The sequence below is a fragment of the Nyctibius grandis genome, unplaced genomic scaffold (genome assembly GCF_013368605.1).
Source record: "Nyctibius grandis isolate bNycGra1 unplaced genomic scaffold, bNycGra1.pri scaffold_90_arrow_ctg1, whole genome shotgun sequence".
Lineage (NCBI taxonomy): Eukaryota > Metazoa > Chordata > Aves > Nyctibiiformes > Nyctibiidae > Nyctibius > Nyctibius grandis.
In genome coordinates, this window is record NW_027167612.1 from 71,827 (window position 1) to 126,108 (window position 54,282).

The 54,282-nt window shown below is 48.6% G+C and overlaps 2 protein-coding genes across 2 annotated transcripts; one reads left to right on the top strand and one right to left on the bottom strand.

The window, feature by feature from the left end:
• Nucleotides 1–9,492: 9,492 nt before the first annotated feature.
• On the top strand, nucleotides 9,493–21,758 carry LOC137677532 (zinc finger protein 665-like). Its single transcript, XM_068424838.1, is given in 5 exon segments — nucleotides 9,493–9,500; nucleotides 11,485–11,866; nucleotides 11,868–12,516; nucleotides 20,700–21,232; nucleotides 21,234–21,758. Coding segments are annotated over 5 exon segments (2,097 nt in total).
• A 2,439-nt stretch (nucleotides 21,759–24,197) lies between these two features.
• LOC137677533 (zinc finger protein 135-like) lies at nucleotides 24,198–25,434 on the bottom strand. The gene is given in 2 exon segments (XM_068424839.1): nucleotides 24,198–24,566; nucleotides 24,568–25,434. Coding segments are annotated over 2 exon segments (1,236 nt in total).
• Between the last annotated feature and the right edge of the window lie 28,848 nt (nucleotides 25,435–54,282).

Sequence of the window (54,282 nt, forward strand, 5' to 3'; positions counted from 1 at the left end):
TGAGGGAAGTAAACTGGTGAGCTCATTGTGTGCGTAAGTTACTGGTTTTGTTGTGTCTGGACCCCCTTTTAGCCAGGTGACCCATATATAACCCTAATACTGTAGGATTAGAGCATGTTTATTGGTATTCTGATCCTAATCCAGAAACTGTAGCTAAGACCAATTGTGTCGAGAATGTTGCTTTTTACCATCAATGTGTCTAATTCCGTTTGGGAGATGTGAGCCATCTTGGCCAGCTGAGCAGTGCTGCATCTCTAAAGGTCTACCCAGCACACTTGTTTCCTTTTCCTTGGGTCTCACAGACTTCCTACACCTTGCTCAGTGCCCGAGACACACAGCTGGGCTTGCCCTTGCGCCTTCTCACTTCCACCCCAGGACTCTCACGTTTGTTTCCATGCAGTGGCACAGCTTCAGTAAGAGGGGTAGAGTGTGTCCCGCCTTTCTGCGTAGTGTCTTGTGGCCAAGTCGCTCCCGGAGGGCCTAGATGTTGAGAAAGGTCAAGAGCCCAGCTCTTATGTATTAGGCCGGCGTTTGCTGGGCCAGTGCATGACACCGAGTACCATCCCCAGAGTGTCCTTCCAAGCTGTGCTTTTCAGAAGACAGCGACTAAAACTGTTTGGGTTGTCAGAATGAGGCACGAGTTGTCAAGAGCCTCAAGCATCATGCCAGGAAAGTTTCTGGACCTCAGTGGAACTGGGCATTGGGTTGCTGTGGCTGGGGCAGTTCTGGCAATGTCTAAATGTCCAGATGTACAAGGAACATCTACAGCAAACAGGAGACGGCTAATGAGATGTTCGAGATTAAACAGGTACATTTTTGGGTTACAGATTTGGACTTGGGTGTCCGAAGCCCGTCTGAATCCTATTTTAGATGCCTAAATCGTTTTTTAAGTTTTGGCCCATAGCAGAATTCTGTGGGACGTACTTTGCCATTGTAGAGGAAAGCCCAAGAGTTGATCCTGCAAATGTGAAGTGTGTAGGTAATGTTGGCAATAATGTTTTCTGCGCTGCTTTCATCATAGGAATGAAAAGATCAGGTGTGGAATGAATGTTTTGAATAAAGAGAGTGCACCAATTAAAACTTAGCTAAGCTGGTAGAATGATTGTAGGGACACTAAGACCTTGAAGTTTGAACCACATCTGATCTTACATTTTCTTTAAAGTTAGTTTTGTTGTATTTATTATGAAAGCAGACACACATGGCAAGGGAATCCATGCAAATTCTGTCAGGGATTTCCAAGCAAGTTCAGGCTAAATTCCAGCTTTGCCCATTGCTCTCAGCTCCTCCATTCAGACACGTACCATATGGTCATGCAAACAAATACAGGCACAGCTTTTTCTTTGTCAAATAGTGACAGAACAGTTTGGGACCAAATGCTGCAGAACACAAGTAAGCACTCTAACGGCTTGTTTCCACGAGGAGGGTGAGCCAACTCAGAAGAAACGTGCAGTTGTCCACATTCTCGCTGAGAAATTTATGGATCGGGACTCTGGGATTAAGGTAGATAACGAGGGACTTATCACAGCTAAGGTAAATGGCACTCCTGTTAAGTTCTTAATAGACACTGGTGCAGCTTTATCATTGTTAAATTTTCATGCGTCACAGCTATCTGATGAATTTGTAAAGGTTACTGGAATTTTGGATGAAGAGAAGTTACCGCTTTCTCTTCCCCTTCCTATTGTTTTTGATGATCGCTTGATATGGGGTTGATTTGTTATCTCGCCAGCTTCTCCTATTTCACTATTTGGGAGAGATTTATTGCAGGAATTGGGAACATGCATAGATTTAACTCCCAAAGGGATTCAATTGATCATAATGGGAATGCAAACTGTAGAAATTCAAGAAGGTGAGCTTAAAATCCCAAAAGAGTTAAAGAATGTAGCTAAAAAATTATGGAGTCTCTCCGGAGATGATATTGGACTGTTAAAATCTGCAGAACCAGTAGTGATCAAAACAAAAGGAGGGACTCCCCCTTCTATTAGGCAATACCCAATTATGGCAGAAGCCATCCCAAGTATTGGAAAACAAATAAAATCATTTTTGGAAAAAGGGATTTTAAAAGAATGTCAAAGTTCTTTTAATACACCCATACTCATGGTTAGCAAACACCAACTTGACAAAGATGGGGATCCAGAATATAGATTTATACAAGATTTAAGAGCAGTAAATGAATTTGTAATTGTTCCCCGTCCAGTAGTACCTGATCCAAATTTGATTGTTACTCAAATACCTATTTGGGGAAAATTTTACACTGTACTGGATTTGACTGGAGTTTTCTTTAGCACACCTGTGGCTGAGGAAAGCCAGCACATATTTGCCTTTACTTGGCAAGGGAAACAATTAACTTGGACTCGGTTACCCCAGGGATTTACAAGCTCACCAACTATATTCTCCCAAATTTTGAAAGGGGATTTGGCTGATCTGTTTTTTCCATGTAAGTCTGAATTGATACAATATGTAGATGTTTTATTGTTAGTATGTCGTTCAAGGAAGGATTGTGTTACAGATACTCGGTATTTGTGTAATAAATTGGTTGTAAAAGGTCACCAAGCATCTCCATCAAAATTGCAGTTTTACCAACAAAAAGTGAAGTACCTTGGATTTATATTAAGCCCACGTACGAGAGAAATAGATCCTGAGCGAATTAAAGAATTACCTAGGCCTGTAACAAAGAAACAAATTCGGGGGTTTTTAGGACAAGTGGGATTTTGTCACCCTTGGATACCCAATTTAACCAATCAAATGGGGTCCGGAGAGACAAAAAGCTTTTACAACTCTCAAAGGTGCCTTAATGCAAGCACCGGCTTTAGGTTTACCAGATTATAGTAAACCTTTCAAATTATGTTGTGATGAGCGAAAGGGAAATGCTAGAGGAGTTTTAGTCCAAACTTTAGGACCACATGAAAGAGCAATAGCATATTTTCTGCTCAATTAGATCCAGTTATACAAGGAACACCATTTTGTATAAAATCAGTAGTTGCAGCAGCAGAAGTGGTAGAAAAATGTAGATCGATAGTGCTGGGACATCCCCTAACTGTATGCGTACCCCATGAAGTTGAAATATTATTGAAACAATATGCAGAAAAATCACTTTCACCGCAACAGGCACATAGATATGAACTGGTTTTAATTTTGGCTGACAACATCACACTTCAAAGATGCAGTACTTTGAATCCAGCCGCTTCAACACCTTTGCCGACTGAAGGGGAAAAAGATCAACATGACTGTACCCAGGTGTTAGCAGTATCCAGTAAGCCACATAATGATCTTCAAGACCAACCCCTGGGTGACCCAGACATCAACCTTTTGACAGACGGCTCATCCTTTTATGAAGAAGGGAAAAGGTATACTGGCTTTGCAGTAACAACAGAGAAAAACTGTGTTAAAAGCTAATCCTAATCCTCTCCCTATTGCTGTGGGGGCACAAGGTGAGGAAATCATAGAGCTTACTGAGGCGGCAAAGTTGGCAAAAGGTCAAAGTGCTGATATTTACACGGGCTCGAGATACGCTTTTGGAGTTTGTCATGCTGCAAGTACCCTGTGGGAAGAAAGAGGATTTTTGACTTCAGCTGGAAAAACCATTGCACCCGGGAAGGAGGTACGTGAACTTTTAGGAGCTATACAGTTACCTGCACAAATAGCAGTAATTTATATAAAAGCTCACACAAACCACCAAGATGCACTGTCGTGAGGTAATCACTTGGCTGATCAAGCTGCAGAAGCTGCAGCCAAACAAATTAATCTTATTATGACAGCTTTGTGTGTAGCAGAGAAACTTGACAGGCTTCCAAGTGCAGAGGAGATGTATGAGGTTCTTCCAGAGGAAGAAATGAAATTTTGGAGACGACTTGGAGCGGAACAACGGGATGGACAATGGACATTGGCCAACAAACCCCTACTCCCAAAAAGGTATTTACTACCTCTTGTCCGGTGGTTCCATGAAAAATGCCACTGAGGGACCTGAGGGACTTGCACCGACAATTCAACGGCTGTGGGCTGCACCCGGAATCTACTCCACGGTGAAAAGAATTACTGAAAGCTGTAAACTTTGCCGACAGTAGGCTACCACTAGGATTCAGCCACCTCAAGGTAAAAGACCACCCGCAGTGTTTCCTTTTCAAAGATTGCAAATTGATTATGCTGAGATGCCAAAAGCAATGGGGTATTCATACTTGTTAGTAATTGTAGATCAATCATCAGGATGGATAGAAGCCTTCCCAGCAAGAAAGAATGATTCAAAAACTGTAGTTAAAGCTTTGCTGAAAGAATTAATACCCCCGATATGGAGTTCCTGAAGTAGTTGATTTGGATAGAGGAGCTCATTTTTCAGCAATGATTCTGTTACAAGTTTACAATGCTTTAGGAGTCACAGGGAACTTACACACACCCTATCACCCTGAGTCCTCTGGACAGGTAGAGAGAATGGATAGGACCATAAAGGAAAAGATTGTTCAAGTGTGTAAAACAACTGGATTGAAATGGCCAGAGGCTTTGAATTTGGTTCTATGGGACATTCGGAACACACCCAGACAACCTGTCGGGTTATCGCCAGCAGAAATATTGTTTGGGCGAGTTTTGGCTGTTCCAGGCACTTATTTGCCAGCAAAAACAAGTTTATTGGATAGAGATGAACGAGTGACACAATATATACTGTACTTGCAAAATTCTTTTCTTGAAATGCGAAAGCATGCCTATTGGTATCGAGGTGGATCTCCTGAAATACAAGTACATAATATTCAACCAGGAGACAAAGTATTGATAAAAAACTTTAAGAGGAAAAATAGATTTGAACCAAAATGGGAAGGACCCTATGTTGTACTTTTAATTTCTTTTTTATGCTGTCAAAGTTGCAGGGAAAGAAACCTGGATCCATCATTCTCATGTCCGCAAGGAACCCGAGGAAAGATGAAATATTTTAGTTTGTTCCTTTTTTTTTTCCACCTGTAAACGCTGCTGTTTCACCTTGTGTACGATTTGCTACTCGTTACCAAGATTCCAATACCAATGCCTCTCGTGTGTTTTATAATAATTGTTCTTGGCGATCTGCAGGCTTCTTTGTAGCAATTAAGACAAAGCCTGGGGAACTCACTTTTACGTCTAGCTATCCAAAGATCGAGCCCAGAGGAATTATTTATCAATTTGGAAAAAACAATAATAAATATATCTGGGGAGATGACAGAAAAATTAGCCAATGCCTCAATGCGTGGATTTCTGATATTGCAAAAAGAAATGACAAAACTCTCTAAAATTACAATTCAAAACAGAACGGCTCTAGATATGCTCTTAGCCTCACGAGGAGGAGTGTGTACAGTCTTAGGTATCAGTTGCTGTATGTACACAGACCGATCCGGAGAACTGCTCACAAATATGCACAAAATTTGGGAAGTGGGTTCTATGATGCAAAAGGTAGAAAAAGACGACAGCTCGTGAGGATCTACTGAAACACTCTCTTGGCTCACATCCTGGTTCCCAAACTTAGCTTTATGGAAAAAGAAGCTGATTGTAATTGTCCTGCTTATAATTATTATCCTTGTGATTATACTAGTGTTAGGACAATGCTGTATAAGATATTTTTCTTCTCTTGCTTCAAGAATAAAATCATCGTGGTGATACAAATGAGTGCAGGGATGCAATGAAAACAAAAGGAGGGAATTGTAGAAATTTTCACATAAATTGTTATAGAAGTTCTCATGAATTAAGAATAGAATAATAAATATAAGTCAATCTGATAAACACAGGTGGGCTTTCACAATCCATGAATATTGTTCCCAAAGCTCCTTGTGTAATCCTGACCTATGACTGAACAAATCATCAATCAAAGCTTAATGAGTAGCTAAGCAGGAGTAGGCCTAGAAGTATTACCTTCTGATGATTTTAGTAAAGGGGATGTATGGTTAACCTTTTCTTTACCTTAAAAGAAATACAGGATACTTAGAAATAAACATTAATAGAAATAAAGTTCTAAATAGACTTTAGCTATTTTAGGTTAATCCTTAGGAGACGCTGGCAGTGGAAACCAGACTCTGGTCGACCCGGATCAAGACGGGACGCTGATCACAGCAAGAACATTAAGGACGGGCTGTCACAGAATCACAGAATCAATCAGGTTGGAAGAGACCTCTGGGATCATCGAGTCCAACCGTTGCCCTTACACCACCCTGTCAACTAGACCATGGCACTAAGTGCCATGTCCAGTCTTTTCTTAAACACATTCAGAGATGGTGACTCCACCACCTCCCTGGGCAGCCCGTTCCAGTGTCTAATGATCCTTTCTGTAAAGAAATTCTTCCTAATGTCCAACCTGAACCTCCCCTGGCGAAGCTTGAGGCTGTGTCCTCTTGTCCTATTGCTAGTTGCCCGGGAGAAGAGGCCAACTCCCACTTCACTATAACCTCCCTTCAGGTAGTTGTAGACTGCAATAAGGTCACCTCTGAGCCTCCTCTTCTCCAGGCTAAACAACCCCAGCTCCCTCAGCCGTTCCTCGTAGGTCAGACCCTCCAGACCCTTCACCAGCTTGGTCGCCCTCCTCTGGCCTCGCTCCAACACCTCAACATCTTTCTTGAAGTGCGGGGCCCAGAACTGGACACAGGATTCAAGGTGCGGCCTCAGCAGTGCTGAGTAGAGAGGGACGATCACTTCCCTAGACCGGCTGGCTACACTATTCCTGAGAGAGGCCAGGATGCCATTGGCCTTCTTGGCCACCTGGGCACACCGCTGGCTCATGTTTAGCCGGCTGTCAATCAGCACCCCCAGGTCTCTTTCCACCGGGCCGCTTTCTAACCACTCTTCCCCCAGCCTGTAGAGCTGCATGGGGTTGTTGTGGCCCAAGTGTAAGACCCGGCACTTGTTCTTGTTGAACCTCATGCCGTTGGTCTCGGCCCATCTATCTAACCTGTCCAAATCCCTCTGTAGGGCCTTCCTACCCTCCAGCAGATCGACACTCCCACCCAGCTTGGTGTCATCTGCAAATTTGCTGAGGGTGCACTCAATCCCTACGTCTAGATCATCTATAAAGATATTGAACAGCACCAGCCCCAGAACTGAGCCCTGGGGAACACCGCTAGTGACCGGCCGCCAGTTGGACTTTGCCCCATTCACCACCACTCTCTGGGCTCGGCCATCCAGCCAGTTTTTAACCCATCGAAGAGTTCACCCATCCAAGCCCCGGGCAGCCACTTTGTCTAGGAGGATGCTGTGGGAGACAGTGTCGAATGTCTTACTGAAGTCTAGATAGACTACATCCACAGCCCTGCCCTCATCTACTAAGCGGGTCACTTGGTCATAGAAGGAGACCAGGTTGGTCGAGCAGGACCTGCCTTTCATGAATCCATGTTGGCTGGCCCCGATGCCCCCATTGTCCTGCATGTGCTGTGTAATGGCACTCAGGATGATCTGTTCCATCACCTTGCCTGGCACCGAGGTCAGGCTGACAGGCCTATAGTTCCCTGGATCGTCCTTCTGACCCTTCTTGTAGATGGGCGTTACGTTTGCTAATTTCCAGCCAGCTGGAACTTCTCCAGTTAACCAGGACTGCCGGTAGATAATAGAGAGTGGTTTGGCAAGTTCATTTGCCAGTTCTTTCATTACTCTGGGGTGAATCCCATGCGGGTCCATAGCCTTGTGGGTGTCCAACTGGCACAGCAGGTCACTAACCGTCTCCTCCTGGATTACGGGAGGTTCACACAGCCCCCCGTCCCTAACTTCAGGCTCTGGGGGCCGAGTCTCCTGAGGACAACCGGTCTTGACATTAAAGACCGAGGCAAAGAAGGCATTGAGCACCTCTGCCTTTTCCTCATCCCCTGACACTACACTACCCTCCTCATTCAGCAAGTGGTGGAGGCTCTCCTTGACCCTCCTTTTGCTGTTGATGTATTTGTAAAAGCTTTTTTTGTTGTCTTTGACTGTAGCAGCCAAATCGAGCTCTAATCGAGCTTTGGCCCTTCTAATCTTCTCCCTACACGACCTGGCCACGTCCCTATAGACCTCCCAAGTTACCCGACCCTTCTTCCAGAGCAAGTGTCGACCGGAGTCGGAGCGGAACCAGAACATAAAGATCAGCGTACCGATGGAAAAGAACGGACTTTTGCGAACTCTTGACGAAGGAAGAAATAGGAATTGAAATAGTTAGTGGATTATTAACAGAAGCTCGTGAAAAGTTTATCATGTAATTGCTTATTAGTTTCTATATAAACCGATAGTGAATTTGAGTCCGGTACCATTCAGTGCGGGGGTGGTCCAGCTCTGAGCTGTTTAATAAAACCAGCAAACCTAGAGACCCGGACTCTGCCAATTTTCTTTAACAATGATAAGCACACTTCTTAGGTGATGGGATGAGTTTTCTAATGCAGGGCAATAGTTGAACTCAGGGCCAAGACGTGTGCCCAAGAAACTAAAGCAGAGACAGTGCTGTGACTTTCACAACAAAGTTTAGCTGGTTAAAACCTGGAGCAGTTACCTGTCTAAACCCCTACAAGCTCCGAGTTCCTCCGGAGCTTATGATTGTTCAGCTGAGTTTCTTACCTTCCAAACGTAATAGGGGATAAAACTACTTGCATAAATTAGTGTACGTTTTGCATAATCCTCCCGAGAAATAATATTTTGCTTTTTTTCTCTGGTGCTCTCAAAAAGTCTCACAAAACAACTAGGGTATGGATCCAAATATTTTTTGCATTTGGGAATAAATAAGCATTTGATAGAAACTTCAGTTGTGAATTCTTTTTCTGACTTAGCAGGGGAAACTGGTTATGTTCTCAAGCCTAAATGACTAGACCAAGTTAGCTATTGAGAATTTAAGTCTCCCTCAGAGCCACAAATGATTTTGTCACTTACCACAAAACCTGCCATTTCATCTTTCACATTTGCAGGGAGAATCACTTGGCAGGACCGAGGTGAAGGCACTACGGTGAAGAAACCACAGGACAAATTCTTGCTCTGTATTGTAGAAAAACAGGTACAGCAGGCAAAGAAGCACGGACAACTGCACGTTTCTTCTGAGTTGGCTCACCCTACTCATGGAAACAAGCCGTTAGAGTGCTTACTTGTGTTGTGCAGCATTTGGTCCCAGACTGTTTTGTCACTGTTTGGCAAAGAAAAAGCTGTGCCTGTATTTGTTTGCATGACCATATGGTACGTGTCTGAATGGAGGAGCTGAGAGCAACGGGCAAAGCTGGAATTTAGCCTGAACTTGCTTGGAAATCCCTGACAGAATTTGCATGGATTCCCTTGCCATGTGTGTCTGCTTTCATAATAAATACAACAAAACTAACTTTAAAGAAAATGTAAGATCAGATGTGGCTCGAACTTCAAGGTCTTAGTGTTCCTACAATCATTCTACCAGCTTAGCTAAGTTTTAATTGGTGCACTCTCTTTATTCAAAACATTCATTCCACACCTGATCTTTTCATTCCTATGATGAAAGCACAGAAAACATTATTGCCAACATTACCTACACACTTCACATTTGCAGGATCAACTCTTGGGCTTTCCTCTACAATGGCAAAGTACGTCCCACAGAATTCTGCTATGGGCCAAAACTTAAGAAAGGATTTAGGTGCACCAAACTGGCCTGGGATCCCTCATGAGTTAAGTGCTCTCTGCAGTACTGATGCCAGAGGGCTTACCTGGCTGACACTGGAAACCAGTAAAATATTTTTGTCTAATAAAACACCCTGCAAATTACCATAGTTTCATGCAGTTCTGCCACAACGCATCCTACTACTCTTCTCAAACTCTGGAGAGCCGTACTGCTGTGCCAGACAGAAACAGCGGGCCAGGATCTGAATTTTAAAGATAACGACACCGGTATGAGTCAAACGCTTTCCAATATCGCATTTCATGTGCTCGTACATAAAAGAACAGTAAAGTCAAACTCTCTTTCCAAATGTTAAAGCGCCCCCTTATATTGTGTTTTAAGGATTATCCCATTGTGTTTTAAGCATTGTCCCATGCTAAAATACCAAAAACTTGGTCTTTATTAGTACTTTAAAATAAGCTTTGACACAAATGAAAAGCTAATGTAAACACACTGGTTTATTTTCAAAATTTAAACACAAACCCGGTAATTTTCAGTGACCATAAATACAAAGAAAACAACATGAGAACTCGTTACTAGCTTTAAAAGTTTCTCTTTGTACGACTGGACTGACAGCCTGCTAGATCTCTGCAATTACTTGCTGAAGATTTCTCTGGCAAAACTGCGTACCTGAGGCCAAGCTTCAAAATCAGGAATTTCAGCTGTTGGTAACGTGCAAGATTACGTGCTGCTTTTTGCAGATCCCTAAACAAAATACACGTTTACCTATGTCTCCAGAAAGCAGCTGCTTATTAATGGCAGGTGAAGTTTTAACTGCACTTTCTGCAATGCTAAACGTGTTTTTGCATAGGGGGTCATTCGTATTATGTGTGTTTACTGGTACAAGGAAAACTTGAGATACAAGTGAGGGGAAAAAAAGGCGTATTTTCTCTCTCCTATACACAAAAACTATGCATTTCTATTTATTTTCACTTACCAGAAGCAGTGAAATATTTTCCTTTAACAAAGGAAACATATTCTCTCTGCTGCAGAGCACTTTTCCTCATCACCTGTCCTACGGGAAGGATAACAAACACCGCATCAATGTAATAATGTGTATTTCCATTCCAGTCATCTCTGAACAGTTGAGACATTTCAAGGGGATGCAGGATTTATGAAAATGAGTGATTTTAGCTGAGCACACCAAAATATTTATACTAGCTGCTGAGCATATTGCCTAGACATTTGAGTGCCTCTAAGTGGGAAACATCAACAATATAAGCATTCAGCAGCCAAGAAAACAAGTTTGTTAATTTAAGTACTTCTAGGTGAGGTCACGTAGCCTGTCTTCATGGCTATATTATGTCCCTTGATTACTGCTCAGGAATGCCCCACAGTTTCACATAGCTCTTGGAAAAAATCCATAGTGAAAACACTTTACAAAACTAAATAGCCAGAGAGCTGCAGTTAATAAGGGGGTCACACACCCTGACACTGTGTGAAACACAGCATGATGCTCCGATGCTATCTATCCTATGCTAGCTTGCTCTTCCGTGAACTTCAGGGATTACTTCATGAAGTCAAGGCAGTGGATAATTTCACAGGAAAAGTGACAAAGAGAAGACAGGACCCACACTTGGATCTTCCAAGAAAACCTCAATATTAACCCCCTTTCACCTCCAGCTTCTTTGGCTAAACACATGAGCACTTCAAAGTTATCCATTGGTCTACAACTTGCTGTTCCGGTGCCACCTGTAACACAGGTGTTTCCAACTTCTCTCTTTGCTGCTGATGCCTGGCAAAAGCAATACTGTGATGTCTGCGAAGAGTAAAAGAGCAGGAATAACCAGTCTTTGTGTGTGGAGATCCAGTAAGATGGGTGCAATGTTTCCTTTTTTTCCAGTCACCAGGGACTTCACCTGACTGCCATGACTTTTCAAATATCATGGGGAGTGGCCTGGCAAATGGTGAAGACCCCCGTCGCCACCCCCCGCCCGCCCCTACATCTGCTGCGAGTGTGGCGAGGCCTTCGGGCAGTGGTGGGAGATGGAGCGGCACCGGCGCAGCCACATGGGTGAGTGGCCCAACACCTGCGGCGAGTGCGGCAAACGCTTCTCCCGGTGCTCCCACCTGGCCGACCACCTCCGCACCCACACGGGCGAGCGGCCCTACCATTGCGGCCACTGCGGCAAGCGCTTCTCCCAGCGCTTCAACCTGGTGCAGCACCGGCACACGCACTCGGGCGAGCGGCCCTACCGCTGCGGCGACTGCGGCCAGGCCTTCAGCCGGAGCACCCACCTGGCCAAGCACCAGCTGGCCCACGCGGGCCAGCAGCCCTTCGCCTGCGGCCAGTGCAGGCAAGGCCTTCTACCGCAGCTCCGAACTCCTCCGGCACCAAGCGACCCACTCGGGCGAGCAGCCCTACCGCTGCGGCGTGTGTGGGATGGCCTTCGTGCAGCGCGCCGACCTGGAGCAGCACCGGAGGACCCACACCGGGGAGAAGCCCTACCGCTGCGGCGTGTGCGGGAGGGCCTTCCTGCGGCGCGCCGACCTGGAGCAGCACCGGAGGACCCACACCGGGGAGAAGCCGTACGAATGCGCCCACTGCGGGCGGCGCTTCAGGCAGAGCTCCAACCTCATCGCCCACGAGAGGGTGCACCTGAAGGAGGCCCAGGGGGCAGTGCGGGAGGTGGCGGCGGGGGAGCAGGCGGGTTTGGAGGCGATGGAGGGTCAACCAAGTCTAGAGATGTTGGAGGGTCAACAAGGCTTGGAGGTGATGGAGAGTCAACCAGGTCTGGAGATGGTGGAGGGGCCCCCAAAGACCAAGAGACGTGGGGCGCCCCACGGTCTGGAGGTGTCGGAGGGGGACCCACAGCCCAGGAACCTGGGGGTGCTCCAAGGGTTGGAGATGGTGGAGGAGCCCCCCAAGAGCAGGAGGCCCAAGGGGCAGCCACGGCTGGGGGGGCGGCCCAAGGAGGAGCACCCCAAGGAGGAGCACCCCATTGGCTGAGGGGTGGGGGTGGGACTGACACAGGATTGGGCAATAGCGGGGATGGGGCGGGGCAATAGTGCCAGGGGAGTGGCCAAGATCCTGTGCAGCCATTGGCCGGGCGAATAAAGATGGTGAAACCCCCAGGACTGGAGAGTGGTGCTCTGGGCGGGGGGGCGGTCCTGGAGCCCCCCCGGAGTGGGGACGGACCCCCCGGGGGTGGGGCCAGGGTGAGGGGGGCGGGGTCACAGAGAGACACAGCCGGAGGCGCCGACTCAGCCGTTTATTTCCCATTAACGCTAATTAGGGGGTAAAAAAAGGGGGCGGGGCAGTTGCCACGGCGATGGTGCGGTTGCCATGGCAACGGGGGACCCCGGGGACCACTCACCTCCCTCCCGCCGGCGCCGCCGCCCGCTCCCTCTCACACTCAACCCTACGGCTTCCCCAGACCACGCCCCCTCCGCTCCCTCTGGCCACACCCTCAACCCCACCAGCCAATCAGCGCACGGGGGGAGGGCGTGGCTTAGAGGGGGCCGCGCCCCCTTCTTCCCGCTGTTGCTATTGGGCGGGAGTTGCTAAGGGGCAGGGTGTTCCCAAGGGGGCGTTGCTACGGGGAGGAGCGTTGCTGATAGGGGGGGGAATAGGGGAAGTGACGTCACCGCGAGCGGGGCTTGGCAGATGCAGACACGGCGCAGCAGGGTGCCCCCCAGCGCAGGCCAGCGCCTGCCCCACAGGTAAGGGGGGGCCCGGACCCCCACCCCTGTGCCGGGGGGTGCCCCCCACACCCCCCAACCACTCTGTGTCCCCCCTCCACCCCAGGCTGCCCCATGGACGCCCCGACCGGAGCCGCTGAGGAGACCCCCGAGGAGCCGGCGGCAGGTGAGACCCTCGGGGGACCCCCGGCCCCTCCCCGGAGGGGTTAAAGGCGGGGATCCAGGGGTCTGAGACCCCCGACCCCTCCCCGGGGGGGGCAGAACCAGGGTCTCGGGCCCCCAGGACCCCTCGGATCACCCCGGGACGCGGTAGGGGAGGACGCCCCCCAACGTCCCCGTGGTCCCTGACACCCCCCTCCCCTCCCCACCACAGCCGGCTGTTAAAGAAAATTGGCAGAGTCCGGGTCTCTAGGTTTGCTGGTTTTATTAACAACTCAGAGTTGGACCACCACCGCAGTGAATGGTACCTGACTCAAATTCACTATCGGTTTATATAGAAACTAATAATCAATTACATCATAAACATTTCATAAGCTTCTGTTAATAATCCACTAACTATTTCAATTCCTCTTTCTTCCTTCATCAAGAGTCCACAAAAGTCCATTCTTTTCCATTGTTTAGCTGATCTTTATGTTCTGGTTCCGCTCTGACTCCGGTCGACACCCCGTCCTCAATGTTCTTGCTGTGATCGGCGTCCTTAATGTTCTTGCTGTGATCAGCGTCCCGTCCTGATCCAGGTTGATCAGAGTCCAGTTCCCACCGCCAGTGTCTCCTAAACATTCAACCTTAAAAACAACTGAAGTTATGTTTAAAACCTTATCTATACTAATTTTTATTTCTAAGTGTCCTATATTTCTTTTAAGGTAAAGAAAAGGTTAACCATACATCCCCTTTACTAAAATCATCAGAAGGTAATACTTCTAGGCCTACTCCTGCTTAGCTACTCATTAAGCTTTGATTGATGATTTGTTCAGTCTTAGGTCAGGATTACAAAAGGAGCTTTGAGAACAATATTCATGAACTGTGAAAGCCCACCTGTGTTTATTCAGATAGACTTATATTAATTATTCTATTCTTCATTCTATTTCACCCCTATTGATTCTTGTTTCTCTAACTCATAAGAACTTTTTCATTAATCGTGTGGAAATTTCTATAACAATTCCCTCCTTTTGTTTTTTTTATTGCATCCCTGCAATTATTTGTATCTCCATGATGATTTTATTTTTAAAGCAAAGGAAGAAAAACATCGCACACAACACTGTCCCAACACTAGTATAATCACAAGGACAATAATTATAAGCGAGGCAATTACAATCAGCTTCTTTATCCATAAGGCCAAGTCTGGGAACCAAGATGTGAGCCAAGAGAGTGTTTCAGTAGATCCTCACGAGGTGTCATCTTTTTCTACTTTTTGCATCATAGAACTCACTTCCCAAATTTTGTGCACATCTGTGAGCAGTTCTCCTGATCGGTCTGTGTACATACAGCAACTGATACTTAAAACTGAACACACTCCTCCTCGTGAGGTTAATATCACATCTAGAGTCGTTCTGGTTTGAATTGTAATTTTAGAGAGTTTTGTCATTTCTTTTTGCAATGTCAGAAATCCACGGATTGAGGCATTGGCTAATTTTTCTATCATCTCCCCAGATATATTTATTATCGTTTTTTCCAAATTGATAAATAATTCCTCTGGGCTCAATCTTTGGATAGCTAGACGTAAAAATGAGTTCCCCAGGCTTTGTCTTAATTGCTATAAAGAAGCCTGCAGATCGCCAAGAACAATTATTATAAAGCACACGAGAGGCATTGGTATTGGAATCATGGTAGTGAGTAGCAAATCGTACACAACGTGAAACAGCAACATTTACAGATGGAAAAAAAAGAAGAAACTAAAATATTTCATCTTTCCTCGGGTTCCTTGCGGACATGAGAATGACGGATCCAGGTTTCTTTCCCTGCAACTTTGACAGCATAAAAAAGAAGTTAAAAGTACAACATAGGGTCCTTCCCATTTTGGTTCAAATCTATTTTTCCTCTTAAAGTTTTTTTATCAATACTTTGTCTCCTGGTTGAATATTATGTACTTGTATCTCAGGAGATCCACCTCGATACCAATAGGCATGCTTTCGCATTTCAAAGAAAGAATTTTGTAAGTATAGTATATATTGTGTCACTCGTTCATCTCCATCCAATAAACTTGTTTTTGCTGACAAATAAGTGCCTGGAACAGCCAAAACTCGCCCAAACAATATTTCTGCTGGCGATAACCCGACAGGTTGTCTGGGTGTGTTCCGAATGTCCCACAGAACCAAATTCAAAGCCTCTGGCCATTTCAACCCTGTTGTTTTACACACTTTAACAATCTTTTCCTTTATGGTCCTATTCATTCTTTCTACCTGTCCAGAGGACTCAGGGTGATAGGGTGTATGTAAGTTCCCTGTGACTCCTAAAGCATTATAAACTTGGAACAGAATCATTGCTGAAAAATGAGCTCCTCTATCCGAATCAATTACTTCAGGAACTCCATATCGGGGTATTAACTCTTTCAACAGCGCTTTCACTACAGTTTTTGAATCATTCTTTCTTGCTGGGAAGGCTTCTACCCATCCTGATAATTGATCTACAATCACTAACAAGTACGAACACCCCATTGCCTTTGGCATTTCAGCATAATCACTTTGTAATCCTTGAAAAGGAAACACCGTGGGCGGTCTTTTACCTTGAGGTGGCTGAATCCTAGTGGTAGTGTATTGTCAGCAAAGTTTACAGCTTTCAGTAATCCTTTTCACTGCGGAGCAGACTCCGGGTGCAGCCCACAGCTGTTGAATTCTTTGTGCAAGTCCCTCAGGTCCCCCATGGTATTTTTCATGAAACCACCGAACAACAGGTAGTAAATACCTTTTCGGGAGTAGGGGTTTGTTGACCAATGTCCATTGTCCATCCCGTTGTTCCGCTCCAAGTCGTCTCTAAAATTTCATTTCTTCCTCTGGAAGAGCCTCATACATCTCCTCTGCGCTTGGAAGCCTGTCAGGTTTCTCTGCTGCACACAGAACTGCCATAATACGATGAATTTGTTTGGCTGCAACTTTCGCAGCCTGATCAGCCAAGCGATTTCCTCGCGACAGTGCATCTTGGTGGTTTGTGTGAGCTTTTATATAACTGTATAGCTTCTAAAAGTTCACGTACCTCCTTCCCGGGTGCAATGGTTTTTCTAGCTGAAGTCAAAAATCCTCTTTCTTTCCACAGGGTACCTGTAGCATGACAAACTCCAAAAGTGTATTTAGAGTCTGTGTAAATGTTAGCTTTTAAAGCTTTTGCCAACTTTGCAGCCTCGAAAGCGCTATGATTTCCACGCCTTGTGCCCCCACAGCACTAGGAAGAGGGTTACCTTTTAACACAGTTTTTTCTGTTGTTACTGCAAAGCCAGTATACCTTTTTCCTTCTTCGTAAAAAGACGAGCCGTCTGTCAAAAGGTTGATGTCTGGGTCACTCAGGGGTTGGTCTTGAAGATCATTGCGTGGTTTACTGGATACTGCTAATACCTGGGTACAGTCAGGTTGATCTTTTTCCCCTTCAGTCGGCAAAGGTATTGAAGTGCCTGGATTCAAAGTATTGCACCTTTGAAGTGTGATGTTGTCAGCCAAAAGTAAAACCAGTTCATATCTATGTGCCCGTTGCGGTGAAAGTGATTTTTCTGCATATTGTTTCAATAATATTTCAACTTCATGGGGTACGCATACGGTTAGGAGATGTCCCAGCACTATTGATCTACATTTTTTTCTACCATTTCTGCTGCCGCAGCTACTGATTTTATACAAAATGGTGTTCCTTGTGTAACTGGATCTAATTGAGCAGAAAAATATGTTACTGGTCTTTCATGTGGTCCTAAAGTTTGGACTAAAACTCCTCTAGCATTTCCCTTTCGCTCATCACAATATAATTTGAAAGGTTTACTATAATCTGGTAAACCTGAAGCCGGTGCTTGCATTAAGGCACCTTTGAGAGTTGTAAAAGCTTTTTGCCTCTCCAGACCCCATTTGATGGACTGCAATTTTGATGGAGATGCTCGGTGACCTTTTACAACCAATTTATTACACAAATACCGAGTGTCTGTAACACAATCCTTCCTTGAACGACATACTAACAATAATTCATCTACATATTGTAGCAATTCAGACTTATATGGAAAAAAACAGATCAGCCAAATTCCCTTTCAAAATTTGGGAGAATATAGTTGGTGAACTTGTAAATCCCTGGGGTAACCGAGTCCAGGTTAATTGTTTCCCTTGCCAAGTGAAGGCAAATATGTGCTGGCTTTCCTCAGCCACAGGTATGCTAAAGAAAGCTCCAGTCAAATCCAATACAGTGTAAAATTTTCCCCAAATAGGTATTTGAGTAACAATCAAATTTGGATCAGGTACTACTGGATGGGGAACAATTACAAATATAAATCTATATTCTGGATCCCCATCTTTGTAACTTTGACATTCTTTTAAAATCCCCTTTTCCAAAAATGATTTTATTTGTTTTCCAATACTTGGGATGGCTTCTGCCATAATTGGGTATTGTCTAATAGACGGGGGAGTCCCTCCTTTTGTTTTCATCACTATAGGTTCTGCAGATTTTAACAGTCCAATATCATCTCCGGAGAGACTCCATAATTTTTAAGGTACATTCTTTAACTCTTTTGGGATTTTAAGCTCACCTTCTTGAATTTCTATAGTTTGCATTCCCATTATGATCAATCAAATTCCTTTGGGAGTTAAATCTATGCATGTTTCCAATTCCTGTAATAAATCTCTCCCAAATAGTGAAATAGGAGAAGTTGGCAAAATAACAAATCAACCTCATATCAAACGATCATCAAAAACAATAGGAAGGGGAAGAGAAAGCGGCAACTTCTCTTCACCCAAAATTCCAGTAACCTTTACAAATTCATCAGATAACTGTGACACATGAAAATTTAACAATGATAAAGTTGCACCAGTATCTATTAAGAACTTAACAGGAATGTAATTTACCTTAGCTGTGATAAGTCCCTCGTTATCTACCTTAATCCCAGAATCCCAATCCATAAATTTCTCAGTGAAAATGTGGACGTCCCGGTCTTTCCGCTCCGTCTCTCCCACCGTTGTTGGATGATGGTATCAGAGGACAATACCGAACAGTATGCCCTAAATTATGACAGTAAAAGCATTCAAGATCATTAGTTCGAGAGGGAACGAATCTTTGTCTTCCTCGGTCCCCCTCCTCACAACCTCCACGGCCTCGTGAAAAACCTCTTCCCCTGCCGTGTTGGTAATTCTGAGTAGTTGCGGTGCCGAAAGGTTGATCTCTCTCTATCTCTCTCTCTCTCCTTTCTCTCTTTTCTTTGATCTTGTTTCTTTTGCTCTTCACTTCTCCTATCATATACAAAGGTGGCAATACTAAGAATCTTTGTAAGGCTTTCGCCTTGCCACCCTGGCATATGTTTCTTGAAATATCTATTAATATCAGGTGCAGATTTATCCACAAATACACTGATTGCAAGGGGTTCCTGAAAATTGTTCCTTGTCATTCCTCCATATTTCAGGAGGGTAGCTTTTAACCAAGTCCAGTAATCACTGGGATGTTCATCAGGTTTTTGTCTACATTCCATTACCTTTGTCCAATTAGTAATTTTTTTTTTCGCCAGCTTGCCGAACAGCCTCCGCCAGTTGCTGTAAGGCTTCTCGTTGGAGTCTGGCGCCATCCTCAGTGGCCAAATTCCAGTTTGGGTTTTGATCGGGCCAGGGCTGTAGCCCTTGAGCTTGACCTCTTTGTGCAATTTCCCGATCCTTTTGTAAGGTTTTTTTCCTCTCTTCTGCTGTAAAGAGCTCTCTCATGAGGGTCTTTACATCATTCCAATTTGGAGAATAATCAGTAAAATTGCCAGATAGCATCTCAGCACATTTTTCAGCATCCTCTCTGATGCGTGGCATTTTGATTGCCAGTTTACTAAATCTCCTTGTTTCCAAGGTTCATGTCTCACAACAGCTTGGACTGGTGGAATTTCTGGCGGAGCTCCAGGTCCAGCTCTAGGGTTTGGGATGTATTCCAACCTCATGGGATACATGCCAAATCCCTTGTCAGTGAAAGGATTCGATTTCTCCAGCACAGGCACTGAAGGAATGGAAGGTTTCACTTGTTTAAGCTCTTTTTTTTGCCTTTCTTTGCATTTGCCCAATAGTACCAAATATACCAAAAATCAAGATCTTGACTCCCTTCATCCTCGAGGATTACCCTTAAGAATCTCAATTTATGCTCATCAAAGGTCCCTTTAAAGGGTCAGATGTCTCTAGGTCCTCCACCTCGGACCCTAGTTAAAAATGGCCATTCTTCTTGACACAACAAAATCAATCTCTTTTTCCCACATGTCCCGGTCAACGGGATTCTATTCCAATATTCCAACACCTCAGCAAGGGGCGTCCCCCTTTCAATGCTGGGTCCAATTCCCATTTTACTTTTTCCTTAATTTCCCGGGTTACCTTTGTTTCAAAAAATTCCTCAGCAATTTTAAACACACAGGCTCCTAGTGTCTGAGTATACCCGCTCCCAAGACCACCAGGTGAACTCACCCTTGTTGCCGGCAATTAGGCGTTGGAGACGGGAATGCTCAGAGAATCAGAGCAGTGTCCTAGAGTCCCATCTGGGGTGCCAAATTCTGTTAAAGAAAATTGGCAGAGTCCGGGTCTCTAGGTTTGCTGGTTTTATTAACAACTCAGAGTTGGACCACCACCGCAGTGAATGGTACCTGACTCAAATTCACTATCGGTTTATATAGAAACTAATAATCAATTACATCATAAACATTTCATAAGCTTCTGTTAATAATCCACTAACTATTTCAATTCCTCTCTCTTTCTTCATCAAGAGTCCACAAAAGTCCATTCTTTTCCATTGTTTAGCTGATCTTTATGTTCTGGTTCCGCTCCGACTCCGGTTGACACCCCGTCCTCGATGTTCTTGCTGTGATCGGCGTCCTTAATGTTCTTGCTGTGATCAGCGTCCCGTCCTGATCCAGGTTGATCAGAGTCCGGTTCCCACCGCCAGTGTCTCCTAAACATTCAACCTTAAAAACAACTGAAGTTATGTTTAAAACCTTATCTATACTAATTTTTATTTCTAAGTGTCCTATATTTCTTTTAAGGTAAAGAAAAGGTTAACCATACATCCCCTTTACTAAAATCATCAGAAGGTAATACTTCTAGGCCTACTCCTGCTTAGCTACTCATTAAGCTTTGATTGATGATTTGTTCAGTCTTAGGTCAGGATTACAAAAGGAGCTTTGAGAACAATATTCATGAACTGTGAAAGCCCACCTGTGTTTATTCAGATAGACTTATATTAATTATTCTATTCTTCATTCTATTTCACCCCTATTGATTCTTGTTTCTCTAACTCATAAGGACTTTTTCATTAATCGTGTGGAAATTTCTATAACACCGGCCCCCCCCCCCAACGCCATCCCCCGCCCTCCCCTACATATGCTGCGAGTGCGGCGAGGCCTTCGGGCAGTGGGGGGAGATGGAGCGGCACCTCCGCACCCACACGGGCAAGTGGCCCAACATCTGCGGCGACTGCGGCAAGAGCTTCTCCAAGCGCTCCTACCTGGCCGAGCACCTCCGCACACACACGGGCGAGCGGCCCTACCGCTGCGGCGACTGTGGCAAGAGCTTCTCCCGGCGCTCCCAGCTGGCCGATCACCTCCGCACCCACACGCGCGAGTGGCCCTACTTCTGCGGCGACTGCGGCAAGAGCTTCATCTCGAGCTCCCAGCTGGCCGTCCACCTCCGCACGCACATGGGCAAGCGGCCCTACCGCTGCGGCGAGTGCGGCAAGTGCTTCAGCCAGAGGGGCAGCCTGGTAAACCACCAGCTGGCCCACGCGGGCCAGCGGCCCTTCGCCTGCGGCCAGTGCGGCAAGGCCTTCTACCGCAGCTCCGAACTCCTCCAGCACCAAGCGGCCCACTCGGGCGAGCAGCCCTACCGCTGCAGGCGAGTGCGGCAAGAGATTCATCTCGAGCTTCCACCTGGCCCAACACCTCCGCACCCACACGGGCGAGCGGCCCTACCGCTGCGGCGAGTGCGGCAAGAGCTTCATCTGGACCTCCAACCTGGACCGGCACCTCCGCACCCACACGGGCAAGAAGCCCTTCCGCTGCGGCTTCTCTCCTCAGCCAGAGCTCCAACCTCATCACCCACGAGAGGGTGCACCTGAAGGAGGCCCAGGGGGCGGCGGCGGCGGGGGGGGCAGGCGGGTTTGGAGGACGTTGGAGGGGCGCCCAAAGACCAAGAGACGTGGGGAGCCCCACGGTCTGGAGGTGTCGGAGGGGGACCCGCAGCCCTGGGAACCTGGGGGTGCTCCAAGGGTTGGAGATGGTGGAGGAGCCCCCCAAGAGCAGGAGGCCCAAGGGGCAGCCACGGCTGGGGGGGCGGCCCATGGAGGAGCACCCCATGACCAGGAGGTCCAAGGGGCAGCCACAGCTGGGGGGGCCCCCAAGGAGGAGCACCCCATTGGCTGAGGGGGTGGGTGTGGCTGGGGCGGGGATTGGCCAAGAGCTAAATGTGTGATGGGATGGGGGGGGAATATAAGGGAAGATTGGCGAGGAGGATTGTAAACACGCTCAAGTGACTTGCACCTGGGGTGTCGAAAAACACATCTATCATGCTAGTAACTGTTGTTCAGTCGTGTGTGCTGGACAAGTAGAGCATCTGCATTCACATAACACAGGCCTGTGATAAGACTCAGGGGCACCCAATTGTTCATGCCTGAGATTCCTGCCCTGCTGTGAGGAGATCAAAGCGCAGTGGAAAACTGCCGCCTGCAAGAAACCCCCCATATCCAGGCGAAGGCAGCAGGCCCGGAATCTCTCGCTCTCTCGAGCAGGAACCGAGCTCCGCGGTGCCCGCGTCCCTCCTTTCGTGCCTTTGCCCCGGGTGCTGCTTCAGGAGATCCCCCGGTTTGCGAGGGAACGGGGATAAATTTGCTCTTTGCATTTTATCCGTGGTCTTGTGGCTGTTCCTGCGTCCTGCCCGTGTCGGCTCACACATTTTGGCGTAGTCGGCAGGATCCAGGAGCAGCCACGCCAAGGCTGAAAAAGAAGTCGGGGACTGGGGAGGCCGTGACGGTGACTCCCCGCATTCCGGGATGGCCCAGTACTGAGGAATGGGCCCCCGTGGCCACTCTCCTGGCTACGCTGGCCTCGCCAGAGCATGGCCTGAAATAGATGACTGGGTGGCGGTTACCCCCCAGGCAACTGACACGGCTGTGCGCGGTGGCCATGGAAAACGGCATCAGATTCTTCTCGTAAATTAGCTGGAGACTGGGATGGTTGTTAGCTCCTGGTCTTAGAGCTACTCACCGTGAAAATGTTGCATTACGGAGCAGAGTGAGGGAATTAGAGAAGGAAGTCGGGACTTTACAGGATGCAAAGGTGATCACGCAATAACTAATTACTGCTCAAGCAGAGCGGTGCTGTGGGCTGCAAGATAATGTAGAGCGGTTGGCAGCACGTATTGCTAATAGACGGAGGGATAAATATGGAAATATTGAGAGTGAATCCTCGGACTCTGAGATTGAGTTTGAATTTGATCCGGACTTAAAAGGCAGGGGGGTGGTGGAAGCCCGACCCCTCATACAAATGATGGGGCAGCAGGAACGAGCGGACGGGGGAGTGCAGGTCACACGTACTTACACTCCGAAAGAGTTAAGGGAGTTTTTAGAGATCTATCAGCAGAAGAGCGGGGAAGGCATACTGGCATGGGTTTTGCGAGCTTGGGACAGTGAGGCTGCCTCTATTCATTTATTAGCAGCTGAAAAAGATTTATTAAGCCCTATGGCCCATGATGATCAGATCCAGCGGGGATGTGCTCAGTTGCAAAGTGTCAGGGGCCCTGCTGGGCGAGCCATTGCTGCACCTCCGCTGTGTCAGTGTATCAGTTACGGGTGCGCTGTCTGGACTGGATCCCGCCACTAACGCCTGAGCCATCCCCATCCGCCGCAGCACATTGACACCTTCTTCCCATGTGCACCAGCGTACACGGGACGACACGAATTCAGCAGGTTCTGCACGTGCTGTTAAAACTGCTGCACACAACCACTGATACAGCCGTTTATTTCCCATTAACGGTAATTAGGGGTTTAAAAGGGGGCGGGGCCGCACGAGGAACCGCCCCTGCGATAAGCCACGCCCCCTCCAGTACACACGTGTTCAGGCCCTGCGCGCCCCACGGACCCCCATAATTGGGGACCCAGGCCCCACACCCACCCTGCCCTCGCCCCACGGTGGCCCAGGGCGGGGACGCGGTCGCCCTGGCGATGGCCGGTGGGGCAGTTGCCATGGCGATGGGGCGGTTGCCATGGCAACAGGGGGACCCCCGCCCCGGGGACCACTCACCTCCCTCCCGCCGGCGCCACCGCCCGCTCCCGCCACTCCCAGATATGGCGTCGCCTGGACACGCCCCGCCCCCTTCCACGCCACCGACCAATCAGGGGGCCTCCCACCTTGGCCGCGCCTCCAGGCCACGCCCCCTCCCTCTCACTCTCCCTCCGGGAGCAGGCAGGGAGGGGCGGCGGCGCCGGCGGGAGGGAGGTGAGTGGTCCCCGGGCCGGGGGCTCCCCCGTTGCCATGGCAACTGCCCCGCCCCCTTTTTTACCCCCTAATTAGCGATAATGGGAAATAAACGGCTGAGTCGGCGCCTCCAGGCTGTGTCTCTCTGTGACCCCGCCCCCCTCACCCTGGCCCCACATCCCGGGGGGTCCCACTCCCACCCCGGGGGGGCTCCAGGGACCCCCCACCCCACCCCATCCCCCCCCAGACCACCACTCTCCAGTCCTGGGGGTTTCACCATCTTTATTCGCCCGGCCAATGGCTGCGCAGGATCTTGGCCACTCCCCTGGCACTATTGCCCCGCCCCATCCCGCTATCGCCCAATCATGTGTCAGTCCCACCCCCACCCCCTCAGCCAATGGAGCGCTCCTCCTTGGGGTGCTCCTCCATGGGCCGCCCCCCCAGCCGTGGCTGCCCCTCGGGCCTCCTGCTCTTGGGGGACTCCTCCACCATCTCCAACCCTTGGAGCACCCCCAGGTTCCCGGGCTGTGGGTTCCCCTCCGACATCCTCCAGACCGTGGGGCGCCCCACGTCTCTTGGTCTTTGGGGGCCCCTCCATCGCCTCCAGACCTGGTTGACTCTCCAATGCCTCCAAACCCGCCTGCCCCCCACCGCCGCCGCCCCCTGGGCCTCCTTCAGGTGCACCCTCTTGTGGGTGATGAGGCTGGAGCTCCGGGTGAAGCGCCGCCCGCATCGGGCGCAGCTGTAGGGCTTCTCCCCTGGTGTGGGTCCTCTGGTGCTGCTCCAGGATGGTGCGCTGCACGAAGGCCCTCCCGCACACGCCGCAGCAGAAGGGCTTCTTGCCCGCGTGCATGCGGAGGTGCCGGGCCAGGCTGGAGCGCTGGGAGAAGCTCTTGCCACAGTCGCCGCAGCGGTAGGGCTGCTCGCCCGTGTGCGTGCGGAGGTGCCGGGCCAGGCTGGAGCGCTTGGAGAAGCTCTTGCCGCAGTCGCCGCAGCGGTAGGGCTGCTCGCCCGTGTGGGTGCGGAGGTGCCGGGCCAGGCTGGAGCGCTGGGAGAAGCGCTTGCCGCAGTCGCCACAGCGGTAGGGCTGCTCGCCCGTGTGCGTGCGTAGGTGCTGGGCCAGGTTGGAGCTCTTGGAGAAGCGCTTGCCGCAGTCGCCGCAGCGGTAGGGCCGCTCGCCCGTGTGGGTGCGGAGGTGGTTGGCCAGGTGGGAGTGCTGGGAGAAGCTCTTGCCGCAGTCGCCGCAGCGGTAGGGCCGCTCGCCCGTGTGCGTGCAGAGGTGCTGGGCCAGGCTGGAGCTCAGGGAGAAGCGCTTGCCGCAGTCGCCGCAGCGGTAGGGCCGCTCGCCCGTGTGCGTGCGGAGGTGCCGGGCCAGGTGGGAGTGCTGGGAGAAGCGCTTGCCGCAGTCGCCACAGCGGTAGGGCCGCTCGCCCGTGTGCGTGCGGAGGTGCTGGGCCAGGCTGGAGCTCAGGGAGAAGCGCTTGCCGCAGTCGCCGCAGCGGTAGGGCCGCTCGCCCGTGTGGGTGCGGAGGTGGTCGGCCAGGTGGGAGTGCTTGGAGAAGCTCTTGCCGCAGTCGCCGCAGGTGTTGGGCCACGTGCCCGTGTGGGTGCGGAGGTGCCGCTCCATCTCCCCGCGGGCGGGGGACGGCGGTGGGGGTGGGCCGGCTGTGGTGGGGACGGGAGGGGGGTGTCAGGGACCACGGGGACGTTGGGGTCATCCTCCCCTACCGCGTCCCGGGGTGATCCGAGGGGTCCTGGGGGCCCGAGACCCTGGTTCTGCCCGGAGGGGCCGGGGGTCCCAAGCACCCGGACCCCTCACTCTGCCCCCATTGGGGGGGGGCCGGGGGTCCCCCGAGGGTCTCACCTGCCACCGGCTCCTCAGGGGTCTCCTCAGCGGCTCCGGTGGGGGCATCCATGGGGCAGCCTGGGGTGGGGGGCGACACGCAGAGGTCAGGGGGGGCTGGGGGGTGCCCCCCGGCACGGGGGGGTGGGGGTCCGGGCCCCCCCTTACCTGTGGGGCAGGCGCTGGCCTGCGCTGGGGGGGACCCTGCTGGGTCGAGTCTGCAGCTGCCGAGCCCCGCCCGCGGTGACGTCACTTCCGCTATCCCCCACCTATCAGCAATGCTCCTCCCCGTAGCAACGCCCCCTTCGCAACGCCCGCCCCTTAGCAACAACGGGCAGAAGGGGGCGCGGCCCCCTCTAAGCTACGCCCTCCCCCCGTGCGCTGATTGGCTGGTGGGGTTGAGGGTGTGGCCAGAGGGAGCGGAGGGGGCGTGGTCTGGGGAAGCCGTAGGGTTGAGTGTAAGGGAGGGGGCGTGGCCTGGAGGCGCGGCCAAGGTGGGGGCCCCCTGATTGGTCGGTGGCGTGGAAGGGGGCGGGGCGTGGCCAGGTGACGCCATATCCGGGAGCGGCGGGAGTGGGCGGCGGAGCCGGCGGGAGGGAGGTGAGTGGTCCCCGGGCTGCGGGGTCCCCCGTTGCCATGGCAACTGCCCCATTGCCCTGGCAACTGCCCCGCCCCCTTTTTTACCCCCTAATTAGCTTTAATGGGAAATAAACGGCTGAGTCGGCGCCTCCGGCTGTGTCTCTCTGTGACCCCGCCCCCCTCACCCTGGCCCCACACCCCGGGGGGTCCCACCCCCACCCCGGAGGGCTCCAGGACCCTCCACCCCACCCCGTCCCCCCACCCCAGACCACCACTCTCCAGTCCTGGGGGTTTCACCATCTTTATTCGCCCGGCCAATGGCTGCGCAGGATCTTGGCCACTCCCCTGGCACTATTGCCCCGCCCCCTCCCGCTACTGCCCAATCCTGTGTCAGTCCCTACTCCCACCCCCCTCTCCTCAGCCAATCCCCTGCCCCCCCATCTGTGTGAGCTGACACGGGCAGGACGCAGGAACAGCCACAAGACCACGGATAAAATGCAAAGAGCAAATTTATCCCCGTTCCCTCGCAAACCGGGGGATCTCCGGAAGCAGCACCCGGGGCAAAGGCACGAAAGGAGGGACGCGGGCACCGCGGAGCTCGGTTCCTGCTCGAGAGAGCGAGAGATTCCGGGCCTGCTGCCTTCGCCTGGATATCGGGGGTTTCTTGCAGGCGGCAGTTTTCCACTGCGCTTTGATCTCCTCACAGCAGGGCAGGAATCTCAGGCATGAACAATTGGGTGCCCCTGAGTCTTATCACAGGCCTGTGTTATGTGAATGCAGATGCTCTACTTGTCCAGCACACACGACTGAACAACAGTTACTAGCGTGATAGATGTGGTTTTCGACACCCCAGGTGCAAGTCACTTGAGCGTGTTTACAATCCTCCTCGCCAATCTGCCGTTATATTCCCACATTCCAGCCCCTCGCTCAAGAGACCTCCTGGGCACTGCAAAGCTGGACGTGTACATTTGGGCTTGCTGGGTATAGAAGAGAGTAATATACAGAGGCACACAGTAAATACATATAGAAAAGGGAATAGACATATATATCTATAGAAAATACTGTAAATCAAGTGTCCCAGTCATCCTGTCAGGGAATGAAACCCCTCAGCCAGTCAGGCACCATCAGTAGATTGTTCCATTGGATGCTGTAAGTCCTGGAGATGTTGAATGTTGTCCTCCGTGCTGGCTGGTTCGTCAGTGATGTTGAGGTTGCATTTATGGTGTTGGAGGAGGAAATAGTCCCTTGTCAATCAATGTTGTAATGTTCATTGGCATACAGTCGTTACCTACTCAGAAAAAATAGCAAATGAAAAAACATTAATATCACAATCACTTAGCATAATATAATTGTATAATACAGCTACTGGCATGCTAATGAAACACATCGTTAAAAGATCTGCAGCTGTTGATCTTCCCTTAATATAAAAAGCAGACGAGTTAGTTACACCAAATCTAAGTATTTACGTGTTGGCCTTGCAGAGATGTATCCAAGGCATGTGCTTTTTTCAGATTGAACTTCAATTCCATGTTGGGTTTGTGACAGCAATAAAACCGTTCCAGTGCTCTCTCCTCTAGATAAGGTACAGGTAGTCGTCAAAGATGCCTGAAATACAAGAACTCGAGAATCCAATATCAACAAAAGATGTCAAATAAGAGGAGAAGTACATGCCAATCTATTCCCCAAAACTGTATGGTGGTACTAGGGCTCTGTATTTTCTTTGCATTAGTTGCCCAGCCTTGGTCCTTTAAATGCACTTTCAGTGATTCAGCAGCTGCTGTGGAAGACCCTGGGCCCGCAAACAGCTGTGCTTTACTTGGGGAGCAGAAGATTTGCTTGGGACCACTGCACTGAGAATAGTTTTTGCTTGCTTCTAAGATAAAGGAGCCGAGACCAGTTCACAGGGCCCTTTGAGGCATGAAAGAAGTAAACATGTGTGGAAGGTCAGTTCTGAACACAGAGCTGCAAACAGGGAATGGTGGTTGTTATCTTGAACTGCATAGTCTGGCTCCTGCATTACAGCAGTTAAAGAGGGTAGTAGAATAACAATAAAAAAAAATAAAACAACACCAAAACATAGGCCTTTCGGCTTCAGGCCCTGGCATCCTCCATCTCAGAGTCTGTGCCGCCTTTTCCGCCCGCCGCAGCTGCGATTTCTTGTTGTGACTCTGCCATAATCAATAGATGATCAATATAATGATAAACAGTGACAGTACCTGACCACAGGGCAACATCAGCTGCTACCATTTGGTGGCAGATGGAGGGACGGTGTTTGTATCCCTGAGGCAAAACTTGGAGAGTATATTGTTTTTGTTGCCAGGTAAAGGCAAACTGGTCTTGGCTTTCTGAAGCAATGGCTAGCGAAAAGAAAGCATTAGCAAGGTCTGTCACCACTCCAGGGTTGTAAACTTTTGCTGATTTTTTTTTCTTATAAGAGTAACCGTGTCTGGAACAGTAACTGCATGGGGTGGGGGGTGGGGGACTTTATTCAATTCTCTGTAATAGACAGTCATTCTCCAAGTGCCATCTGGTTTGGGTAATTTCCTCCCTCCCCTCCCAGAACACGATACTGTTTTTGCTGTGATCACCTTGGCAGGCACAGGCAGCACAACAGGATCCCACTTGGGGAACGCACACAAGGCAGTTCTAGACCGAACAGCAAATCCTGCCTGCGAAGTTCCAAAGCAGAAGCGACCATTTAAAGTTTCAACTGTTTGTCCTGTCAACATATCAATACTCAAGAAATATTCTTTAATTGGGGCAATTCACACGGTCGCAGTAAATGGTGTAGCATTTTCTATTGTTAAGGTCACCTTAGCTTGGAGGGCGGGGGTCAGATTTCCCCCCACTCCACAGATCTGTGATGTGGCATCTTTATTATTAACAATCCTGTGCAGTACAGTAACTGCAGCTCCAGTATTCACCAGAGCTAATACATGCAACCCCCCCCCCGCCCCAAGACTGCCACTTTATAGTTCATTTGCCAAGTAGTGTCGTGCATTGCGGTGGCAGGAGGGGCGGAGGGTGGGCGCGGGGTCGGTGGTGGGGCTGGGGGTGGTCGGCTTTTTCGCGTAAACGCTAACTCTTGCCATCTGTGAAACATTTCTGATGTTGTGATCCCGTCTATTTCTGATCGTGGGGTGCCACCTTGTATAAGATGATTCCACATTTGTTTTCTTGTCACCCGCGCTGTAACCCCCTTTGCTTCTGCCGGCTTTCCTTTATTCACCACCCGAACAGATGGCCCTGACACTACAGCCACAATTTCCCTTAAGGTATCTGCTAGGGCGCCTGTATTACTCGTAGCATTTGTCACTGATGATATAACGAGGGGCTTTAGTGAGGCAGGCGCTCCTCTCAAGAACTGCATTTTGATACTTCTCGTTACGGGTGCGCTGTCTGGACTAGATCCCGTAACTAACGCCTGAGCCATCCCCATCCGCCGCACCACATTGACACCTTCTTCCCATGTGCACCAGCGTACACGGGACGACACTAATTCAGCAGGTTCTGCATGTGCTGTTAAAACTGCTGCACACAACCACTGATACAGCGGAGGTGCAGTAATGGCTCGCCCATCAGGGCCCCTGACACTTTGCAACTGAGCACATCCCCGCTGGATCTGATCATCATGGGCCATAGGGCTTAATAAATCTTTTTCACCTGCTAATAAATGAATAGAGGCAGCCTCACTGTCCCAAGCTCGCAAAACCCATGCCAGTATGCCTTCCCCGCTCTTCTGCTGATAGATCTCTAAAAACTCCCTTAATTCTTTCGGAGTGTAAGTACGTGTGACCTGCACTCCCCCATCCTCTCGTTCCTGTAGGTAGATTAGGGTACGGCGACCGGAAAATCTCGAGCTGTAACGGAAAGATAGGCGGCAAGGAAACGGGATATGTAAGTATCGCGCGAGTTCGTTCGAGACAAGGCGACTATATAAGGCGGTTGCGCAGTTGAATAAACGCCATTTGTTGCATCCTCACATTGGTGTCTGTGCTCGATGGCCCTGGGGTGCGGATAGCCTCAGGCCAGCCAGCAACCGAACGGAGCTTGCCGCAGACAAGCGGCAACAAGTGGTGACCCCGACGTGATTGCTGGGCTGGCGGACCGCAGGCGGTCGGAGTGGGTTCGTGAACCATGGAAGCCTTGATAAAGGTGATTTCGTTACTGGGTGGGGAATTTAAGATTTCTGCGAAATCGAAAGACGTAGCCCAGTGTGTGGACCGCCTCGTTAAGGAGGGGGCGGTGGCAGGACCGGCTGATTGTTTACAGCCGAGTGCCTGGGAGCGGTGCTCGATGAAGCTCGCTGAGCGAGCTATGGCAGTGGGCTCTGCCAAAGAATTAAAAACATGGGGAGTTATCTTGCGGCTGCTACGGGCGGCGCGGGAGGACCGGTCGACATGGGATGCGGCTCGGGCGTGCTTGCATGGGGAACCGGGGCTGGACACACGCTTGCGGGACGTGAAGACCAGGAGGCCCCCCATCCCCCTGGGGTGAAATCAGGGGGTGAATCTGGGATGAAATCGGTGTGCCCAGCTCGCTCCCTGAAATGCCTGTACACCAATGCACGCAGCATGGGGAATAAGCAGGAGGAGTTAGAAATCCGTGTTCGGTCGGGGGGCTATGATCTAGTGGCAATTACAGAGACTTGGTGGGACGCCTCGCATGACTGGAATGTGGTCATGGATGGCTATGTCCTGTTCAGGAAAGACAGGCCGCTAAGGAGAGGTGGTGGAGTTGCTCTTTATGTGAGTGAGCAGCTAGAATGTATTGAGTTCTGTCCAGGGGCGGATCAGGAGCGAGTTGAGAGTTTGTGGGTGCGAATTAAGGGGCAGGCTGGCAGGGGTGATACTGTTGTGGGTGTCTATTACAGGCCACCGGATCAGGATGAGGACGGTGATGAGGCCTTCTACAGGCAGCTGAGAGCAGTCTCGCAATTACAGGGCCTGGTGGTTGTGGGGGATTTCAACTACCCTGATATTTGCTGGGAGGCCTACTCAGCCAGCCATCCTCAGTCCAGGAGGTTCCTCCAGTGCATTGATGATAACTTTCTGATGCAAATGGTGGATGAGCCAACTAGGAGAGGAGCGCTGCTGGATCTGATCCTCACTAACAAGGAGGGTCTGGTGGAAGAGGTGAAGGTTGAGGGCAGCCTTGGTTGTAGCGACCATGAGATGGTAGAGTTCAGGATCTCATGTGGCAGGAACAGAATAGCTAGCAGAATCGCAACCCTGAACTTCAGGAGGGCCACCTTTGGCCTTTTCAGGCAATTGCTAGGGGAAATCCCATGGGACAGGGTACTAGAAGGTAAGGGGGCCCAAGATAGTTGGTTAGCATTCAAGGACTGCTTCGTCCGAGCTCAAGATCAGAGCATCCCAACAGGTAGGAAGTCAAGGAAGGGTACCAGGAGACCTGCATGGTTGAACAGGGAACTGCTGGGCAAACTCAAGTGGAAGAAGAAGGTGTACAGATCGTGGAAGGAGGGGCTGGCCACTTGGGAGGAATATAAGTCTGTTGTCAGAGGATGTAGGGAGGCAACTAGGAAAGCTAAGGCCTCCTTGGAATTAAACCTTGCAAGAGAGGTCAAGGACAACAGAAAGGGCTTCTTCAAATACATTGCAGGTAAAGCCAACACTAGAGGCAATGTAGGCCCACTGATGAATGAGGTGGGGGTCCTGGAGACAGAGGATAAAAAGAAGGCGGAGTTACTGAATGCCTTCTTTGCCTCTGTCTATACTGTTGGAGGCTGTCCTGAGGAGTCCTGGACCCCTGCGGCCTCAGAAGAAGTCAGGATAGAGGAGGAATCTGTCTTGGTTGATGAGGGCTGGGTCAGGGACCAATTAAGCAACCTGGATGTCCATAAATCCATGGGCCCTGATGGGATGCACCCACGGGTGCTGAGGGAGCTGGCGGAAGTCATTGCTAGGCCACTCTCCATCATCTTTGCTAAGTCGTGGGCAACAGGAGAGGTGCCTGAGGACTGGAGGAAAGCGAATGTCACTCCAGTCTTCAAAAAGGGCAGGAAGGAGGACCCGGGTAACTATAGACCGGTCAGCCTCACCTCCATCCCCGGAAAGGTGATGGAGCAACTTGTTCTTGGTGCTGTCTCTAGGCACATCAAGGATAGGGGGATCATTAGGGGCAGTCAACATGGCTTCACCAACGGGAAGTCTTGCTCAACCAACTTGATAGCCTTTTATGAGGATGTTACCCGGTGGATAGATGATGGTAAAGCTGTGGATGTGGTCTATCTCGATTTCAGTAAAGCGTTTGACACGGTCTCCCACAGCATCCTCGCAGCTAAACTGAGGAAGTGTGGTCTGGATGATCGGGTAGTGAGGTGGATTGTGAACTGGCTGAAGGAAAGAAGCCAGAGAGTAGTGGTCAGCGGTACAGAGTCCAGTTGGAGGTCTGTGTCTAGCGGAGTTCCGCAAGGGTCGGTTCTGGGACCAGTTCTATTCAATATATTCATTAATGACTTGGATGAGGGATTAGAGTGCGCTGTCAGCAAGTTCGCTGATGACACAAAACTGGGAGGAGTGGCTGAGATGACGGAAGGCTGCGCAGCCATTCAGAGAGACCTGGACAGGCTGGAGAGTTGGGCGGGGAGAAATTTAATGAAATATAACAAGGGCAAGTGTAGAGTCCTGCATCTGGGCAAGAACAACCCCATGTACCAGTACAAGTTGGGGACAGACCTGTTGGAGACCAGCGTAGGGGAAAGGGACGTGGGGGTCCTAGTGGACAACAGGATGACCATGAGCCAGCAATGTGCCCTTGTGGCCAAGAAGGCCAATGGCATCCTGGGGTGTATTAGAAGGGGTGTGGTTAGCAGGTCGAGAGAGGTTCTCCTCCCCCTCTACTCTGCCCTGGTGAGGCCGCATCTGGAGTATTGTGTCCAGTTCTGGGCCCCTCAGTTCAAGAAGGACAGGGAACTGCTAGAGAGAGTCCAGCGCAGAGCCACGAAGATGATTAAGGGGGTGGAACATCTCCCTTATGAGGAGAGGCTGAGGGAGCTGGGTCTCTTTAGCTTAGAGAAGAGGAGACTGAGGGGTGACCTCATTAATGTTTATAAATATGTAAAGGGCAAGTGTCAAGAGGATGGAGCCAGGCTCTTCTCAGTGACATCCCTTGACAGGACAAGGGGCAATGGGTGCAAGCTGGAGCACAGGAGGTTCCACTTAAATTTGAGGAAAAACTTCTTTACTGTAAGGGTGACTGAACACTGGAACAGGCTGCCCAGAGAGGTTGTGGAGTCTCCTTCTCTGGAGACATTCAAAACCCGCCTGGACGCGTTCCTGTGTGATATGGTCTAGGCAATCCTGCCCCTGCAGGGGGATTGGACTAGATGATCTTTCGAGGTCCCTTCCAATCCCTAACATTCTGTGATTCTGTGATTCTGTGATTCTGTGAATGATCGCGACACGCAAACGGAGCCCTTACCTCGGGAGAACGAGGGTGATGAATTCGGACCGGGGGGTGGACGCGGGGAGGGGGATCAGCGTCCCGAGCCCCCGGCTCCAATGTATCCCTGGGGTGAGATGAACGCTCAGCCCCTGGCCCCCCCGGAGGACGGTGTACAGGCGTGGCCGGTGAATAAGCCGACGCCGTTGTATCCATGGGGCGAGATGCATGATCGGGACCCCCCGGTTCAGCCCCCTCAGTACACACCACCAGCGGGTAACCGCCCCGCGGAACCAGTGGTAGTTACCGACCCGCTTGACTGGCTCCCCGGGACATACATAAAGATGACGCCGGAGGAAGCGGGGGAGGGTCGGTCACAAGCCTTAGGGGCGCGGCCTCAGAACCGCCCCCACCTACCTCCTGACCGTAAAAGGCAACAGAACTCAGAAACCCTGCCCCTCCCGGCCATCCCGGAACAAGGGGAGGAGCAGGAGGTGGAGAAGCTTACCGCCCGCTTGCAACAAGCAGTGGAGCCCCGCCTCGGTGCCGCGGACGCGCGAGGCGGGGGGGAAACTGCCGCAACCGACGCAACCACACCCGGAGGTAGTCGACCAACTCGTGGAGGCGTTAGAGGAAATAAAGGGGGAGGTTCTGCACCAAAAACAGTTGTTGCAGCGAGTAGGGAAAGCAGGGGACAGAAAAGAGACCGGGGAGGCACCAAAGATCCCATTGACTAATTGGAGGATCATTGCAGAAAATTGTGCTTTGGAAGGGATTCAGCTGCAGCGCATGCCCACTGTCTTTCCCGTCCGCGTGCAGGCAGGGGGCGTTGCCGAGTGGGTCCCCTTGGAACCCAAGGTCGTGCAGTCGCTGTTGCAAGCCATAAGAGACAATGGGCTGAAGCATCCCTCCACGCGGATACTGTTAGATAGCATACATGCTCAGGGCCTGCTGCCCACAGATATACGGCAGCTAGCACAATCTGTGCTGACCCCGAGCTCATGGGTGATCTGGAAGGAGGCCTGGCAGACAAGGTGTTATCGATTGGCTGCCGCTGCAGCCGCCAGTGCAGACCATCCGCTTGCAGGAACCACTTATGACAGGCTTGTGGGGAAGGCCGCGAACATGTTAACACCGCAACAGCAGGCAGGAAGCTTGCGGCCTAGAGAAATAACTGCTACAACGGAGGCCTCAAGAGTCGCTTATGAGGAAGTGGCTAGGGTGGTGAAATCGGAGCCTCCCTGGACAAAAATCACGCAGGCAAACGCGGAGCAGTTTGAGGTGTTTTGTGATCGGCTACAAAGGGCAATAGAGGACTCTGATTTGCCAGAGGAGGCTCGCCCTGCCGTAATGATAGAGTGCATAAAGCAACAGAGTAATGACTCCGTGAAAGATATATTACAGCATTTACCTAAAGGATCCAATTTGGCACAAATAATTAAGTTTGTATTGGAACGTCAGTCCCGAGTTTCTGACACAACTGTCCAGACGCTGTTACAAGTTGCGGCAGCTTTTCCCCGAGGTAACCAGCCGAGAGGGGGATGTTACAATTGTGGAGGAAAAGGTCACATAAAGATGCATTGTCCTACTAAAAGAGGACTTGAGACCAGAAATGCACCGGGGCCGTGTTGGGCATGTGGAAGAACAGGACATATGGCCCGAGACTGTAGAAAAACCCAGGGAAACGGGAGGCGGGGAGGCCAGACCCGGGGGCCAGCCTTCCCGCAGAACCCAGTTTTTGCCCCCGGAATCCCTCCCTACAGCCCTCAGGGCAAGCAGGGCCAGGTAGAGGGCCATCAGTGGCCCTGGCACTAGATTTCAAACAGCGGCCTATCACCCGAGTTTGCATGGAGATAGTCGAACACCCCGAGGCAGGGTTTATGGCCTTGAATATGTTACTTGATTCCGGGGCGGATGTTTCTGTCGTATCCTTCCGCATGTGGCCGCCACAGTGGCCGTTGGACGATGCCGGATATATAGCCGGGGTGGGAGGCACCACCTCCACGTATAAAAGTAAAGAACTCATCCGATTCACCCTATACGAAACTAACGGAACTCGGCTACAAGCCATCGCGCTACCTTATGTAACAGATCTCTCGGAGTCCCTGATAGGCCGCGATGTACTTGCGGCCCTGGGGATGAGAATCACCAATGTTGCTCCCGGTTTTCAGCATCAGGGAAAAAGGGTGACAAATTTACCCTAAGGGCCACTGCCTCAGCAGTTTCACCGATACCGCTGCAATGGAAAAACAATGATCCTGTCTGGGTGGAGCAGTGGCCATTGAATAAAGAAAAGCTTATAGCCGCGCAGCAAATAATACAAAGAGAGTTAGAGCAAGGCCACCTTGAGGAGAGCTTTAGCCCTTGGAATACACCCATATTTGTCATAAAAAAGAAGTCCGGTAAATTTCGTCTCTTGCATGACCTACGAGCAGTGAACCAACAGATGTGCGACATGGGGGCACTGCAACCTGGCCTACCCCTTTCCTCAGCAATCCCTAGGGGATGGCCAATTGTGGTAATGGATATTCAAGATTGCTTCTTCTCCATCCCATTACATCCTAAGGACTGGCACAGGTTTGCATTCTCTGTCCCAACTACGAATTTGGAAGAACCAGCTAAACGCTACCAATGGAAGGTCCTTCCTCAGGGCATGAAGAACTCACCAACCATCTGCCAATATGTGGTGGCCCAAGTGCTCTCGCCGGTGCGCGCACACTTTCCTGAAGCGGTGATTATTCATTACATGGACGACATCCTGCTGGCAGCCTCAGAGACACCCCAAGTGGAAAAAATCACACAGAATCACACAGAATCACAGAATGTTAGGGATTGGAAGGGACCTCGAAAGATCATCTAGTCCATAGGAGGAAGAAGTAAAAGCATCGCTCCAGCTTGTCGGCCTTTTCATCGCAGACGCAAAAACCCAAAGAGGAGCTGACGTTTCCTACCTGGGCACCCGTATAACAGGGAACACGGTGCGTCCTATGAACATCCAGCTAAATCCAAAAATTTCCACCCTGCACGATGTGCACAAAGGGCTTGTGGCGTACTGAGATAAAATCCCTCGGCAGCTGCACAGGGTCCCCTCCCCCTAGAACTCCTGGTGGGAGAAACATACCAAATAGGTGAAACACCTCATATCTCTGGGGCGTCAGAAAGGTGTCCCTAGGGACCTCATGGATGGGTTACCCACAGACAGGCTAGAGAAATTGGTCTCAGGGTGGCCCAAAAAGCTAACAACCAAAGCAGGCTATAACTGCATCTTACGTAAACAGTTATTTGAAAGAAAAGAGGATCTTTGTAACCATTGGCAGAATCCTCATAATTGTGAAGACCCTTCTGCTTTATGGACAATTTTTACTTTGTCATCAAAACAAGGAATTACTGAACTTTCTAGTAATGGTGAATATTGAAGCTTAGGTCTCCAATACTATGAAAAAACATCAACTACCTTACCAAATTGGTTTTTTTTTGTTTTGTCTGTTGTGTTGCTAAACCAACCAAGAAATGCACTACAAGTTGATAGCTTTGAGTGAAATGAATACATAAGCTGAAAGAAATCAGAATGTGTGAAAGTGAATAAATGATGTGGATCTATATAAGTTGGTAAAAGGTCAACAGAGTATTACATTAGTAAAATACAGATCCTCCTGATTGTCAGGGTCCTATACTTACTTGCAAGTATCCTTGGTGATCAAAGTAACATTGCTAGACATAAAAGACAAATCTAAAGAATATATCTGTTAGATCTCATTGCACAGATTTTTCCCCCAAACCACACGTGCGCCTTCCAGCCCTTCCAGGAGAAGGTGCTGGAACATTCCTGATTGGGTTGGGGGTGTAGAAATCCATTTTCCTCCTGCGTATGCAGACCCCAACTCCAGCAGACCAGGGCAGCGTGACCACCAGTCTCCCGATCGCGACGCAGGCGGCGAACTCATCTGTGAATAGCCAAACGGATCGTAAGAATTAAAAAGGACAGAATGTGGCTGGCACCAGGAGCTGCAATTATGATTCTGGTCGCACTCTTCCTTTTAATTAGTACTTTAATCATTATTGGAATACTTAATCTTCTGGCTTTTTATGATTATGATTTATCCTGTAATTGTCATTGGCCTTGTGTTTGCAATTGTGGACAATCACCTCCTTCTTCTGATCCCCCAGAGCCATAAACCTCCAACATGGCCTGAGATGCGTTTCTATTCTCTTTCAATTGTTGAGATATTGTTAAGTTTCTGTTCTCTTTAAATTGTTGCTCTTTAGATTGTTACGATATTGTTAAAAATTTGCCAAGATTGTTAAGATATTAAGATAATTACTATGTACATATCAAGATGGTGGACGAAGCTGTCCGCCCGCTATGTAAGCCTGTCTTGTTTTGTTTGTTGGGTAGAACAATATTTTTAAGTTTTCTTTATTGTTAAAATACAAATTTCCATAGGAGGGCTGCCACATTTCTCAATACTAACTTTCACGAGAGAGATAAATAATATGTTTGCCTACAACTTTCTGTTTGAAAAAGCAATAAGGTCTAAAGACTAATTTTGTTTGAATTTATTTCTGTCTGACCTACCACATCCCCAGGGTGGCATTGAATACACCAACCGAAGCCATCGCTGTACAAATTGTTTGAATTTGTTGATTGTTTACATTTTAGGAAGTTCAAATGCTCTTTTCCTACTTTATTATCCTTTCCTTCTCCCACCATCACGGGATCCCGAAGACAGCTATCTGGGCTGACATAACAAACTTTGAGCCATGGGGTGGTGTGGAGGACCACAAAATGGACTCTTTGGGGCAGACAGCAGGTGCGTTTAGTTATTTTGGGATAAGTGTGCATGTTCTGTCTGCCAGCGACAAGCTCTGTTACCGAGGCCTGTGGACACGCATCCATTGGAGGAGACCTACATGGAGACACATGCCCATTGGATGACACGACTCCATGGACCAGCCGCAGGATCCTTACAGCCTCCCTGCTTCCCCCTGCTGCTGCTGCTGCCCCCTGTCGCTGCCTCCCTCCTCCTCCGGGCAGTACCTACTTCTGTACACACCCCCACCGAGGAACGAGGACCGACAGCACACCGCTGGATCCGTGGTGGTCACTAACCCTGCTGCTCTCTCCGCTCTTCTGCTTAGTTTTCTCCTCTCACTTCCTACCTTTCCTATCGCTTCGTTTTCTCTCTGCCCTCTCGTTCAACAAAGCGGTCTGAGTGGCAGCATCTGACCTCGTTTATGCCTTAATGTCGCTCTCTGGGATCGCAAAGAACCTTCTCAGAGCCCAGAACCTGACTCGGACCCTGACAAGGATGCCATGAGATTTGGATTATTGATTGAATGCTCTTCAGAGTATAACACACACCTATTTTACCTGTTAAAAAACCTGCTGGCAAAACTTATCGATGGGTGCAGGATTTGCGAACAATAAATCAGATAGTTAAAGGTTTGTATCCAGTAGTGGAAAACCCATATACTTTGCTGACCAGTTTAAGGGAAACCTATGAATGGTTTATGGTCACCAGTGTGTTTGTTTAAACCTGGGAATTGGGTTTATGTTAAAAATATTTCAGGTAACCCTCTCGAATAGAAATGGAGCAACCCTTTTCAAGTTCTGCTCACAACCTACACAGCGGTCAGGCTTGAGAAGCACACTGCCTGGATCCGCTACTTGAGAATCAAGAAGGCACCCGAAGGACCATGGAAATCCCAGCTCACAGAACCCACATCCGTAAAGTTAACTCGAGACTGTTAATGATTATATTGTGTTTTTGTTTTTGACACCACCTCTGATATTGTTAGTGTTTGTCATTATAATAACAGCTTTAAATTGCCTTTTATGGTATAAGTTGAAGAAATTAGCCATGAAAATTTGGATCCTACCTAAGGTAATGAAATATGAAAACTTGGAACCTTTGTAAAAGAATTTACAAGTAACAAGTAAAGGGGGGAATGAAACGGTTGGGGGCCCCAAGAACAAGGAGGATGTTGTAAATACCTTAGACATTCGACTAACCTAGTTATATAAATAAACAAAGGGAGCCTTTTTTTTAATTTAGATGGGTATATCTCACTTCAGACAACTGGGCCTTGGGAAAACAGAGGCACAGAAACCTAAAAATAAGGGAGTTGCAACAGCTGCCTCAAAGGACATAGCCTACGTGATCTACGTGATCCCTGGACTGAGTTTGCGCAGAAGCAGGGGTCAGTCAGCAAACACAGTGAGGAAGACTACAAGCCTTCATCTGAAGACCCCTGACGACCACCAGAGAAAACGACTGCTGCATGCGGAACGGACATTTACGTGTATTAATGAGTTCTGGGAAATCTCATGACTATGCAAATGAGTTCTTGGGAATCTTATGACTATGTATAACTTTATGGTATATAATCTCTGAAAATCTGCAAAATCAGCAGAGCACTCATGGTGGATAATCCCCAGTGCTGCCCAGCGCTGCAATAAAGAGTGCCTGCTTAATAACACTCTGGTGTTACTGAGTTTTCTTTCGGACTCCTTACCCAGCCGCACCTCGCTTCCCACTGCGGTGAGGAAAGTTAGAAAGCGAGGGGGTTTGGAGAGCTCCGATTTTTGTATCACTCTGCTTACAGGAGACGGCCTCTTTCCATAGAAGACTACACAAGACCCACACAGTCCTACTTTTCTGTCTGTACACACAAGAGATCCTAAAGAGAGGATTTGGTTTATGTCTATAGAATGTATTCAAGGGGAGAGGAAGGCTTTTCAGTCTTTTCTTTAGCACACAGCCCGTGCATATGCGGAATACACGCAGGCAAGGTGATGAGAGGCTTTTCTGTCTGCACAGAGAATATAGGGGCTAAATATAAAACAGGAATATAGAAAAGCAGCGCCTCACCTACCCCTACATGTAACACCTACCATCTCTTTGCAGAGCAAAGACTTGGTGCACGCAGGTAGTAACCCCAGGGCTCTCCTGCCTGTATGTGGAATATAGGCTGTCTGCAGAGCAGAGAGATGTCTCTGTACTTCGAACACACACGGCTCATCTGCACAACACACCCAGGGAGGCAGGGGAAGGTGGGGCACTGTTATAGAAATTTTCCACACGATTAATGAAAAAGTTCTTATGAGTTAGAGAAACAAGAATCAATAGGGGTGAAATAGAATAGTGAATAGAATAATTAATATAAGTCTATCTGAATAAACACAGGTGGGCTTTCACAGTCCACGAATATTGTTCGCAAAGCTCCTTGTGTAATCCTGACCTAGGACTGAACAAATCATCAATCAAAGCTTAGTGAGTAGCTAAGCAGGAGTAGGCCTAGAAGTATTACCTTTTGATGATTTTAGTAAAGGGGATGTATGGTTAACCTTTTCTTTACCTTAAAAGAAATATAGGACATTTAGAAATAAAAATTAGTATAAATAAGGTTTTAAATATAATTTTAGTTGTTGTTAAGGTTGAATGTTTAGGAGACACTGGCGGTGGGAACCGGACTCTGATCAACCTGAATCAGGACGGGACGCTGATCACAGCAAGAACATTAAGGACGCCGATCACAGCAAGAACATCGAGGACGGGGTGTTGACCGGAGTCGGAGCGGAACCAGAACATAAAGATCAGCTAAACAATGGAAAAGAATGGACTTTTGTGGACTCTTGATGAAGAAAGAGAGAGGAATTGAAATAGTTAGTGGATTATTAACAGAAGCTTATGAAATGTTTATGATGTAATTAATTATTAGTTTCTATATAAACCGGTAGTGAATTTGAATCAGGTACCATTCACTGCGGTGGTGGTCCAACTCTGAGTTGTTAATAAAACCAGCAAACCTAGAGACCCGGACTCTGCCAATTTTCTTTAACAGAATTTGGCACCCCAGATGGGACTCTAGGACACTGCTCCGATTCTCTGAGCATTCCCGTCTCCAACGCCTAATTGCCGGCAACAAGGGTGAGTTCACCTGGTGGTCTTGGGAGCGGGTATACTCAGACACTAGGAGCCTGTGTGTTTAAAATTGCTGAGGAATTTTGAAACAAAGGTAACCCGGGAAATTAAGGAAAAGGTAAAATGGGAATTGGACCCAGCATTGAAAGGGGGACGCCCCTTGCTGAGGTGTTGGAAAATTGGGATAAGATCCCGTTGATCGGGACGTTAGGAAAAAGGAGATTGATTTTGTTGTGTCAAGAAGAATGGCCATTTTTAACTAGGGTCCGAGGTGGAGGACCTAGAGATATTTGGCCCTCTAAAGGGACCTTTGATGCGCATAAATTGAGATTCTTAAGGGTAATCCTCGAGGATGAAGGGAGTCAAGATCTTGATTTTTGGTATATTTGGTACTATTGGGCAAATGCAAGGAAAGGCAAAAAAGAGCCTAAACAAGTGAAGCCTTCCATTCCTTCAGCACCCGTGCTGGAGGAATCGAATCCTTTCACTGACAAGGGAATTGGCATGTATCCCATGAGGTTGGAATACATCCCAAACCCTAGAGCTGGACCTGGAGCTCCGCCAGAAATTCCACCAGTCCAAGCTGTTGTGAGACATGAACCTTGGAAACAAGGAGATTTAGTAAACTGGCAATCAAAAATGCCACGCATCAGAGAGGATGCTGAAAAATGTGCTCAGATGCTATCTGGAATTTTTACTGATTATTCTCCAAATTGGAATGATGTAAAGACCCTCATGAGAGAGCTCTTTACAGCAGAAGAGAGGGAAAAAATTTTCCAAAAGGATCGGGAAATTGCACAAAGAGGTCAAGCTCAAGGGCTACAGCCCTGGCCCGATCAAAACCCAAATTGGAATTTGGCCACTGAGGATGGCGCCAGACTCCAACGAGATGCCTTACAGCAACTGGTGGAGGCTGTTCGGCAAGCTGGCGAAAAAATTACTAATTGGACAAAGGTAATGGAATGTAGGCAAAAACCTGATGAACATCCCAGTGATTACTGGACTCGGTTAAAAGCTACCCTCCTGAAATATGGAGGAATGACAAGGGAGAATTTTCAGGAACCCCTTGCAATCAGTGTATTTGTGGATCAGTCTGCACCTGATATTAATAAATATTTCAAGAAACATATGCCAGGGTGGCAAGGCGAAAGCCTCACAAAGATTCTTAGTATTGCCACCTTTGTATATGATGGGAGAAGTGAAGAGCAAAAGAAACAAGATCAAAGAAAAGAGAGAAAGGAGCGAGAGAGGGATATTAATTTCCTGGCAGCCGCAATTACTCAGAATTACCAACGCGGCAGAGGAAGAGGTTTTTCACGAGGCCGTGGAGGTCGTGAAGGGGGGGACCGAGGAAGACAAAGATTCGTTCCCTCTCGAACTAATGATCTTGAATACTTTTACTGTCATAATTTAGGACATATTGTTCGGTATTGTCCTCTGATACCATCATCCAACAACGGCGGGAGAGACGGAGCGGAAAGACCGGGACGTCCACATTCTCGCTGAGAAATTTATGGATTGGGATTCTGGGATTAAGGTAGATAACGAGGGACTTATCACAGCTAAGGTAAATGACATTCCTGTTAAGTTCTTAATAGATACGGGTGCAACTTTATCATTGTTAAATTTTCATGTGTCACAGTTATCTGATGAATTTGTAAAGGTTACTGGAATTTTGGGTGAAGAGAAGTTGCCGCTTTCTCTTCCCCTTCCAATTGTTTTTGATGACCGTTTAATATGGGGTCGATTTGTTATCTCGCCAACTTCTCCTATTTCATTATTTGGGAGAGATTTATTACAGGAATTGGAAACATGCATAGCTCTAACTCCCAAAGGAATTCGATTGATCATAATGGGAATGCAAACTGTAGAAATTCAAGAATGTGAGCTTAAAATCCCAAAAGAGTTAAAGAATGTGTCTAAAAAATTATGGAGTCTCTCCGGAGATGATATTGGACTATTAAAATCTGCAGAACCTGTAGTGATTAAAACAAAAGGAGGGACTCCCCCTTCTATTAGACAATACCCAATTGTGGCCGAAGCCATCCCAAGTACTGGAAAACAAATAAAATCATTTTTGGAAAAGGGGATTTTAAAAGAATGTCGAAGTTCTTTTAATACACCCATACTCCCGGTTAGTAAACACCGACTTGACAAAGATGGGGATCCAGAATATAGATTTGTACAAGATTTAAGAGCAGTAAATGAATTTGTAATTGTTCCCCACCCAGTTGTACCTGATCCAAATTTGATTATTACTCAAATACCTGTCTGGGGAAAATTTTACACTGTATTGGATTTGACTGGAGCTTTCTTTAGCGTACCTGTGGCTGAGGAGAGCCAGCACATATTTGCCTTTACTTGGCAAGGGAAACAATTAACTTGGACCCGGTTACCCCAGGGATTTACAAGCTCACCAACTATATTCTCCCAGATTTTGAAAGGGGATTTGGCTGATCTGGTTTTTCCGTGTAAGTCTGAATTGATACAATATGTAGATGATTTATTGTTAGTATGTCGTTCAAGGAAGGATTGTGTTACAGACACTCGATATTTGTGTAATAAATTGGTTGTAAAAGGTCACCGAGCATCTCCATCAAAACTACAGTTTTGCCAACAAAAAGTGAAGTACCTTGGATTTATATTAAGCCCACGTACGAGAGAAATAGATCCTGAGCGAATTAAAATAATCCAAGAATTACCTAGGCCTGTAACAAAGAAACAAATTCGGGGTTTTTTAGGACAAGTAGGATTTTGTCGCCCTTGGATACCCAGTTTCAGTGAATTGGCAAAACCCTTGCATGCTGCCACACGAAATGAGGAAATTGAACCAATCAAATGGGGTCCGGAGAGACAAAAAGCTTTTACAACTCTGAAAGGTGCCTTAATGCAAGCACCGGCTTTAGGTTTACCAGATTATAGTAAACCTTTCAAATTATATTGTGATGAGCGAAAGGGAAACGCTAGAGGAGTGTTAGTCCAAACTTTAGGACCATATGAAAGACCAATAGCATATTTTTCTGCTCAATTAGATCCAGTTATACAAGGGACACCATTTTGTATAAAATCAGTAGCTGCAGCAGCAGAAATGGTAGAAAAATGTAGAGCAATAGTGCTGGGACATCCCCTAACTGTACGCGTACCCCATGAAGTTGAAATATTATTGAAACAATATGCAGAAAAATCACTTTCACCGCAACGGGCACATAGATATGAACTGGTTTTACTTTTGGCTGACAATATCACACTTCAAAGGTGCAATACTTTGAATCCAGCCACTTTAATACCTTTGCCAACTGAAGGGGAAGAGGATCAACATGACTGTACCCAGGTGCTAGCAGTATCCAGTAAGCCACGTAATGATCTTCGAGACCAACCCCTGAGTGACCCAGACATTAACCTTTTTACAGACGGCTCATCTTTTTACGAAGAAGGAAAAAGGTATACCGGCTTTGCAGTAACAACAGAAAAAACTGTGTTAAAAGCTAATCCTCTTCCTAGTGCTGTGGGGGCACAAGGTGCAGAAATCATAGCACTTACTGAGGCTGCAAAGTTAGCAAGAGGCTTAAAAGCTAACATTTATACAGACTCTAAATACGCTTTTGGAGTTTGTCATGCTACAGGTACCCTGTGGAAAGAGAGAGGATTTTTGACCTCAGCTGGAAAAACCATTGCACATGGAAAGGAGGTACGTGAACTTTTAGAAGCTATACAGTTACCTGCACAAATAGCAGTAATTTATATAAAAGCTCACACAAACCACCAAGATGCACTGTCGCGAGGAAATCACTTGGCTGATCAAGCTGCGAAAGCTGCAGCCAAACAAATTCATCTTATTATGGCAGTTTTGTGTGCAGCAGAGAAACTTGACAGGCTTCCAAGCGCAGAGGAGATGTATGAGGCTCTTCCAGAAGAAGAAATGAAATTTTGGAGACGACTTGGAGCGGAACAACAGGATGGACAATGGACATTGGCCAACAAACCTCTACTCCCAAAAAGGTATTTACTACCTCTTGTTCGGTGGTTCCATGAAAAATGCCATGGGGGACCTGAGGGACTTGCACAGAGAATTCAACGGCTGTGGGCTGCACCCGGAATCTACTCCGCAGTGAAAAGGATTACTGAAAGCTGTAAACTTTGCCGACAGTATGCTACCACTAGGATTCAGCCACCTCAAGGTAAAAGACCGCCCGCGGTGTTTCCTTTTCAAAGATTACAAATTGATTATGCTGAAATGCCAAAAGCAATGGGGTATTCATACTTGTTAGTGATTGTGGATCAATTATCAGGATGGGTAGAAGCCTTCCCAGCAAGAAAGAATGATTCAAAAACTGTAGTGAAAGCGCTGTTGAAAGAATTAATACCCCGATATGGAGTTCCTGAGGTAATTGATTCGAACAGAGGAGCTCATTTTTCAGCAATGATTCTGTTCCAAGTTTATAATGCTTTAGGAGTCACAGGGAACTTACATACACCCTATCACCCTGAGTCCTCTGGACAGGTAGAAAGAATGAATAGGACCATAAAGGAAAAGATTGTTAAAGTGTGTAAAACAACAGGGTTGAAATGGCCAGAGGCTTTGAATTTGGTTCTGTGGGACATTCGGAACACACCCAGACAACCTGTTGGGTTATCGCCAGCAGAAGTATTGTTTGGGTGAGTTTTGGCTGTTCCAGGCACTTATTTGCCAGCAAAAACAAGTTTATTGGATGGAGATGAACGAGTGACACAATATATACTGTACTTGCAAAATTCTTTCTTTGAAATGCGAAAGCATGCCTATTGGTATCAAGGTGGATCTCCTGAGATACAAGTACATAACATTCAACCAGGAGATAAAGTATTGATAAAAAATTTTAAGAGGAAAAATAGATTTGAACCAAAATGGGAAGGACCTTATGTTGTACTTTTAACTTCTTTTTATGCTGTCAAAGTTGCAGGAAAAGAGACCTGGATCCATCATTCTCATGTCCGCAAGGAACCCGAGGAAAAATGAAATATTTTAGTTTGTTCTTTTTTCTTCCCTCTGTAAATGTTGTTATTTCACCTTGTGTAAGATTTGCTATTCGTTATCATGATTCCAATACCAATGCCTCTCGTGTGCTTTATAGTAACTGTGTTTTGCAATCTGCAGGCTTCTTTGCGGCAATTAAGACAAAGACTGGGGAACTCGTTTTTACGTCTAGCTGTCCAAAGATTGAGTCCAGAAAAACTATTTATCCATCTGGAAATACTTTGCAATTCTGTGTTAACACACGACTTCAATATAACAATAACTGGAACACTTGGACCTCTGATCATGGCTGGTCCGAATGGTTCAATCCTTGGACACAATTTTCAGGTGAACCCCCCCATTTTCAGAACACTGTACCTCGATATCACCTTAGATTATGTGATAATACCTATAGCGAGGGAACATCGTGCTATAACCATTTATTGTGGGGAATTTATGGCCGTAGAGATTGGTGCTGTTATAAACACCATCTATCAAACCCTAGAATATTTTATTCATTTCGGCTGTTGAATTCAGAGAAGGGAAACCCCTTGGACATTAAACGGCGATACCGCCAACTCGGGGTTCCACAAACTCATCATGATACAATAGTACCCCACATCAGACGAGTTCAAAAGAGATCAATGGAAAACTTTGATTTGATTGATTGGCGTACAAACGTTCATGTTTCCTTGATGAAAACTTTTACTGAAAATCTAAATTTATCTGATTGTTGGTTATGTGTAGCACTTCCCAGATCGGTCGAACAAGGGTTTAGATTAATTGGCATTCCTATTCCGAGACAAATGAATTGGACAAAATACTGGTATAATGCTACCCTAACAGAGACAGAAGACTTTCAAATATGGAAAATTGAAACACCAAGGAAAGGAGATTTTTCACGTGTTCATTGTGTTGCTAGGTGTTACCCACCAGGAAACATGAATCAGGAGTTATGTAACAATCATACTTTTGTGGGAAATTGGACTCACTGCAATACCACAACCGTGATAAATACAGGATTGCGATTGGCTTGGTGGGTACCAGAAGGTATAGGGATCTTTTGGTTATGTGGGAAAAAAGCTTACAAAGCTCTGCCTCGAACATGGGGAGGAATTTGTACTTTAGGAGTAATAACTGCAGACATTGAGATACATCCTGGGGAAGTTCCACTTAATACTTGGCATAGAACATTTTTAAATCGTTTAAAGAGAACTTCCAACCCACTCATAGAGAGACCACAAGGAATTTTCTCTTTTCTTCGATGGGTTATACCGGCTTTTGGAGTAAGTGAATTGGAAAAAGCAATAGTAAATATATCTGGGGAAATAGAAAAATTAGCCAATGCCTCAATACACGGATTTCTGACATTGCAAAAGGAAATTACAGAGCTTTCTAAAATCACAATTCAAAATAGAATGGCTCTAGATATGATATTAGCCTCACAAGGAGGAGTGTGTACAGTTTTAAATGTCAGTTGTTGTATGTACACAGACCGATCAGGAGAACTGCTCACAGATGTGCACAAAATTTGGGAAGTGAGTTCTGTGATGCAAAAGGTAGAAAGGGACGACACCTCATGGGGATTTACTGAAACACTTTCTTGGCTCACTTCTTGGTTCCCAGACTTGGCCTTATGGATAAAGAAGCTGATTGTAATTACCTCGCTTATAATTATTATCCTTGTGATTATACTAGTGTTGGGACAATGTTGTGTGCGATGTTTTTCTTCTTTTGCTTTAAAATTAAAATCATCATGGAGATACAAATAATTGCAGGGATGCAATAAAAAACAAAAGGAGGGAATGTTATAGAAATTTTCCACACGATTAATGAAAAAGTTCTTATGAGTTAGAGAAACAAGAATCAATAGGGGTGAAATAGAATAGTGAATAGAATAATTAATATAAGTCTATCTGAATAAACACAGGTGGGCTTTCACAGTCCACGAATATTGTTCGCAAAGCTCCTTGTGTAATCCTGACCTAGGACTGAACAAATCATCAATCAAAGCTTAATGAGTAGCTAAGCAGGAGTAGGCCTAGAAGTATTACCTTTTGATGATTTTAGTAAAGGGGATGTATGGTTAACCTTTTCTTTACCTTAAAAGAAATATAGGACATTTAGAAATAAAAATTAGTATAAATAAGGTTTTAAATATAATTTTAGTTGTTGTTAAGGTTGAATGTTTAGGAGACACTGGCGGTGGGAACCGGACTCTGATCAACCTGAATCAGGACGGGACGCTGATCACAGCAAGAACATTAAGGACGCCGATCACAGCAAGAACATCGAGGACGGGGTGTTGACCGGAGTCGGAGCGGAACCAGAACATAAAGATCAGCTAAACAATGGAAAAGAATGGACTTTTGTGGACTCTTGATGAAGAAAGAGAGAGGAATTGAAATAGTTAGTGGATTATTAACAGAAGCTTATGAAATGTTTATGATGTAATTAATTATTAGTTTCTATATAAACCGGTAGTGAATTTGAATCAGGTACCATTCACTGCGGTGGTGGTCCAACTCTGAGTTGTTAATAAAACCAGCAAACCTAGAGACCCGGACTCTGCCAATTTTCTTTAACAGGCACTCCTGCCTGGGCACAGGCCACGTCCTCTTTGTAGAGCACCGGCAGAAGGGTGAGGCGAGGCAAGGCTGACAGGAGGCTCGCAGTTATCAGAGCCCCCCTCTTGCAGCTACGTAGAGGCACCCTTCTGCCAACCCCACCTCAAGTCTCAAGTGCCTTGTGGCTCACTGGGTGCTCAGGTGCACGATGCTCCAGGAAGGCTGATGAGGCTCAGCAGGCCCTCATCCCCACAACATCAAGCACCAGCCAGGGGGAAGAGCCTGGGCCCTGGCATCATTCTCCTCAGGAAGGCTCAAATAGCAGCAAACACATTCTGTTGCTCAACACCACCGGGCTGGTGCCACAGTCAGGGCTTCAGCTCCTCGGACCCTTCCTTGAGGAGCACAAGGAACAAGGACTGCTGGCCCAGGGACAGGGCTTCCGTGACAGAGCGGGCAAGAGGGTCTCTGCTAGCAGGCTGGCTAAGCCAGCCAGGAAGGCCTGCAGCCACATTCACAGGCACAGGCTTCTCAGGCTCTGCAGGCAGGGTGCAGGGGGCACTGAGGAGGTGTCCAGGGGACAGCAGACTTGGAGCAACATCATCTCACACCCCATGTGTGAAAGCAGAAAGACTGGGCACACATCTCTAGCCTCAGCTGGACTCCTTGTCCACAGAGAAGGAAACACTGATCAAGGATGCAGAAGTCAAGGGCACGTTTGCCTGCGGCCACCACTTGGTTGCAGAATTTTAAAACCTGAGGGAAGTGAGCAAACCAGCAGAATCACAACGCTGGACTTGAGCAGAGCAGACGGCCGCTTCCTCAAGAGCTTCGAGGCAGGAGCCAACAGGAGACTGGCCTGGAGGGCAAAGGGGCCCTGGGCAACTGGTTGAACTTCAAGGACAACAGCCCCCCTCCCCAGACACCACAAGGGTCCATGACGAAACACAGAGCTGGTCACAAGTAGCAGAAGGCCAGCGCTGATGGACAGGAAACTCCTGATCCAGCTCAAACACAGAAAAGGAAGAACACACAAGGCGCAGGCAGAGATGGGACACCCAGGAGAAACAGAGAGACATTGTCCAAGAACGCAGGGATGGATTTTGGAAAGCCACAGCTTAGCTGGAGGCAAACTAGGAAGGCACGAAGGACAATAGGAAGGGCTTCTGGAAGGCTACTGGAAGCAGAAGGAAGGCTAACAGAAATGCAAGCCACTGCTCAACAGGAAGGCAACCTCCTGGCAAAGGACAGGGGAAAAGCTTAGAGAAGATGCTATGTGGGACAGGGGTGTGGGGGCAAGGGGGTGGGGTGAGGTGTCTGCCTCACTTCTCACTCCTACTGCTCTCCCTCACTGGAGGAAACAGAGCCAGACTCTTCTTGCGGGCCACACTGGACGGACAAGGGGCAACAGACAAGCTGCAGATTCTGACTCAAGACAAAGAAAGCTGCTCACCACGAGGGTGCCCAAGCACTGGAACAAGTTGCCCAGAGATGATGCCGCTTCTCCCTGGAGTTACCCCAAACGTGACAGGACACAGCGTGGAGCAACGTGATCTGACTGGACCCGCTCTGAGCACAAAAGCAGACCAGATGGCCTCAGGAGGACCTGCCTGACTGACCCCATTCTACGAATCCCCAGAGATTTCTCATTTCACCCCAGTATTCTCCCTATTCATCACCGGCCACCGCTCACGTTAAGAGCTCTGCAGAAGCGTTTGTGGAGCTCTTAGGACATCACGAGACTTGCAGGAGGCAGCAACCCTTACCTTCCATCACTTCTACAGAGCTAAAGCATGGCCAGTCTAGGGCACACTAAAGCCATTTCAGACAGGAAACAGAAATGAAGGCAGAGTTTACAGGCTAGGTCTTCCCACCTGAAGCCACCTGAGGCCACATGGGGCAAGTAAAACAGTTCTAGAAAGCACAGGGCTGGCAGGCATGGGAGAAGACACAGGACAGCTCCTCCTGGGAAAGCTGCCCGTGTTCAGCTCAAGTTCCTCCCCCCACCTTTCTCTCCCCCAGGAGGAAGAACCAGCCCCATTCAGCTAAACTTGCTTTCACCCCGCTGTTGAGGGCACCCAGGAACTCAACGAACTGCTCACACTCTTGGGCAGTACCTGGTACAGACACAACTCCCTTCCCAGCTAAACAGAAAAGTCTTTGTATGTACTTTATAGAAATCTACATACAGATCTCAATGTTTACAGACTTACACAATATCAGTACTTTCATAGAAATAGCATTCATAAAAACATGCCCATTTAAATGTAACTGTGGACAGGACTACGCTTCGAGCACAGAGAGCCACATACAGCAAAGGGAAAGCATGTTTCCCCAGGACAGCTACCTCAGGACGACTCACGTGCGATATTGCTCTGCGAGGGGCCGCAACAACAACTGCAAACCTTGCTACGGCCTCCCCACACGGAACAAATGTTCCTTGCTTGCTTCTCCCGTAGGCAAGATGCTACCACAAGCACCAATATGACACTGTATGTACCAACCACAAGGGGAATCCCCCCACCCTACCAAGTGAATTCACCTCGGGAAGTGTGACGGACAGAGTTTGTATGCCTCAAACAACTTGTTTGACAACTCTGGCTGGAGGAGGGGATGGGTGCTACAGAGGCCTGGAAGTCTGGCAAGAGATAAGGGCCTTGGGAACCAAACAATACCTTTGTTGTGCCTTAATTGGTGTGATTTACAACTCTGGCTGGAGGAAGAGATAAGTCCTGCAGAGGCCAGATGGTATCTTTTCCTTGCGGCCAGCCCACATGTGCAACAACTTTGCAAGGCATCAACCACGCCTGTGCAGAAGCGGGGTCATACAGCGGACACCACAACTAGGGGGGATCACGACCACCAGACACCCCTTGGGGGACCACCGACTCATTTTGAGAACAATCTAAGACCACAAATGTGCAGGCGTCCCAATTAGCATGGGAAGCGAGCGGAGGGGGGAGACAAGAGGGATGTTACCACCCTCTCCTATCTCCCATGGTCTCTCGACCTAAACTATTTAGACCTTCTCTTGGGATGCTGGCGCGAGCTCCCGCCCACTTGGCCATTTCCCACTTTCTAGAAGAGGTAACGCATTTCAAAGCAAAGGCTATTCTACAATAATCTGAGGTGCTGCTGCTAAATGTCCCCATTTTGTGTGGCTGGGTGCAAACTGACCTGTCAGACAGACAGCAGGTGTCAGGTACCGGTACTTGGAGGGTACGCAGATAGGAAGAGCAAGGAGAAGGGAGAACGGGCTACACTTGGCTTTCAGTCGGGTCAAAGCATCCCCCACCGTCACTGAGCGTGAACACGAGCTACTGCTACACCAGCTTGTGAAAGCTGGACTAGGTGTCAGCTAAGCGAGGCATTTGTTTCTACCAAGTTCTGCTTCCGTTCAACTTTTCACGTTCTGCTTCCGTTCAACTTTTCACCTTCAGAATACTTTCTTTGCTACTGGAGTCTCTTACCATCAAGCCTGGAAGTCATCTAAGCATGGGTCCCCGCTGTGTATCGCAGAGAAGCCGACTTGGTGACCAGTCTGCTCCAGTCTCCTCATCTTAGTTTCAAGCTCAGCAGAGCACGCTGCAAGAAACAAGCAGCATTACTACGCTGCGATACAGAAGAAAAATAAAGCAGAGACGCTCATTTCTGGGCTGCCAAATACCAGAATGCAGCAGATTCTGCAAACGGGTACTCAGCAGGGAAAGCAATGTACAAGCCAGCACACTTTAGACTAGACCCTACAAGACTTTCACAAGCACGAGGGCAGGGGGGCCTCTCTGAAAGCGAGTCCCCTCCTCCCCCTGTGAGCAGCAGGGACGGAAGAGCAACAGGCACCCACGCCACATTTGTGACACTGCTCTGACAAGATGACCTCACACCACCTTTTCAGTCAAGCACCGCAAAGCTGTGCAGCGCCAGAATTAAGCCTGCTCAGGCAGCTCCTGCTTGGCTCAGGGGTGACGTACATGGCCATGGTATTTCCCAAGCCAGGACCCTTCTCCCCCATGCCCAGCACAGGAGGACTGGAGCTCCCTGAGCACAAAGCCCTTGGCTGGGTTCTGCCTCTCCCCACCCCACAAGGTGTAGCTCAGTGCCAGAGCCAGGCTTCATTTATTCCACATGAATAATCCTGTCTGACACACAGGGTTTGAACATGCTCACAGTTATGAACCTTCCTACCCGCCCTCTGTGCCAGTGCTGCAACCATACCCAGGCTCTGTTAGTTCCCCAGTGCCAAGGGGGGCGGCTGCAATGAGCTCTGGTGAAGTGGAAACAGGCAGCACCCGAGGTTCCCAACCTCTCACTCCAGTGCCCTGCCTCTGAACCGCCGGGACCTCACCCTGCCCCCACCCACTGGCACACCCGTCTTCCACAGCCCGGAGCACACTCGGTGCCTGCGGTGGCAGCGCCGGCTCCTAACGGCGGGGCCGGGCGCGGGCTGCGCACTCCCAGGCAGGCTGCCCGCCGCTGTCTCCCCGGAGGGAAGCGCCCTTTCCCCCCCTCCCCGCTCCCTCGGCACACGCTGTCCGCTCCCCCGGCCAGCTCCCCGCAAACGCCGCCGCCGCCGCCCCCCTCCCCCTCAGGGCAGCGCCGCTCCCGCCGCTCCGGGCTTGTTTACTTACACAAATGTCCAAACGTTTGACACAATGTCCAAGAAAAAGCCGAGGCGAGAGCCAGGACCGAAATTGCAAGAATCCGCAGATTGCTCTCACAAAAAAGGTGCAGGCCTTAAAAGCGATTGCTGGCTGCAGTCGTCCCATATCGCCCTTTCACAGCCCCAATAACCATGGGGCTCCGGGCTTGTTTACCTACACAAAAGTCCAAACTTTTCGCACGATGTCCAAGGAAAAGCCCAGCTGTGAGACAGGCTCCAAAATTCGAACGTCCGCAGTATGATCCCAAAACAAAGGTGCAGGCGTTAAAAGCTATTGCTGGCTGCAATTGGCCCATGTCAGCCCTTTCACAGCCCCAATAACCATGGGGCTCCAGGCTTGTTTATTTCCCAAAAGTCCAAACGTTTCCTACTATGTCCAATAGAAGCCGAGCCGAGAGCAAGGCTTCAAGACGCGAAAGTCTGCAGATAGATCCTACAAGAATGGTGCAGGCCTTAAAAGATATTCCAGGTTGCAATCGTCCCATATCAGCCCTTTCACAGCCC